The 71,046-nt window shown below is 42.2% G+C and overlaps 3 protein-coding genes across 3 annotated transcripts; 2 read left to right on the top strand and 1 right to left on the bottom strand.

Moving 5' to 3' along the window:
* The first annotated feature begins 9,113 nt into the window (after positions 1 to 9,113).
* On the top strand, positions 9,114 to 23,577 carry LOC121444709 (NF-kappa-B-repressing factor). The gene is made up of 3 exons (XM_041646613.1): positions 9,114 to 9,379; positions 20,270 to 20,400; positions 21,545 to 23,577. Exons 1-3 carry the CDS (start codon positions 9,114 to 9,116, stop codon positions 23,497 to 23,499), a joined length of 2,352 nt encoding a protein of 783 aa, XP_041502547.1. The 3' UTR covers positions 23,500 to 23,577.
* A 5,046-nt stretch (positions 23,578 to 28,623) lies between these two features.
* Ube2a (ubiquitin conjugating enzyme E2 A) lies at positions 28,624 to 37,687 on the bottom strand. The gene is made up of 6 exons (XM_041646623.1): positions 37,534 to 37,687; positions 37,292 to 37,372; positions 36,839 to 36,864; positions 30,319 to 30,408; positions 29,179 to 29,267; positions 28,624 to 28,874 (listed from the first exon to the last, which is right to left on the bottom strand). Exons 1-6 carry the CDS (start codon positions 37,575 to 37,577, stop codon positions 28,746 to 28,748), a joined length of 459 nt encoding a protein of 152 aa, XP_041502557.1. The 5' UTR covers positions 37,578 to 37,687; the 3' UTR covers positions 28,624 to 28,745.
* Positions 37,688 to 47,412: 9,725 nt separating this feature from the next.
* Positions 47,413 to 60,441, top strand: LOC121444723 (STING ER exit protein). The gene is made up of 7 exons (XM_041646627.1): positions 47,413 to 47,626; positions 47,848 to 47,965; positions 54,504 to 54,545; positions 56,749 to 56,887; positions 57,697 to 57,786; positions 58,450 to 58,542; positions 59,884 to 60,441. The coding sequence occupies exons 1-7, from the start codon at positions 47,503 to 47,505 to the stop codon at positions 59,944 to 59,946; spliced, it is 669 nt and encodes a 222-aa protein (XP_041502561.1). The 5' UTR covers positions 47,413 to 47,502; the 3' UTR covers positions 59,947 to 60,441.
* The last annotated feature ends 10,605 nt before the right edge of the window (positions 60,442 to 71,046 follow it).

Raw genomic sequence — 71,046 nt, 5'->3', positions numbered from 1 at the left:
AATTCACGACACATGCCCACACATAGACAGAAACACACATAATTTAAAATAACTCTTTATGGGGGGGGGGCATTAAGTAGACAAGGTTTCTTGTTTTTGGAACCTTTCACTGAGAACTGTAGAAATAAGGGCGGCGGGGCTGCGTCCCCAGCACCCCAGCCGCCTGCACGGCTAGCTTATGCCCGAAATAACAACACACAAACTGTATTCATTTAAACACTGCTTGGCCCATTCTCTTCTAGGCTAATTCTCACATATTAATTTAGCCCATTTCTAATCATCTGTGTATGGTACCCCAAGGTGCGCTTACCAGGAAGATTCTAGCCTATGTCCATCCTGGGTCGGAGCTTCATCCCGGGAGCGGGGCATGGCGTCTCTCTCAGGTGTCTGCTCCCTAGAGGAAAGCTGTCGAGACTGAGCCCACTTCCTCTTCCTCCCAGCGTCCTGTTCTGCCTACTCCTCCCACCTATCTTTCAACCAATAAAATGGGCCAAGGCAGTTCCTTTATTAGCCAATGAGCTTCCTCCATCATTTCCCCTTTTTTGGTTTAAACAAAAAAAGGCTTTAACTTTAACATAGCAAAATTACATATAACAAAACAGTTATCAAGTAAAAGTTACAATAATCTTTATCATAACTAAGGAAAACTATAACTATAACTAACTATTCTTAACTCCATCAAAGACTCCAGAAAGATACATTGCTACCTAAGCAAACAAGAAAAAAGCAACTTTTAAAACTCTAGAAATGACAGAGACATCTCGCTGCCTGGACAGTCACCCAAAGTTCCTCTGTACTGTTGGGGCATCCATCTTCAGCCTTCAGGCCCATGGTATCCAGCAGACATTTCCATAAAGCAGGAAAATTCAAAGTCAGTTCAGTCACTATCTGTTGTGTCCTGCAGAATGTCTCGCAGACTCTTTCATGAATCAGGAACCCCGAAAGATCATCTCACCTTAGGCAAGTTCAGTAGTCCTCTCTCTGCAGGTTCTCTGTGTCCAGTTTATGCAATAGTCCAGGCAAGAGCAGTTTCTTGCCCAAATGGCTATCAAACTCCATAAGGTGCCTCTTCAATGCCCATCTTCCTCTTGAAGTACATTGGTGCTGCCAGGAGCAGAGTGTCTCATTGTCATGAAAAGTCCTCAGTTATTAAAACATTAAATGTCCTATTCTGTAATCTTTGAAAGACATAAAGAATGTCTATCTAAAATATATCTCTATATATCTAGAAAATCTGACTAACATGACTACAAGCTTTACTATTATCGATGATTATCCATTAACAACCTACATTTCTTAATTATACAGTACATATTTAAATGAACTACACAATCACTATACCTTAATCAAAATCAGAAACACTTATACATATAACAAAATTGACCTTAAATCTCTATCAATAAAGCAAAATCTATACTAATGTAAATTATTCATATCTATATCATATCCCCCTTAAAATGTAAAAGAACGTTTATAAACCATATTTGGGAACATGGGTGCAGTTTTTTCTCTCCAAACTGCTTCCTGCTGAATGGGGACATCGTTAATTAGGTCTTTCATGGTATAACCTGTGTGCTAGTTTCATCTCAGTTGGCAGTTGAGCGAAGCAATTTTTTGAAGGCATGCACAGGAACCATTCAGGAGGACGTGGTCCATCATACCAAATCAGAATAGAAGAAATGAACAGCGTCTCATCCTCTGTGAAAACAAAATAAGAAACTCCTTTCCAAAGTATCATATCCTTAGATCCAAATTCAAAATATCTATGTTGGATTAGTTCAGCAGTATTTATAAATAAATATCTTTTAGCAGCTGTTGCTCCTTCCTCAGCATTCAAACAATTCAAAGAGAGCATAATAGCATACAGTATCAAGATTCTCTGTGTATTTTCCATCTTTGTTCGTTTTATTTTAACCTCTATTTTGTTTATTTTTACTTTTAACTTTTTGCTTTTTGAGATAGGTTCTCTGTATCTTCGACCTGAAGTAACTCTGTAGACCAGGCTGTCCTTGAACTCTCAGAGATCTGTAGCAAAATTACATCACAGTTTTGCGCTACTTGGCATGGGTTTTATTTGAGGATGTCCTTGTCCTGGTGGGGTAGGGATGTAGTTGGTCAAATTCCTGCCTGGCACTCAGAGCCCTGGATTTGACCCTCAGTTCCAAATAGAACCGGAGGTGGGGACCTACGCCTGTGATACAGCACTGAGAAGGTGTGACAGAATGGGCATGAGTTCAAGGCCAGCTTTGGCTATTGTATCGTGTTCACTGCCAACCTGAGTTATGGATAATAAGCACATTCTCTTCTAGAACCACAGTTGCCAACTTTGGGAAGTGACTCATTATTATATCATTTCAATCTACCAAATTATTATTGTTGTTGTTGTTGTTGTTTTGAGACAGGGTTTTTCTATAGCTTTGGAGCCTGTCCTGGCAATTGCTTGGATAACCTCGAACTCACAAAGAGCCGCCTGCCCCTGACTCCCAAGTGCTGGGATTAAAGGTGTGCACCACTATCACCCGACTAGTAGTATGGATTCTTAACCTCTGTGCCATCTCTCTACCTCCAACACTGATCTTTTTGAAGTCCTGTTTTTGGTTGTTGTCATTTTTATTTATTTGTTGGTTTTTCGAGATGGGGTTTCTCTATGTAGCTTTGGTGCCTGTCCTGAACTAGCTCTGCTCAACCAGGCTGGCTTCGAACTCACAGAGATCCACTTGCCTCTGCCTCACTCCTGAGTGCTGGGATTAAAGGTGAGCATAGCCTCCACCACCACCACCACCACCACCACTGCCCAGCTTGTTGTTTTTAAAGATACAGCGGAATGTGCGCGCTGTAAAGATAGCTCAGCAGGTAAAAGTACTTGCACAATGACAACCTGATTACAAACCTAAGAAGAGAACCAAGTCCTCAGAGTTGTCTTCTGGCTTTTACAAATGCACCATGACACCCATGCACCCACAAATACAATCATTTAATAAGTAATAAACTATTTTCATTTTGGATCAAGGTGTTACTGAAAGATTTCGGAGCAAGTAAACCCTAGCAGGTCCCAGGGCAGGTGGGAAACTGAATATGCCAGGCAGAGGGAGACTGAGGGAGAAGTTTTATTAAAGGAGGGTGTAAGGGGAGGAAAAGAGAAAGGAGAGAGAGAGAGAGAGAGAGAGAGAGAGAGAGAGAGAGAGTCAGAAAGCTGCCCCTTCAGAAGAATGGTGGGCAGAAACCAGCTTGCCTCAGTGGGGAAAGTGTGCGTGGGAACTGAGAGTGGGCGGAGCTTGCCTCTTAAAGGGACAGGTTATTGACAGGGAAGGTCAGCAAAATGGTAAGTTACCTCATTCCTCCACTATATAATTGCTAGGCTTATTCATCCCTCTTCCATCAACAACCTTGCTAATAAAAACCTATGTGGAGAAAATGTACATACACCTTGCTCCTCACCAAAAACTTCTTTCCAGATTTAGCATCTGTTGGTAGTTCTTGCCTGAGCAAATCTGCAAAATGATTTTTCAGTTTCAGCCCTTCCTCCCCAGGGTTTGGTCAATGCACAGTGACTTCAGGTAAGCGCGAGTCTTTTCCTCCCTCCCACTTGTCTGCTTAGTGTCACTGCGGATCTATGGCTCTATGTGATAAATGTTTTATATGAATATTTGGGGATTTAATTACTAACTTTTAAACTTAGCATACAAGGTGGTGGGCTTCATTAGGACATTTTCATAGATCCAAATCACTGCACTTTGTTCTGATTTGTCCCCCTCCTGCACTGCCCTTCATACGCCCCCCTCCTATCTTGTTGGTTCCCTCCCTCCCCAGTCCTCTTTCTTCTTCTGCTTTCAAGTCATTCTTATTCCATTTTCCTTTCTTTTTTTCTTCCTTGACCCCTCCCTTCAGATTTTTTCCTCCCTTCTCATGTTTCTCTTTGGCTTTTCATCTCACACACACACACTTCCCGACGTTTTCTACTTCATTACTGTTCCTAATTATTTTGGTGCTCAGGCCTAATTGGAGGTTCCTAATTATTGCTTTAAGTCCATTAGTAAGCACTCCTCAAGTGCATTTATGTTGAGGGGTACTCAGGTCAAGAACTCTGGGGGGGGAGTGGAAGTGTAATTGTTCAGGGGAACAAAAGGCACTAATGGGAGGGGAGGGAGGACAAAAGCAAGGTGGGGAGGAGTATATTCAATCTACAATATATACTCATAGGAAAATTAAAAAATAATATTTTTAAAAAGAATTTTATGAGACTGAGACAGCAGGATTGCTGTAGGTGTGAAGCTAGCCTGGGCTCCAGAGTGAGACTCTGTCTCAAGAAAATAAAACAAACAAAAGCCCCTCTAAGGATTTCTATGCAGATAACAGCTGATGAGGACATGAGGCTTTCTTCAGTGGTGGAGCTGATGGTAAGCTGCCCATGCTACTGTAAACTACCCTAATTGTGTTACCCCCAAAGTCTATGGAAGTTGAAAGGAGACTAGGTTAGGAAGAAGGGCTTGGTGGTACTGTAACTAGAGTTACAGTAATAGGGAGTGCAGGGTGTAATCAAAATAGGCATGTAACTTGCTCTGACACACACACAAATTTTGAATGGTCTAATTTCTGATATACTGATAGGAATAGTGTTTAACTGGGTTCTGAGGTTCCCTCCTGCCATTACTGACTCCTTTACAAGAAAGGTCAGAGAAGGAAGCCCGGCACTGTCAGAGAGTGCTTGTGCGCAGTCTAAAGAGAGTGGCTGAAGGCTGTGTTTGAGAACAGATGGATGCTTAGTTTTATGGTATGGTTCAGGACTGCATTGGACTGCCTTTATATTCTCTTTCCTCCACAGCCTCAGTCTTTATTCAGATGATCTGTTCTGCTTAGGTCTCAGCTGATCCCTGAGAGATTCTGTACCTTGTGAAAAGAGAATAGGTTAAAACAGATTGGCTGTAGGATTTTATTTTAAAAAAGATTTCCAGGGAGAGAAGGTCACAAGAAGATCATGCAAGTGTTTCTTCTGTTTTGTTTTCTGGAGACGACACGGTTTCTGTTCTCTAGTGGGAATCATAAAGAGAGCAGCATCAGGACTGTTCCAGGATAAATGGCCTCTGGCCTCTTTTTCTTGGCTGTCTGGGAATACAGGGGATTGAATCCAAGCCTTCCTACACGCTAAGTACTCTACCACCCAGCTTCATCTACAGCCCACTAGATGGCCTCAGTTTCAGTGCTTTTTATTTTATAATTCAAAAGTCAGATTATTCCTTGTTCCCCCTGTCGACCCCCAGCAAATACTCTCTGGAAACATCCCTACAATCACACTCAATTATGTGTCTCTTTAATGCCTAGGTGAGTTTATTATCTTTTGAAATTAAAAGATAATTGCATCATTTTCCCCTTTCCCTTTCCTCCCTTCGTGTCCCTCTATGCACCCCTTTGTTCTCTCTCACATCATGGCCTCTGGACTCTTTTTCTTTAACTTTTGTTACACACACACATTCCTAAATATACAAACACAATCTGCTCAGTCTGTATAATGTTTACTTGTATGGATATAGCTTGACAAACAAAATTAATTATCACAGGAACTGTGATCCTACAGCAATTTCATAGTTTGAAAATAATATATAAGAAAGATAGATATTTACTTAGGCTTCTCCAGAAATTCAGTGATAAATTTGCGAGATGCACACTGGCTTAAACACCCAAGCCAAGGCCATGGATGTGCTATGTAAAATGAGTTTTATATGAACTCCCTGTATAAGGCAACTTAGGAAATGGATCACATATCTGTCATTCAGGAATCTAGAATACTTCCCAGTATAGTTACAACTCCCTAAGTAAATAAGGATATCTGTGGAATAGAATTGTGTTTCAAAATCAAGCAGATTTTAAGTTCATACCAAGAGGAAAGTGGGGGAAAAAAGGACCTATGGGTGTCAGATGTAATTGTAATGAGTCTACAGGAGTAATGGTGTTGGTAGTTTCAGAATTAATACTAATATGGGAGACTCAAACTTAAGTACAAATCTGATGAAGATTTATTTCAAACTAAGAGGAAGGAGCTTTTCTTTCTCTCAGATTTAAGGAGAGATGTGTTATAATCGCAGTGCTGCTTTTGATGAGGGTTGGCAGCATAGACCACATCTTAGTTCCGTTGTGCTGCTATACCCGAGGCTGCAAAACTGCTAAAAATTTGATCGATTTCTCAAGAGTGCTGGAGGCTAGGAAGTCCAACACCAAAACAGTAGCGGATGCGGTTGTCTGGTTAGAAAAATTCTCTGCTCCAAGACAGTTTCTTGCTGTTTTATCTATCAGAAGGGAGCAATAAATACTGTATCCTTACATGCGGGGGTGGGGTGGGGTGGGGATAGAAGACCAAATGCTGTATGAAATATGTTATTTTGTTGTTGTTGTTTTTTTGGTTTTTCGAGGCAGGGTTTCTCTGTAGCTTTGGTGCCTGTCCCGGAACTAGTTCTTGTAGACCAGGCTGGCCTCGAACTCACAGGGATATGCACGCCTTTGCCTCCCGAGTACTGGGATTAAAGGCATGCGCCACCACCGCCCAGCTTGAAATATGTTTTATAAAGATCTAAATTTCTTTCAGGAGGAAGTATCCCACAGGCCTGATTAACTCTTAAAGATCCTATCTCCTTTTATGTTCTTGTTTTCCCCCCTTTCTGATTTTTTGAGACATGGTTTCTCTGTGTAACAAAGAGCCCTGGCTGTCCTGTAACTCGTTTTGTAGACCAAGATGGCTTGGAACTCAACAGAGATCAGCCTGCTTCCAACTGACTCCCCAGTGCTGGGACTAAAGGCGTGTTTCACCACTGCCTGGCCCAAGCCTCTACCGCTTAATGTCATCACATTGGCCACTAAATTTCAGCAACCGAATTTTGAAGGGGACATAACCATAGAAGCCCAAAATTAATCCACTTATTAAAATATCAGCTTAAGATGTAGACGCTAAGAAACTAGGATGGTGCAAAGAGAAAAGCATTCATTCATCTGAGTAGCCTATGGCATGCCAGTGGAAGCCAGCGTAGGCATTAACAGCAAAAGAGGAACTCCCTGTTTTCATAGATGGGACATTTTATCAAGGGGAAAGGAGTCAGTTGTTTTAACATTTTTCTTTCTCAAATTTTTATTAGATTTAAAAGACACAATACTAACTTATAAAAGATATCGAAACCAAAATAAAAATTATGCCCATTGAATGGAAAGAGTTAAATGTGTACACATGTGCGAAAATGGAATCCGACAATATACTCAGTAAGAGATACACCTAGCAGGAAATTTGAACAGCAATTCTTAACAAAACATAATCAAGAATTTAAGATTTTTTTTTAAATAAATGATTAGATGTGGATTCCTTCAATCATGAGGTTTGGTATTTTTTTTTATTTATTTACTTAACTTTATTATGTTTGTTGGCGTGAAGGTGTCAGATCTCATGGAACTGCATTTTCAGACAGTTGTGAGCTGCCATGTGGGTGCTGGGAATCGAACCCGGGTCCTCTGGAAGAGCAGTCAGTGCTCTTAACCGCTGAGCCATCTCTCCAGCCCCGGTATTTTTTTAATAAAGCATAGATGCTAGTTATTGAGATTTTATTATACAGCTATTTTCTGGTGAAAGTAATTCTCTCCCTCTCATGGGCCCCTTTCCAGTTTCCTGGCATCCACCCTCCCTCACTCCCACAGCGACATACGTACAGTAAATTAGACGCTAAATTTGTCGTTCTTGTCTGTTTGTCAATCTGCAAGTTGGGCAGTGATTGGTGTCTGTAATCTCAGCACCCAAGAGGCCTAGGAAGGGATGTTGGTTCAAGGCTAGCCTTGGTTATATAGCAAGACCCTCCCACTTTTGAATTGAGGATGACGAGTCGTCAAAAGACACCTTATCCGGGCCACGAATGATGCCAGTGTAAGAGTTAAATCTATGCAGGGTTAATTATCATCACTGAGATTGTAATCTATATAATGTTTTGGCCGTTATGCTGCCAGGCAGCTTTTAACTAGTCTTTTGGCTCCTTTGTAAGCTGAAATATAAGAGCATAATGATACACTTTGTAGTCGCGGCACTTGGAAGGTGCAGGCAGGAGGACAGAAGTTCAAGGTTACAGGTGGTTAAATAGTGAGTAGGAAGCTAGCCTGGCTACGTAAGACCCAGTTGAAGAAGCACCCCCGCCCCCCGCACCAATATATATATATATATGGACGAGACACAGAACTGTCTGCAATCATGATCAGAAGAGTGTAAAAGACCGGCTTGAGAAGTAACGCTGCTATTTCTTTGCAACCACACTTTCACAAGCAGCTCCAAAGCTGATGGTGAAAGGCGCGTTGATTTTTCAAACTCTTCTCTGAAGAGGCATCTCGGGGAGCTAAGAGGGAAAACATGCCAAATCCCAAATCCCCCGAAACCTAAATCCCTTCCAAAGGACACAGCCTCAGAATCGCGCCACTTAGAGACCCAGATAGAGCAGACGGCCAGGCATCACTGCTAACTAATCACCCGAGGGCACCAGCCAGGGACTAAATGCCATCACTGTGTTAGGGAACCTCAGACAGCCTTCTTCAGTTCCCACTCCGGAGTCTTCGCCCTCCGCTGGTCACCAGAGTGCGTCAGTGGAGAGTAACCGTCAGAGGAAGGGAAAAAATGTCCACCACGCGAGATTTCGCGGCGGGATTTCGAAGTTGGAGACCGGCTGCAGCGCGTGCGCAGTGGTCTCACAACCTCGGGGTGGCACGCGGGGAGATAGGCTGAGACGTCTGAGCCAGGGAAGCCGGCATACTGGTGCTGCTTCTTTTTTCTCTTGCCGCTACTCTCTCAGTGTGTGGGTCTTAAAAGTCCCAGGAGGCGCGGAGTAGCGAGGCTCAACTCCGTCGGTGTGTGCGCCCGGTATAATAAAAAAGCCCTCACGTTCCCACAGTAGTTGGAGCGGTGCGGCCGCCGTGGCGACAGGGATCGTTGCTCCCAGTCCCCCTGTGATCGTAGCCCCCAGGCACACACTCCGGTCCCCTGAGATTCGGTCTCTAGCGTCCCTCACACAGGTCCGCCCCTCCCCGCCACCGCCTCGATTGCTCGAGGCCAGTTTGCCGGCTTCGTCCCTGGGGGGCGTCCCCACACTGAAGCAGAGAAGATGGCTGGAGGACGTCTGCTGCTGGGGGGCGACTTCCTGTCGCCGCCGCCGCTGCCCCCCCTCCCGCCGCCGCCGCTGCCGCCCCTCCCGCCACCCCCGCCCGAGCCAGTGCTGGAGCAGTGGCGCTATAGCCACGAAAGTGACTGGCAGTGGGCTCTGCGGCGGAGCTTCATCTGTAGGCACCTGCACCGCTATCCAGGCGCTGCCCTCGACCAGCTCCTCGCTCTCTCCGCCGCCTGGACCAACCACGTTTTCCTGGGCTGCAGGTGAGTCTGGTGTGGGGCGATCGAGTTAGGGACAAGGGTGGGAGATGAGTGACGAGGGTCGGCTTGGGGATGGGGGTGAGGGACGGATGGTGGAGTTTGCGTTACGGGATAGCCCAAGGGAAGGAGAGGGTCAGCAGAAGCGGTCCAGATAGGAACAGGGGCAGGATGCGGATGATGATAGAGCTTGGAGGCTTAAGATTTGAAGATTTGCTAGAGAACACGAAGAAGCTTCACTAGTGGGTTGGGGGGTAGGGTGGGTGACCATGGTGGCAGGCAATGAATGACATGACAGCACATGAGGACACAGAGATGCCCCTCCAGGACCAGAAATGGAGATGAAGTAGCTCCTAGAAGAGGATTATTGAGAGTTAGTCGTGGTGATTGGTGCTCAATAGCAGAACCTCAGACCTGCATAGGGTCTTCCAAGGATGCGGCATCCGCAGAGGATATTCGATGGGGCTTCAAGGGGAGGACAAACTCCGCAGCTCAAATACTAGTCTCCCGGCCACTCTCTTCCATCTCTACTAGATTAAATACCCTCCTCTCCTTGCACTCCCTCCCCAAGCCAGGTCTTAGAGTCTTCTCCTGGGGAGGCGGTGTGTCAGGTCTCTGACCTGCAGTGTCAGGCTTGCTTGTAGATTTGCGCATAACATACTCAAACAAAGAAGTGAATCTATCTGCTGTAAAGATGCACCTTAAATGGGCTAAGAAGAATTAGCATTTCACTTCTGGATGAGGTCTTAGGGGTGTATATGTCTCTTTCTCTGGTTCCTCCTTTCCTAGTATCTGGTGGCTTCTAAACAGGCCTCTTGGAAAGCACTTTGTGTTCTGGGGAGACTGCGGTATGGTTTCAACGCAGTTTTGGTTTTGTGTGTGTGTTTACCAGGGTGCTTGGGTCCTCTGTCCTTCAAAACCTCGAAATTGGCCTTATCCTAGACTAATTCCTTCAGAAGACTGGAAAGCGTCTTTTTTTTTTTTAATATTCCTGCCGAACAGTCAATTTGTTTTTATTAGGAAGATGAGAAATTCTGGAAAATGATCAGATTCGATCCAGCCAGATCAGTTCTAGGAATAATTGTAAACAACGCAGATGGAATTGTCTGCTCCTACCTTAATTGCTGAACATGGCACCCAGCGTGAAACTTTGCTGTCACAGAGTTTTATTTTTTCTGTCTTCTCTAAGTTGACATAATTTCTGCCTCTAGAGATAGTGATCATTTCACTGGAGGAGCTGGGAAAGCCTCAACAATTAGTCATCAGATAAATCTGATTTCCCTAGCGATGTTCTTGCAGTAAAAAAGGTACCTTTATCATATAGTCCTAAGTCTTAATACCACAAAAGGCTATAGGGAATCAGAATCCTAAAGCATCTTTAATGGGGGAGGCTAATCGTCCTTTGTGTTCATAACTAAACTTACCTTCCTGCTAGAATACACATTGGGAGGGGGAGGACTTTACTCTCTTTTTCATATGCACATCTTTGTCTTCAGTGCCTCGCAGCAATCTTGTGCAGTATTCTGCTTTAGCATAGTATCTGCTCAGTAAATGTCTGGGCAGTGGTAGATGTAGACAGCTTTGTAGTATATAGCATATTTTCAACCCTTTCTTTCCATCTTACTCACCATCCTAGAGGTTAGGAAGTATCTCCCTCTTACAGCTAAATCAACGAAGGCAAAGAAGTTACTTTGCAAGTATTTCTAGTCTGTTGCTCTCTCCACTGAGACACAACTGCCGTGTTTAGGAAGGATGGACCATAAACAAAAGCAGGTAACTGACGGAAGTCAAATCTCTCAATCTCAGGCTTAATCCCACGAATAGAATGCTTCATGCATAACTAGCGTATGAACACAAACCAAGCGCATAGTAGTTGACCTTAAAAGCTCAAGCACCCAGGATGTGTGTGTGCCTATCTGCAAATCCTTTGTTTAGAAGTCAGCATGTTGCAATATGCCTACATCACTACAACAATTACCATAGAGCTATGAAATAGATGAACTGGAAAGAATTGTTTGCATTGTATCTGACTGTTCTACATAGAATGGGAAGAGCCCAAGATGACTTTGGAAGTTAGCAACTCAGTATGGTCTTCTCCTTTTGGCTTTGTTAGCTCTTTCCTTGGGTGCATAAAATCTACATTCTCAAAGTTGGCAGGGTTATTTTTGTTTTGTGTGACAGACTGCTCTTTTTGTTTTTTTTTGAGACAGGGTTTCTCTGTATAGCTTTGGAGCCTGTTCTGGAACTCGCTCTGTAGACCAGGATGGCCTTGAACTCACAGAGATCCACCTGTCTCTGCCTCCTGAGTGCTGGGATTAGAGGCGTGCACCACTATCACCCGGCTCAGACTGCTTTTTTCTAAGTAAATGCATTAGTGTGGTGGCACAGCCCCTTGTAAACTCAAATTTTTAATTAGTTGTTCAGGGGATTCCATTTGATTAGGAGATGGGATAAAAAAAAGAATATCTGAAAATTCTATCACCTAGAGCAAGAAGAACTCAAGTGCAGGGATTCAGAGCGTGTTTCATTCCTTTTGGTGATAGTGGCCATTTCCATGGGACAGATTTGAATGTGTGTGCGTGCATGCGTGCGGGTGTGTGAAATATGTTTATGTAGTGAGTAGCCTTGACTGTGAGGCCAGAGATCGGGAAGGGTGTCATCTCTATGACTGTCTGTTTTTTTGAGAAAAATTCATGGAATCTAAAGCTCACCAGTTAGCTTAGACTGACTAGTCTCTGAGCCTCTGGGATCTGTCTGTCTCCTTTACGAATAATGTGATTATAGACCGTGCAGTGTGTCACCTTGCCCTGGTTTTACATGGGTGCTGGGTATTAAAACTCAGGTCCTCTTCTGTAGCAAGCATTGAGCCATCTCTCCAGCCCTTTAATGTCCTCGTGACTCTATAATTGTGGTTCTTACATATAAGCATGCAGCAAAACACTTGTTTTGGATCCTGCGTGTGCTAGCACAAGACTTTCATCCTTGTACTCAGGACCTGAGAGTGAAGCAGGATGGTGAGTTTAGCTTGCCTGGACTATAGAAAGATACCCTGTCTAAAATAATAGCAACAAGAATAATCACCTGTTAGGTTTATTAAAAGACAGGTTCCTGGGCCCCTACTCCAAGACTTCCAAATCAGAAGGTGTGAAGAAGGGCCTCAACATTTTTATTTCTGTCAGGTTACTAGATAATCCTTATACTTTGACTTGAGGACCAGAGTGAGAAATTCTACTTTATAGGATAATGTTTTGCGATCTGCATTTTTGTGAGACAAACTCTCATGCAGCCCAGACTGTCCTTGAACTTGCCACGTAGCTGAGGATGATCTGCAAGTTCTGCTTTTCTTGCCTCTGCCTCCTGAGTGCTGAAATCATGGGGTGCCCTGCCATGTCCGGTTTATCTGGTGCTGAGGATTGAACCGAGGGCTTCGTGAATGCTGACCAAGCACTCTTTCAGTTGAGCTGTGTCTCCAGCCCTCCACTCCACTTTTTAATAATCTTTCTTCATCCAAGCAACCAAGAAGCTCAAAGCTCCCTTTACTTTTTCTGTTTTATAAAAGCAAGCCACCTATCAAGAAATGTCGCTTGATGTGATGGCCCATGCCTGTAATCCCAGAATTTAGAAGTCTGGGACAGGAAGAATTTTCTGAAAAATTTCTAAAGCAGTTCAAACCATTAGTCTTGTGGCTAATGCAAACTTACAGTCCTTTGATCAGCTACATATAGGACACTTAAATAATCGTGCATATCAAGGCCCGGGGTGTCTGCAGCTTTACTTACACAGTATAGCTAGTGTGTTTACTACTGTATTTGTTTTGCAGGACTGAGTGGTAGAATTTATAGTCTCATGCCTGTTAGCTAAAAACTGTACCACCGAGATCCACCCACAGCCATTTATGAAGGCACAAGTCAGCCAGGCGGTGGTGGCCTTTAATCCTAGCACTCAGGAGGCAGAGGCAGGTGGATCTCTGCGAGTTTGAGACCAGCCTGGACTACAAGAGCTAGTTCCAGGACAGGCTCCAAAGCTACAGAGAAACCCTGTTTGAAAAAACAAACAAACAAATAAATAAGAAAAAGAAGGCACAATGTCCAGATTCCCGGGCATATGCAGTTTTCCAGTCCTAATCCATAGGATTTAGAAGCAGTTCTGGCATACAAATCCTGGCTTGCTTATTTGTGTTAACCTATTAATAGAGAAATGACATGAAATTAACTTAGCTACCTTGACTTCTTTTCCTTGATGCATTCTGAAGCATTTGGAAAGTAGATTCCAGTTAGATATATATTGTGAAATTTAACTTTACACATTGATACACAAGTCACTAAGGAAAGCGGAGTGGGGTTTTTTGAAAATTTCACCTATAGTCTATACATATATTATTAAAAGATTTATTTGTTTGTTTATTATGTATACAACATTCTGCCTCCATGTATGCCCACACACCAGAAGAGGGCACCAGATCTCATTACAGATGGTTGTGAGCCACCATGTGGTTACTGGGAATTGAAATCTCACGACCTCTGGAAGAGCAGCCAGTGCTCTTACCACTGAGCCATGTCTCCAGCCCAACATTAAGCATCTTGTAAGTAGTTTTGAATGTCACATTTTGTGTTTTGAAGCCCTAATTTTTATTTCTCTTTCTTTTCTTTCCTTCCTTCCTTTCTTTTTTTCTTCTTTTTCCCCCCGAGACAGGGTTTCACTGTGTAGCCCTGGCTGTTTCACTGTGTAGCCCTGGCTGTTCTGGAACTCACTTTGCAGACCAGGGTGACCTTGAGTTCATAGAGATCCACCTGCCTCTGCCTCTTTTTTGTTGTATTTTTTGTTGTTGTTTGTTTAGACAGGGTTTCCCTGTATAGACTTGGCTGTCCCAGACCTCTATAGATGAGGCTGTCCTCAAATTCACAGAGATTCACCTGTCTCTGTCTCCTGAGTGCTGGGTTTAAAGACGTGCACCACCACTTCCTGACTCAGCCTCTGCCTCTGGAGTCTTCTGATTAACTGGAGAGTTGACTCTGGTTAAGAACACATGCTGTTGTTTCAAAGGACCCAGGTTTGATTCCCATCACCCACATGGAGGTTTACCATTTTCTCAGGTACCAGGCATGCATGTGGTACACATACATACATACATACATACAGACAGATGAAACACTCAGACACATAAAATAATAACAATAATAATAAGTCATGTGCCACTACATCTGGCTTTTAAGTTTCTAATCTCAGCATTTTAATTTAGATTTAGTAGAGCTATTTAATGTTTCTAATCTCAGCATTTTAATTTAGATTTAGTAGAACTATTTAATATATTTGCAAAAAATCTTATAAGCATCTGTTATTGACTATTTCCTAAATTTCAGGTGCCATTGTGTTTAATGATTTATGTTTCTCTTGTAGCTGTGCACATAGATGCAACTGTCTTGTGACCAAGACTGTGATATCTATGAAGAAAAGTATATTGCCCATTATAAATCATCTTTCAATAATATGCTAGACATGGTAGGTGAGTTAAAGAAAGTTTTTACAGTCAAACATGTGATCTAATGCACATATAAATATGTAATATGCATGCATTTAAAATTATTCTTGACTTGCCTTAATATTATGTTACACCATTTTCCATAATACAGAACATTATGTAGCCATTAAATCCCAAATGGACTGGGTAATATAGGGTAGTGGTAGAATCTGTGCCTCAAGTCTGTGACTTCAGTTTTCAGCTTGGTAAGCCCAAAATAGAATAGATGTGGTAACAACATAAAGAATCAGCAATGGGAGGGCATAGAAAGCAAACAAACAAAAAGAACATAAGGTAACCCCTTAAATGATACTGAAGTTATCACTGGTTGAGATGTGAAGCTTTTCTTGGTTGGGTTTCTTTAGAGTTAAAGGTATCATTTTCAGTGCATTATGAAAAATCACCAAGGGAGATTGCAATAACTTGAACTTTATCCTTGGATGGGTATTTGGGAATAGAAATAGAATTCTAGTGATCTTTTTAAAGACTAAAATTTTTGCATCGTATTTTGACTAGTCAAGCACTAGATAACATGATAGCCTTTCTGTTCTTATTTAAGCTTGCTGGGCTTCTTTTGTATTCTTTTGTATAAAGGACAGAATCTGGCTATGTTGGCAACCTACGCAAGAGTTTATTTTTATAGCCTCTGGGAGATGGTGAATTCTGTAGCAATTGTGATGAATAGGGAGCAATAAATAGGTACAGTAATTACCGAAGCTGGAAGAAACTTGAGAGACAAGCGAATGTGACTGGAGGGAGCCCTAGGTATATCCTTCATGTGCACAGCATATTCAGAGTCGGGCTCCGATGGAAGGGCTAGAGAATTTGGACTGGACCCAAGGCTGGTGGCTTGGTTGTACCACCAGTTTTTGCAAATGTGAAATTAGTGGTTTTAAAAGCTGTAAACTTTGGACTGGAGAGCTGGATCAGTGGTTAAAAGCACTGTCTGCTCTTTAAGAGGACCTGGGTTCAGTTCCTAGCACCCATACGGCAGCTCACAAACTATTTATAACTCCAGTTCCAGGGGATTGGACACCCTCTCCAGCCTTTATGGGCACCAGGCACACACACAGTACAGAGACGTATATGTAGGCAAAACACTCAGATACATAATTTTTTAAAGTAATGAATAAATGTTTTTAAGTCATGCCACCTGATGTTGGGATGGGAGGCTGGCCTGAGGTACATGTGAGTTGTATATTGAGGCCATCTCAGAACAGAAAGATGGAAACAATGACAAGAAACTTCCAAGGGTGGGGGTATGCCTCAGGCATTTGCCACTAAGCCCGACAACTTGAGTTTGATCCCCAGGGCTCCCAAAGTGGAAGGAAAGACCCAGTTCTCACAGGTGATCCTCTGACCTCCACGGGCATAATGTGGCACAAGTGCAGCTCCCTGCAGGCACAATAAATGAATGTAATAAAGCACACACAGCAGCTGGAACTGGAACACCAAGAGGAACTGCTTCTACTTACCCTTATCTGTGCATGGAGATAGCTATTCTACATAGTACTTCTTCACATGTGGGGAGTCCAACTTGTCATTTCTAGAACCTAGATCCTCATGCATGCTAGATAAGCAGTCTATTGCTGAGCGGCGCCCCAAAATTGCAGGGTTTTTTTTTAATCCATCACACCGGAAAACGACAGGGTTCTCTAATCCATCACTGTGGTCAATATATTTAATATTTCTGGGCAGGTGAGATGGGTCGGTGGGTAAGGGTGTTTGCCATGTAAGCCTGATGCCCTGAGTTTGCTCGCTGGATCTCACATGAAAGTGGAAGGAGAGAATGACTCCAGAGTTGTTCCCTGTTAGCCACATGTGTGTGCTTTGAAACAATTGTAATATGTTTTTAAAGAAGACCCTTAACATTCCCAATACCACAAAGATCCTGCCTATTGTTCTTTTAAAATAATTTGCACCCCCAGCCTCACTGTGACCTGTATCTGTGGTTTGTTTCTTTCTGTTGCTATGTAGTTTTCCTGGTGTTTTTGTACAAGAGTTGTAGCCATTCACCTTTAGTTAGACCTAAGCTGTTGTGAGTATTCATATACAAGTATTTATTTATTTTTTTTTAGAGCGATACTGGATGGCTTTATTGTCTTTCACATATACAAGTGTTTATATGAATGTTAAGTTTTCATTTCTTCGGGATACTTGCCAAAGAGTACAATTGCTGTGTCATGTGATAGTTAATGTTTAGTTTTTTTTTAAAGATTTATTTATTTATTATGTACACACTGTTCTGCCTGCATTCCAGAAGAGGGCACCGGATCTCATTACAGATGGTTGTAAGCCACCGTGTGGTTGCTGGGAATTGAACTCAGGTCCCCTAGGAAGAGCAGCCAGTGCTCTTAACCTCTGAGCCATCTCTCCAGCTCAATGTTTAGTTTAATTAGAAACTGCCAAATTGTTTTCTAGAGTAACGGTATCATTTTATGATCTCACCAGCAGTATCTGAGAGATCCAGTTTCTCTGCATTCTTGCCAGCATTTGGCATCATCACTGTTTTATTTTGGTCATTTTGATAGGTCAGTGGTGTCTTCAGTTGTATTTCCCTGGTGATTGATGGTGTTGAACATCCTTCTGTGTGTCTTTGTTTCTGTGTGTCTGTGTATATATATATGTACATTCATGTGTGCAGGTGAATGCACCACAGAAGCAAGACTAGGATGTTGTGTCTTCCTTAGTTGTTCTTTAGCTTTTTTTTTTGAGACAGGGTGTGTCACTGAATCTAGAGCTCACCATTTAGGCTAGGTTGGCTGGCTAACCAGCTGTGGTATCCACCTGTCTCTGCACCTCAATACAGGAGTTTGTGACTATGCCCAGCTTTTACAGAGGTGCTAGGGATTTGAATCTGGGGCCTCCAATTTATACAGCAAGTGTTCTTTTACCCACTAAGGCATCTCCCCAATTCTTCTTGTTCATTTAAAAGTTTGATTTTGTTCGTCTTGGGTTTGGGGCTCACAAGTTCTTGTCAAGTACGTGGTACACAAGCATTTTCTCCCAGTCTATAGTTTTTGTTTTGTTTTGTTTTGTTTTTTGCAGTCTTTTAAGAGGATAAGATTTTAATTATGATTGGGTTCATTTTACCCTTGTTTTCCTTTGTAAAGATTTATTTATTTTCTGTGTATGCATGTTTAGCTTGCAAGTGTGTCTATGTCGTGTGCATCCTGGAAGTTCTGAAGTTATGGACAGTTGTTAGCTGCCACGTGGGTGCTGTGAATTGAACCTGGGTCCTCTATAAGAACAAATGCTCTTTACTGCTGAGCTAGCTCTCCAGCCCACACTTTTGTTTTTATAGATCATGCTTCTAGTGTCTTTTCTAAGAACTGCTTGCATAGCCTAGAACCTGAAGGTTTTCTCCTACTTTTTTAAATGACAATTCCATAGTTATACACTTTCTGCTTTTGTAAACTGAGGCTTAGGTTTACCTGCATGGGTTTTACATATAGGTGCTCAGTTGTTGCAGAGACTCTTCCTCTGTGGGATTGAATTTGGACTTTTGTCCACTACCAGTTTTGAATTCTTTTTTTTTTTTTTTTTGGTTTTTCGAGACAGGGTTTCTCTGTGGTTTTGGAGCCTGTCCTGGAACTAGCTCTTGTAGACCAGGCTGGTCTCGAACTCACAGAGATCCGCCTGCCTCTGCCTCCTTTATAGGAGTCTATTTCTAGATTCTTCCCTGTCTATACTTCACCAGTAGATTTCTTGTGCCTTGCAGAGTGATAATGGGCTCTCATGTTTTTCTTGGCTAGCTGTAATGCTTCTGCAAATGATTTTCTTGGGGCTGGAGAGATGGTGTTGGTATTGATTTTGGAGAGGAGTGGAGTCGGGTTCCCATCATGCATCAGGCAGCTCACATCTGTGACTCTGGTTCTAAGAGCTCATGGCATCTCCCATGGCATCCTGTACTCATGTGTGCACACTTCCTCCATGAATACACAGAACTGAAACCAAATCTTGAAGAGATGTTCTGTGGCAACCCTTTGCTTAAGATAGAGTTTAACCGGGGGCTGGGGAGATGGCTCCGTGGTTAAGAGCATTGCCTGTTCTTCCAAAGGTCCTGAGTTCAATTTCCAGCAACCACATGGTGGCTCACAACCATCTGAGCCCTCTTCTGGCCTTCAGGCATGCACACAGAAAGAATATTGTATACATAATAAATAACTAAATAAATATTTTTAAAAAGATATAGTTTAACCATTAAATTATAGGACAAATGCTTGCTTCCTCCCTTTAATATTTACTTGTTTAGAGAATAATGCGTTGATTCCTTCCATCCACCAAAAGTGACCAATAATGGGTTTGTAAGTATTATGAACTAATAGATTTTAAACATATTTGATATATTTTAATTCATGCTAGCTATTGTTCCTATTATTGACACTCAAATTGGCTCATATTGCCAAGAGGTTATTCTGATTGGCTTCTGAGTCCATTTGGCACAATTCCTGTGATCTTTGACTGCTTCTTCGTTTGTAGGCCCCAAATCTCCCAGGCTCTTCTTAGATATTTCCTGCCCCAGACTTGGAAGCATGCATTTCTCTGAGGAACATGATTCCTTTTCATGAGAAGTGATAGAAGCTACAATTTGGATGTTAGCTACTAGCTGGCCTTTAACACTCGGTATTTTTATAAGCATAGAAATGTAATTGTTGGCATTTATGTAAACAATTATTTACATTTATGTTATATATATATTTTTTTTTGGTTTTTCGAGACAGGGTTTCTCTGTGGCTTTGGAGCCTGTCCTGGAACTAGCTCTGTAGACCAGGCTGGTCTCGAACTCACAGAGATCCACCTGCCTCTGCCTCCCGAGTGCTGGGATTAAAGGCGTGCGCCACCACCGCCCGGCTATGTTATAATTTATATAAATTGTAATACATATATGAAAGAAAAAAATCATGAGTGTATACTTGTGTTTTCCATTCACGTTAAAAATAAGGTTTTGGCTAGAAATTATATCTGTGTTCTTGCCTACTTATATGTCTGTGCACAACATGCATGCCTGTTGCCCACAGAGGCCAGACGACAGTGTTGTATACTCTGGAATGGGAACTACAGACAGTTGTAAATGGTCATGTGGGTGCTAGGAATCAAACCTGGATCCTGTGGAAGAGCATCCAGTGCTCTTAACTGATAAACCATCTCTTTAGCCCCTATGTTTGTATATTTTATGCAGAAAACCTTGCTCTTGATGCCTAATGAGTAACTTAACTTCTCATTCTACAAGTAAATATTTTAGGTCTGATCCTTGGTTTTCATTACAAAAATACCCTGCTGATAAGTCCTGTGGGATAAAAGACCATCCCATTTAGAAGCATTTGTAAAAAGTAGCTCCATGCCTTGTTTTAATCGTAGATTATATTTATTTATAGATACAGCCCACGCTTGATGGAAAAAATTCTTCAGATGGCTGAAGGTATTGATATTGGGGAGATGCCGTCATACGATCTGATGCTGCCCAGACCTTCCAAAGGTCAAAAGCGCTACCTTTCAGCCTACGATGGTGAGTATAACTTGTTTCTGGGAGGTGGGATTTGAAGATGTGTGGCTTCTTAAAATGATATGAGTGTAGCATGTGGCTTCAAATAACACTGGTAGCACTGGATGCTATGCAAAGATAAATGAGTTTTTAAAATTTTGCTTTTGAGACCGAGTCTCTCTGTGTAGCCCTGGTTGTCCTGGAACCCACTTGGTAGAGTAGGATGGCCTCAAGTTCACAGATATCCACCTGCCTCTGCCTCCCAAGTGCTAGGATTAAAAGTGTGTGCCTCCATGTCTGACACAGATAAATGACTTCTATCTTACATACAATTTTCGAGTATGCTAAAAAGAACTGAAAGTGCAGAAGTCCCACTGTAATGCTATCCTTGTAGTCTATGCCATGGAACCTTCCTCTAAAAAGAAGAGTCTCATTCTGAGATCATCTGAGCAATTAGATGTTCTTGGACAGGTCCAGACAGACCAGCTTTCTACTGAGGAGTGCTGTCGGGAAAAAGCACTAGTTTCTGGTACAGTCTTAGAGTAGGTCTCTGTGACTTCAATGTGGTGTCCTCCACTTATCATTAGTTCCAATTGTTATCGCTTCTAGAAATAAAGGTAAATAAAGCCTTTTGTACAGGACAAGTCAGAGCTAAGGTTTTGGTTGAAAACTAATTTTGATACTACAGTTACAACCAGGTAAAGCACTATCATAGCCACTCAACTCTGAAACAAAAGAGAAACATTTAGTAAATGCATCTGGTTATCCATCATTTCTGTTTCCTTAGAGTCATCTGTAGTCCTGGTACCCTTTGCACACAGGTGATAAGAGATTGTTCTAGCACGTCCTTCCAGTATAGGGGAAGAGTTCCCTTCACTTGTGCTTTGGCTCACTTGTAATCTCCTCTGCTAGTCCTGCACAGCAGCAGCCTGCATACTTGATTTGATGAGCTGTTTCCTATTCAGAGTCTTCCCTAATGCATGGAGGGTAAGGGAGCGTCACCCCTTGTGGTAGTCTTTATGGTGACATGAATCCCTTCACCCAAGTGATTGGGACAGACCTTGTACCAACAGTGCCGCTTCAGATAATACGGTTGGTGCTATTTTCCTGCTGGGTTCTTTTGAAATATTCCCATTTTAATGAATTGTAAATTTCACTCATTCTATAGGTCAAAATCCTCCTAAAAAGCAAGCTGGTTCCAAATTCCATGTGAGACCTCGTTTTGAGCCTGTACATTTTGTAGCTAGTAGTTCAAAAGCTGAAAGACAGGAAGATCCTTATGGCCCTCAAACAAAAGAGGTAAATGGACGAACACATTTTGTCAGCATGCCAAGAAACTTCTACCAAGATTATACTCAAGACTCTTTCAATATGCAAGATGGGAATTCTCAGTATTGTAATTCATCAGGATTTATTTTCACAAAAGAGCAGCCTGTAACAACCAACATGTATTTTGACAGGAGGAACCCTGCCCCAAGCAGCACATCCCAGCTGGCAAACTGTCAGCCACCTCCAGAGCCTTCTTCACAGATGTATCCTGAGTCAGTGGTTGCTGAAAAACAGTATTTTATTGAAAAGTTAACAGCAACTATCTGGAAGAACCTTTCTAATCCAGAGATGACTTCTGGATCTGATAAAATTAATTATACCTACATGCTAACTCGTTGCATTCAGGCGTGTAAGACAAATCCTGAGTATATATATGCTCCTTTAAAAGAAATTCCTCCCGCTGACATCCCCAAAAATAAAAAACTTCTCACAGACGGTTATGCTTGTGAAGTTAGATGCCAAAATATCTATCTAACTACAGGTTATGCAGGGAGCAAGAATGGGTCCAGGGATCGAGCTACTGAGCTAGCTGTAAAACTCTTACAGAAGCGGATTGAGGTTAGAGTTGTCCGGCGGAAATTCAAGCATGTCATTGGAGAGGACCTTGTAGTATGTCAGATTGGCATGCTTTCATATGAATTTCCCCCGGCTCTAAAGCCACCAGAAGACCTGGTAGTACTGGGAAAGAATGCTTCAGGGCAGCTTATTTTTAATAGTTCTGCCAAACATTGGACCAATTTTGTCATTACAGAAAATGCAAACGATGCGATTGGCATCCTTAACAATTCTGCCTCATTCAATAAAATGTCAATTGAGTACAAATATGAGATGATGCCAAATCGCACATGGCGGTGTCAAGTATTCCTGCAGGATCACTGCTTAGCGGAAGGTTTTGGAACCAAGAAAACAAGCAAACATGCAGCTGCTGACGAAGCTTTGAAGGTTCTTCAAAAAACACAACCCACTTACCCATCTGTCAAAAGTTCCCAGTGCCACTCAGGCTCTTCACCCAAAGGATCAGGAAAGAAGAAAGATATAAAAGATGTTGTAGTTTATGAGAATTCTTCCAATCCTGTGTGCACCCTGAACGATACAGCTCAGTTTAACCGAATGACAGTTGAATACGTCTATGAGAGGATGACAGGCCTCCGCTGGAAATGCAAGGTGATTCTGGAAAGTGAAGTCATTGCAGAAGCAATTGGGGTGAAGAAAAGTGTCAAATATGAAGCTGCTGGAGAAGCTGTGAAAACCCTCAAAAAGACCCAGCCAACTGTCATTAACAACCTTAAGAAAGGGACTGTTGAAGATGTGATTTCAAGAAATGAAATTCAGGGCCGCTCAGCAGAAGAAGCTTACAAACAGCAAATCAAAGAAGATAACATAGGAAATCAACTGCTGCGAAAAATGGGTTGGACGGGTGGTGGCTTGGGTAAATCTGGTGATGGCATAAGGGAGCCTATCTCAGTCAAAGAGCAGCACAAGCGAGAAGGACTTGGACTAGATGTAGAGAGGGTCAATAAAATTGCTAAGAGAGATATAGAACAGATCATCAGAAACTATGCCCGCTCTGAGAGCCACTCAGATTTGACCTTCTCCACAGAGCTGACTAATGATGAACGGAAGCAAATACATCAGATTGCTCAGAAGTATGGCCTGAAGAGTAAGTCTCATGGGGTGGGCCATGATAGGTACCTGGTGGTTGGTAGAAAACGGCGGAAGGAAGACCTCCTAGATCAACTCAAACAGGAAGGCCAAGTGGGACATTATGAGCTTGTCATGCCCCAAGCAAATTAAGTTTTTACTAAGTTATCTTGTAAATACCATGTGAGGCAGATCAAATAAAACTACATAATCTGGTTGAAGAATATTCATTCTTAAGATGATTCACCTTGTTCGTTTCATGTAGTGCTTTATTAGGTTCTGTCCACTCGTATTAGCTTACCCCAGCAGATGATATTGTGCAGTTACTGTTTGTGTCTTTCACATTGCCCCGTCCCTCAGATTTTAGTAGTTTGTACAAGCAAAAACACCCATCTAAGTGCAATTTCACCCTGAGGAAAATAATTCACATTATAAAGGGCATAGCACAGCAATCTGTAACAATATGTAAAGTAAATGCTGACTCTAAGCTACAGCTAATTCCAGATTTACTTAAAATGTCAGGTCAATTTGTACTAGCAATTTTCATCTTTGTGTGAAGCCAATTATAGAACGTTTAACAATAAATTCTGCTGTACATGTAAATGTCTTTATCAACTAAATGATGTAAAACTTTCTTAAAAGTAATTTTAGTGTTTGCTTATTTATAACTTCTACCCTGTGATTTCCAGGATATTGGAAGTGATTTACTGTATCTTGTGCTATATCACTTTTAACAAATTCTAGTCTTCCTGCTGAGAGAGCACTACTTGAGAGAGATGTCACAAAGTTTCCAAAAAGCCTTGATTCAATCAGAAGAAAGGAAGCTTGAATTGTTTGTTCTTGGTGCCTTGCAGAGAGACTCAGAGCAACTCTCCATTGTAGCTTTCACACGGTCTGTGCGTCACATCCAAGGCAACCACAGCTGTGGTAGGGCCTGGTAAAAGACTGAAGATTGGTACATTGGTGCTTTGATGAAAAGGTCAGTTGGCTGGTCCCTCTCTCAAACAGCTTATTACGCCCCAAAGCCAACTTTGTAACATACTTAAAACTGCTATTTTCGCTTATTTCTGGAAAGTAAAAATGTATAAAAATAAAAGAGTTAGTGTATGCTTCCTGAATAAAAAGGAGCCAAAGTTGATCAAAATGCTGGTGTGCTTCTTTCTGGAGAGCAACCTAGTAGCAACACTTTGGGTCTTTGGACAAGGGAAGTGATGGTTGCACAGAATAGTTCAGTCACAGCACACATGGATAAATGTAATGATTTAGCAAATAGGAGAAGAATCTGTCACTCGTCATGGTTTTTGTTTGCTTTGTGTTTTTTTTTCTTGTATGCCAGCATTCTGACTTATCAAATCTTTGGCTGTTTATTTTTATGTGGTTTTATTGTATCTCAATGAATCAAGTAAAACCTAGCAATAAAAGAAATGAATATTACAATATTGATAGGTAACTCCAGAGAAGTGATGGTAAGGACTCCTAGGTTGTTTGTAGTGTCCTTTTAAAAAAGATTTATTTTTTTATAATGTGTGTGGGAGGGAATTATATGCATGTGAATGCATATGCCCATGGAGGACAGAGGTGTCAGATGGGGCTGACAATATAGGCACTTGTCAACCTTCTGCCATGGGTGCTGGGAACTGAACTCTGGTCCTCTGGAAGCACAGTATGTGCTCTTAACCTCTAAGCCAGCTCTTCAACCCCCATATGCAGGGTTCATGTTTGGTTTGTAACTGGTCCACACCACAATGCATAGTAAATTCCATTTTGCTTTCCTACTCCTTTTTCTACTTTATACTAAGAAGATAGAGTAAAATGTGTATTTAAAAATACAGATTACCTTTGATACATGGACCTCTTTCCTTCCATGCACCTGCATTGACTAGCACAGGACAGCATCTGCTTTGCACCCTTTTCCGTAGTGTATATACTTTATTCGTTTGGTAGAAGAGATGTACATTTTATTTTGGTGTCTAATACTTTAGTAGAAACAGAACTAGGGTAGAACTTTCATAGATTTTGTGATTATAACTATTTTTTTACCTGCAAAATTCACTCCCATCTTGGAAAGTTGTGGTTCAGGTAGTTAGAACACTGTGTCTTTGGTTTTCTGGATGACAAGAGATGGTTTTTAGAGATAATGAGATGTGAAAAACTTGGTTTGCTTGTCTCTTTATATGTTTTACTCCAAGATGATTTTTGTTGTCTTGGAGGAAAGTGGTATGAAATCAGAAGTCAGATTTGTTTATAAAAGCCTAATGGAACAGATTAGTTACACTTGAGGCTCTGTGATAATTGGATAAATTATATAGGAACTGGGTTCCTGATTTTGGTGGACCAGATAACTTGGTAGATAGAGCAGCTTTAGTATTGATGTGGAGAAATCAGCTTGACAGGAATAAGCTGCTGACAACCTTGCTGTTCCAGTTTTCCTTTTATTTGGTCCTTGCATTTTCCTTCTCTTTGAAATAGAAGTGATTTTTAGCTCAGGAACTTTGCTATAAAACTTGACAGAATATGAGTGCTTCCAAGTTTTATTTGTATTAAATGTAACCTGAAAACTGTATATGCATATGTGCTTGTCCTCACAGAGCCACTCTTTAACACCTACCCCCCTTGATTGCAAGAGTGGAAATATCATCCCATTAGGTGCATTTGTTTAGTAGTATTCAGTGTGTTTACTTTGCTATGAGTAACCCTTGCAGTAGGTCCTAAATAAAGGACTCTAATTACAGTTTTGGTTCTTCAGCATACCCCTTTCCCCACATAAGCAGGTACAAAATTGAAAGTTTGAGTCTCAAAAAGGCACCTTGAAAATATGTTTTAACTTTCTTGTAATTACATGTGGACAAGGCAGGCTTTGTTAAAAATTGTAAAGAAGAAAAAGGGGTAATTTGTATAAAATGTTCCAATGAGTGTCTAGGTAGCTTTGGCTATGTCTATGTCAGCTTCGTTCTTAAGGTTGTAAAAGGATTATCCCACGAGAAATTCATGATGGTGTTTCTCAGGAGATGTACAAAATAAAATATTACTAAATCAGCCTGTTCCCAGTCTCATGCTAAATTTTTCAAATAGCAATATTATCCATATTTAATGTGCCCAGCCAAAACAGGGTGAAAAAAGTTAATTCAAACACCAAATAAAAAAATGAATGGGGTTCACTTTGAAACAGAAATGGACTTGAAAGGGAAATATTAAGTTTATTTGAGGACCTTAGTCCTAAGCGGAACAATGCAATTTACATGGCAGATTGAACTCCCCCACAGTGAGGTCTAAGTACCCTTCAAGGATGACTGGGGTGCATGCATCTTTTCCTTCCATCTATTAATAAGACACAGCATGTTACTGTCGTATTCTCTTTAAAATGAGACTAGTTGCTCCTCAGAGAAGAGCTCACTTGCATTTCAACGTGATGTCAGAGGATACCTACCCTCACAAACTTACACAGAATTTAAACATTTTATGCATGTGTTGTGTGCCTGCCTGGGTGTATTTTTGTGCACCATCTTGAGTGCAGTACTCATGGAGGCCTGAAGAGGGCATTGGATTTCCCTAAGTACAGGAGTTAGAACAGTTTTGAGCAACCCAGTGTGGGTCCTGGGAACTGAAACAGGGTCCTCTGGAAAAAGAGCAAGCATTCTTAACTGAGCTGTCTCTCCATCTGTCCCCTACCTCCCTATTATTTTCTTTGAGGTGGAGTCTCATTATGTAACTGCCTCGCCTGAAACTTGCTCTGTACACCAAGTTGCCTTCAAAGTCAAGAGATCCATCTGCCTCTGCCTCTCAGATGCTGGAATTAGGCCTATTATAAACATGCCCCACTAAGCTAGAGGATTTGTAAGAGGTGGCTTGTCAAGATAAACAAGTTAGAGCTTAGTCACTGAGCATACTAGTAAGAAAACCTATCATCATTTCATTCTTTGTTCATTGCCTACAATGTACACTGAATTTATGTTAAAATGTTTGAAAAACAGTAACTCTGTGAATGAAAAGTTAAAAAAAGGTTTGCTAATATAGTACTGGCTGTCTATTTCCAGAAAGCATTTTGCTTTTGTTGTACTTATTTTTAAAAGGGAAGATAAATAGATAGGAAATCCCTAAAAAAAGTTAATAAAAATGTGAACTAAATTTTAAGGTTATTTTTTATTTACAACTTTTGAAAATGTACAGTTTTTACATGGGTTACTTGTGCAAAGTTAGAAGTGCTATAAATGCATAAAAGATTAACAATTAAAATATATTAGACAAAACATTTACAAGCCTTGCCCCATACTGTATATTTAAAAGTGTAAATATCCAAAGGAAAATTGCAGATATGGGCAATAAGGTTCTCAAAACACTGAAAGCATGCAGCAATAACTCAGGATTTAAATGAGAAAAGTTTGCAAGAGATAGGCTCACTTCCTTGAGTCATAAAAAGAAAAGTTTATTTAGGGCAATACTGTTCCTTTAAAAAGATTTGAGGATCTTCTGGTTCCTAACTTAAAAACAATAGCTTCGGGGGCTGGAGAGATGGCTCAGTGGTTAAGAGCATTGCCTGTTCTTCCAAAGGTCCTGAGTTCAATTCCCAGCAACCACATGGTGGCTCACAACCATCTATAATAAGGTCTGGTGCCCTCTTCTGGCCTGCAGACATACACACAGACAGAATATTGTATGCATAATAAATAAATAAATATTTAAAAAAAAACAATAGCTTCTAGTCCTGTTCTCACACCTCTAAAAAGCACAAAGCTCCAAAGGCCCGGATTCTGAAACATAATGCATTTGCACAATGATTATCTTACAAAAAGTGGACTATGTCAGTTATTAAAGTTGCTTCCATTTGTTAGCTAGGTCCTTTAGTCCTTGCTACCAATAAGTGCCATCTTGTAATTCATATTGCTTTACAATGAGTATAGAATCCGTTTTCCTTCCCCTTTAAGATGTTTACATGGATGCATTCCTGTTTTCTTTAGGTCATATCCTAAATACATTCTTTGCCAAATTGAACACAAGGAAAAACTGGCCAGGATGAAACACAGCAGCAATCATTTAGTTACAAATAACATTCTGGTCACGGGTATACACAACAGTTTCTCTTAAAAGCTTAGTATAAAAAGTACAGTAACCTGATAACTGCTTAGAGGCTGGAGGATGGAAATGAGATACAACAAAGGGACATATGCAGTAGTAATGTTTGCAAGTAACCCAGGTACAGTACATTGGACTTCAAATGGAATCTCTGATGCTCCACAGGAGGACAGAAAGGGGAAGAAAAACTTGGCAAGGGAAGACAGAAACAGCACAACAGCTATTTTGTTTTTAATAAAGTAAATGTAATGAATTAGGAATAGGAAGCAGATGAATTCATCAATATACATTTTTCTTATGGCCAGCCTCTTCGTTTGTTCTACCCTGAGTCAACAGTCACGCCAGCTTTGTTCTACTATTGCAGAAACACGCTTTTCATATTCCCGCTTGTTCTCCTGGTACAGCTGGGCAGCCTGGCTGTTGGCTGGACTATTGGGATTAGGTTCATCCAATAGAGACTACAGAGAAAAGAGAAATATCAGTTCCCTAATGCAACAAGACAAAGAAATTGTTGAGAACAGCTATTTTATCAATGACTGTCCCAAATAATAGTTAATTTTTCCATCTTTCACATACTAACTTAAAGTAACCGCAACTAGTTCAGGCAAATACACATGCACATACACATATTTCCTGAAGACTTGTATTTTAATGGTCTGCTCCCTTATACAATAAACTTGATCCCAAAATTTAAAAGATCAAAATAATCACTAATGTAAAAGCATCAAAGATTGTAATCACATTAAAGGGGGAAAAAATCACCTGTATGGATGTTAAAATGGAAGACACATCATAAGTTGGACTCCAACGGTTCTGAAGTATATCCAGACATATACTACCATCTGCGTAGACTAAGAACACAGAAGTAGGTATGTTAAACATAAGACTACTAAAGTTTAAGCATATTCAAGACAAAAATGCTCAAGAATGCTTTTGAAGTTTAAAGTTTCCTAGTTAACTGTCTAAAAAGGTGTCATAATCATTACTAGGGAAATAAGGTAATCAGAAAATAGCATGGTATAAAACTGGAGGGCAGTGCTTATTCTGAAGAAACTGTCCTGTTCAGAATGTCACACATATTTCCTAGCAGGTTATCTTTCCATAGAATTGTGGGAAGTTCAGCCCATCAAATCTGAAAATTATATATCCTATTTGTAACAGCTAAACATTCACAAAGTTTTATTTTGGCATAAAGATAAAAGTCTTAACACCATGAAAAAATATTATTAGAAAAAAAGTAAAAGACAATCTTGTAGACAAGTAGCAGCACTTTTCCAACAAACAGTGTCAGATCCTTTAACAGAATCTGGTGTTTGGTGGGTCTGAGTATTGAAAATGTTTCATAGTAATTCTGATTTGCACCTGAAGTTGAAAAATACCTTTCTGAGTGCTAGTGAAGAGAATTACAAAATACACGGTTACCCTAATTTGGCCTATCATTAAACAGGAGCCCCCCCTCAAAGCATTCTTATTTTTTTTAGTGAGTAAATAACAAAGATTATAAAGGCAGCAGGCTGTTAAGTCTCCAAGCAAAGGATGGTACTATCCTCTTGCATTTCCAGGACTATAGATCAATACAGTAAAAGAACATGAATTCCAATTTCCAGAGACAGCAAAATACTTGTACTTCACATAAGCAACAGCATTTGGAATTACCACCATAAAAAGCACTGTAGGACCGTACAAGAACATGTTTAAAATATTTGCCATAAAAAACAAAACAAACAAACAAAAAACAGGCACTGGTAGGGCACATCTTTAATCCCATCACTTAGGAAGCAGAGGCAGGTAGATTTCTGTGAGTTAGAGGCCAGCCTGGTCTACAGAGCGAGTTCCAGGACAGCCAGGGCTACACAGTGAAACCCTGTCTCAAAAAAAAAATGAATACAATAAAATACTTGCCATTAGGATGGAACATCTTAGAGACAAATCTAACAGTAGGTGGCTTATTCGGATATTCTTCAGTAAATTCAATTGTAAGTTTAAATGTTCCTGTAGTTAAAAAAGGGGGAATAGGACATCTTATTTATTACTTTTTTCACATGTACTTTGTTTTTAATGCTTTCTGAATATTTTTAATCATTAAGTGAAATAACATAAGGACAGGGATATAGTATAGAGAAGAGACTAGTTAAGAAACATCTCAAGGAACCACCACCGAAAGGTATTTTAGCTATTTTCCCATTATTCTCCAAAATTAAAAGACAGTCACCATAAACAAAATTGCTGTTTGCTGTATGATAGTCACTATGCACTTTGAACATATCCTTCAAATGATAAATAAGGTACTGAGCCCCAAATTTGACCTTTCTCCTTTAGACTAAAAAGAACTTAGGACTAGAGATACAGTTTAGTATGAGAGCACTTGCCTATTATACAGGGGGCCCTAGTTTTAACATCCAGTACCCCCGCAAAGCCTCAAAGGCCTATGGCAATCAGGCATTACCTTAAATTTCTCTAGTAGTCCCCAGTATACTAGGACAAAAAGGTTCCAAAAGCATTGCTAGAAATGCAAATCCATAATTAACAAATAAAATGGAACACAGAGAAAAATGTTCATTGGTTTCTTTTCATGTAATAATGATTATAATGAAAATTTAATTGAATTTAAGCCAGAACAAACTTTGCAGTGCCTATCAAAACCCTCACGTTTGACTCAAAATACTCCACTAAAATATCAATGCAATCATTCACATTAGTGGAGAGAATAACAAAAGTAGCCTACACTTTAGAGTATAACTTACCTATTAATTCCTTTAGAACTAGCAATTTATTTCCTGTTGACTGTCATTAATAGGTTTATTCCTACTTAAGAAAAGAGAATACCATCTTTCTACTGCTATATCTGACACATAACAATATCAAAAATTTGATTTTCTATTACCAACCTGATCTTGCTATGAATATGTCACAAAATTCTAGACTAATTTAAAATACAATATGGGGGCTTGGCAAGATGGCTAAATAGGTCATGGCATTTGCCACTAAGCCTGACAACTTGTGTTTGATTACCAGAATGCATGAGGTGAGAGAAGTGACTTCTACCAAGTTGTCCTGTGATTTCCACATGGGTACCCACAACCATACAAAAACTAAATTTAAAAAGAAAAATGCTACAAAGTCCTCATACACGGGAGGGAGGGAGGGAGGGAGGGGGGGGGGAGGGAGGCAAGGAAGGAAGAAAGGAAGGGAGGGAGGAAGGAAGGAAGGAAGGAAGGAAGGAATTGCTTTTTTTAAATATGACACTGAGAGTGTAGCTCAATAAGAGCATTTTGTTTAGCTCAGTCCAGGCCCTTGGTTACATCCACAGCACCATAAAAATAGAAGTAAATAAAATGTAATTGCAAAAGTACATTCCCCAGCTGGGCAGTGGTAGTGCACGCCTTTAATCTCAGGGCTCGAGAGGCAGAGAGACAGGTGGATCTGTGAGTTCGAGGCCAGCCTGGTCTACAGAGCAAGTTCCAGCACAGGCTCCAAAGCTACAGAGAAACCCTGTCTCAAAAACCCAAAAAAAAGTACATTCCCCAAACTACTGTCACTCTGGAAACTGTTTTCTTTTTGAAGGCCATATGTAGATACTATATAAAGAAGCTTAAGGGAACAAAACAGTAAGGAATAGGCATACTTCACGCTTATAAATTTTCCTTTAGGTTCTTATTGTTTGAGAAAGGGTCTCTCTGTGTAGTCCTGGCTGCCCTGAACTCCCTAAATAGACCAGGCTGGCCTTGAACTCATAGACTCATCTGCCTCTGCCTGGAGTGCTGGGATTAAAGGTATGTGCCACCACCACCCGGCAAAACTGGACTGACTAAATAGCACACAGAGACCCCAGCTACCCTGAACTAAACCATCATTAAGTGTGATACCCAAAGGCGGAAAGAAACACCACAATGGGTTTAAGAGAACAAGCTCAGGGCTAGGTTCCCAACACACACATGAAAGCTCAGGAGATCCCATGTCGTTTTCTAGCCTTTAAGGGCAATAGGCACACACATGCTACACAGACATATGATAAAACACATACATATATTGTTGGTGCTGTATTTGACTAAACCAAGTTTTTCATGTGCAAAAGAAGGCTAATAGTATCTATTGCAACACTGTTGTGAGGCTTAAGTGTAGCAAATGTGTATAGTCAAAGTTCTTCATAAATGAACAATTACTTTACCTGTAATTCTGCCTCACATATCTAGACCTGGCTGAATGAGAGAAAAATCCAAACTCTGAACTTTACTACCAGTCAGAAACACATAAGTAAATTCAATTATTAAGTAGCACTAATTTCCTGTCACAGAACAAACACATATATTCATAGGTTAATTATATATGCAGCCGGTTCAAATTCCTTGGCTAGAGCCTTCGGCCTAACTGTGGTCTGAAAGAAGAACAAGAGGCAGTGAATCCAATCTTTGTAAAAGCTTTAGATACCTTTATAAGTGAAACAACCAATTTATGTTTACTTGATTCATAAATTGACTTACCCAAATATTATACAATGTATACATTTAAAAGGCAACATTCCTTTCAATTACATTAAATAAGCAGAGCCTCTTCAGTGGAACCCTCAATTGCAATTCATGAGATCTAAACAAATTTAAGGCAATTAAAAAAAAATCATAGGCTATTAAACAATTTCACACCAGAGCTCACCTTCAGAAGGCTAGGCCTTCAACATAATGAAAGATTAGACCTCATCATTGTACACAATCTTCACTGATTTTTCTGATTTTTTTTATCTTTCTGAAGAGGCCAAACCATTTTTAAGTACCAACACAAATAAACATGGAGGCCAGAAAAAAATATATAATGTGTTAAATGTCTAGTATATCACAATAAAACTGACATGGTTGAATTACATAACAGATTCAATGTTTTTGAAAATTCAAAGAGTCAGGCCTGATGGCCTATGTGGCACAAACACCTCTAATCCTAGCACCTGGGAGAGGGAGGCAAGAGAATCAGGAACTTCTTAGGTTCCTCTGGTCATCCTCAATCGTATATTTAATCTGAAGTGATATATTTGAGACCCTGTCTCAAAAAACAACAAACAAGACAAAACAAAAAACAAATTACATATGGGGGAGGGGGAAGATGGAAGGAAAGAAGGAGAGAGGGAGGGAGAGAGAGGGAGGGAATAAAGAAAAAGCAAGTGCTATTGTCAAAGAAAACTTTTCTGCTCGTTTCTTGTCATTTGATTACTAACTTAGGAGCCTGAAGGAAAATTACATGTACTTAAATCTTTTTGATGACTAAAAGAAAATTCTTTATTACTCTTAGTGGACTTTAAGAGATACCTTTTAGTCAGGCAGTGGTGGCGCACACCTTTAATCCCAGCACTCAGGAGGCAGAGACAGGTGGATCTCTGTGAGTTGGAGGCCAGCTTGGTCTACAAAGTGAGTTCCAGGACAGCAAAGGCTATTACATAGAGAAACCCCATCTCAAAAAAAGAGATACTTACTTAAAAAAGATATACACACTCAAATTCTTAAGGTCACATATACGTTAAAAAGCAACTGCAATTATCTCAATAATTTTGGACCTGATAAAGAATATATCCCATAACTTTTGTATTTAGCTTATATATAAAGATATTTCAACAAAGTTTTCCTTACAATATTCTGGTAGTATAAGTTTTCCAGAACATATTTATCTCTTTTTAAATATGTGAAGCTAAAGCAAACTGCCTTTAAAATTTTCTTTTCTCAGAATTTCCTCTTTTTAACTAGGACCTGATTCAGAAACCTCTATCAAGGAATAAACAAAAGTTGTGTAAGGGCTTTTAATTTGAAAACACATTGGACACAGCAAATCAGCTGTCACTTATCTCCTATCGAATCTCTTCCCTAGTTATAAAGTCTCCAAATGTAATTAAGAGTAATAAAAAAATGGTCAGAATTTGTTTTTGCCAGTCAGAATTCTAAACACCAGAAGAAGCATGCATATATACTAAAGTGTTCAACAGAATCAGAGATGGGTACTGTCATTTAGCTTAACTCCTTTCAGCAATGCCAAGTTACAGATAGTTGTACACCATCAAAAACAAAGGCAGTAATGTCAAAGGCAGCAGTCAAGGTAGATAATGGATTCCACAGTATCTTTTCAATTTACACTACTTTAAACATCAGGAGCACCCTTTAAATTTGAAGTAGCCTGTTTCTAGCAAAATGATGTGCTATTAATAAGCTGTGCCTAGGATAAAATAGTCTGAGGAAAATGAGGGGAGGCAATGAAAATAAATCCCACTATACCACTGGTTCTCAACCTGTGGGTCATGGTCCATTTTGGAGGGAATCAAATGACCCTTTCACAGGGGTCACCTGAGAGCATCAGAAAATACAGATATTTACATTATAATTCATAACAGTAGCAAAAAGTTACAAAGTAGCAATAAAAATAATTTTATGGTTGGGGGTCACTACTACATGAGGAACTAACTGTATTAAAGGCTCGAAGCATTAGGAAGGTTGAGAACCACTGGTCTACGCATAAAGCTTACATATAAAAGAAGTAGCACCAGTCAGGTGGTGGTGGCACAGCATTTGATCCCAGCATTCTGTGAGTTCGAGGCCAGCCTGGTCTACAGTTCCAAGATGCCAGAGTTACACAGAGAAACCCTGTCTCAAAACAACAAGCAAACAAACAAAATAATACCAGTCTAGAAGAGAAGTCTGGCTAGCCCTTACATTAAATTCACCAAAGTAGTGTGCCCTAGAATCACTCTCTCCTGCATCATTTCTTTCTTTTTAGTGCAGCATGGAACAGCAGCAGCAGTTATCTAGTCAATGAGGTAGAGAGAAAGCTAAAGTATTCTGGTTGACTAGCCACAGTTTTTGAAGGGTATCTGAGTATTTGAGACAAATTATAGAATGGCTGATCTTAACTTACTTGACATTAAGTTTTCTGACTCAGCAACATATATATGAAGAGTTTTAGAAATGGATTGGGCCAGGCAATGGTAGTACATACCTTTTGCCCCAGCACTCGGGAGGAAGAGGCAGGTGGATCTCTGAGTTCAAGGCCAGCCTGGTCTACAGAGAGTTTCAGGATAGCCAGGACTATATAGAGAAACTCAGTCTTGGAAAAAAAAATGAATGTTTTTGTTGTCACCTTTAAACTTGAGGGTGTGTGTGTGCGCACACACACACATTACTAAAGAAAGATAAGTCATTGAGAAAAAAAATTACAGAAAGATTAAGCACCCCAAACACTAAAGAATTTCATGAATTCAAATAGTTTTAATCATTCTTTAAATGACTTAAACCTTAAAAGACCCAAAACACCAATCACACACACACACACACACACACACACACACACACACACGTCTGCCTATAAAACTCTATCACCGTCAATTCTGATTGAGATATTGTGGTATAGGCAGACATTCAAGAGATGACCAATGGGAGTAGAGTAAGTGAAGAGTTTTCAAGAACTTGTTATAGTATTTCAACTGCACAGCAATCTGTAACTATGCCAAACAGAAAGGCTTATTTTCTTTGTTGCTTTCTTTTTTGAGACAAGGTTTCATTATGTATCCCTGGCTGGCCTGAGTCTATGTAAGCTAGACTAGTCTCGGATTGACGGAGATCTACCTGCCTCTACCTCCTCTGCCTTCCAGATGCAGGAATTAAAGGCATAGGGCACCATGCAGCAAAGTTTTTGAAGGGCAGTTAGTATGTGTGCTTAAAAGTCAGACCTAAATTGCTTAAGTTATACACCTCTTGCTACAAACTCAGCATTCAGGTAGGCTGGACGCTGGCCAAAGGGGTCCTACCGTAAGGCAAACCTCACTTCTGAAGCTGCTGTCAGATTCCTGACCAGAGGACCCTAAGGAAAACCCCACCTGTAAATGAATTTAAAACCAAGGAACAATATTATACTGAAAGGAGGCATTTCTGAGCACCTGCAAGGGAGCAAGGGCCCAGTGAGCCTCCCGTGTCAGAGTGTAAAAGGCAGGCAACTGCGCCTCAGAGGATCCCGCACCCATTCAGCCCCCCGGAAAGCGCACACTAAGCGCGGCTCCGCACCATCCTTGCCCTTTGCGAGGGAGCGGACGCGGGAGCAGATGGTCTCTGGTGGACCGACTTCATGCTCCCTGACCTGGGTGGGGGTTCAGCAGTCAGGCTCGCCGCTCCAACCCCCCGCGCCTGGGCACAGCTCTCACGGAGCGACTTTTACCCAGTTGGAAGGTCTCAACCGGCCTGACGGTTGCGGTGCGGTTCCGGGGAAGCACAAGCCTCGCCTGGAGCCGCCACACACTGGATTCCACTCAGACCTTTTTAGCAGGCAGAGGGGGCGAGGCAGAGCAGAGCAGGGTCGTTAAGCGGGGGGAGGTGGGGGGAGCGCTTGCTGATGACAGGGACCCCCCCTCCCCCCTCCCGCGGGGTAGGCTCCTAAAAGGTGGGGCGAGAAACTCTCTTACCATCCTCAAATGGGGTCCCTTCGGGCCTGCAACACAGAGAAAGAAAAACAAACAAGCGCAAGTCAGCGGCCGCCGAGAGGCTCCCCTTCCTCCCGGGGCGGCGGGGGCGGCGGAGGCGGCGGGGGCGGCTCTGTCAAGGGCTCGCGTCCCTGCCTCCTGGCTGCACCCCGGAAAGCCACCTCGCGCTCCGCTCGGGGTTCGGGAGGCAACGCAGGCCGCCGCCGCCTCAGCCGCCACCACTCCCCACCCCGACCCCCTAGAACCCCAAATGCTCCCCCCCCCCCCCGGCGGCGGCGGGGAAGGGAGCTAATCGAGGCAGAGGCTCCAGGGAGGCGCCTAGGCCCCAACAACCCCGACTCCCTTCCCCTGTCCCCCCCATCCCCCCTCCGCCGCTCGTCGAGGGGGCCGGCGCCGGTCCCTCAGCCCTCAGCAGCGGCCGGGACGCAGACTCACCCAAAAATGACCGCGTTCCAAACCATTATGTTGTTCTCTGATGGAGCCCCGCTCACTCCGGCCGGAGGGTCCTCTTGTAACCTTCAGAAACACACAGCGGCTCCCCTCAGTGCCGCCACTCGCCGCCGGCCCCCCATCACCACACCCCGAGCCGCTCGGCTCCGGGATCCGCCCTGTGCCCCGGCCGGCAGCCCCCTCGCCGCCTTCTCCATGATGGCCAGGGGTTGGGGGGGGGGGGTTACCTCTTGAAGTCCCTCATGAGGCGCCGCCGGGCCGGGGTCGACATGTCTCTAGCGGGGTCAGAGCTGGGGCATAAACCAGGGTCTGCGCTCCCTGAGGAAGCTGAGGGAGCCGAAGCCGCCGAGGGAGCGCCTAGAGGGACAGCGCTGCCTCTCCGAAGCCTAGGGTCGGTCTGGCGCCGGCTAAGCACCACCCCTGAGTAGACGGGGGCTGAACCAACCTGAGGAGAAAGCGAGGGGGGGTGGAACACCTTCCGCTGGACGGGCCGTACCAAGACGCGGGACGGGGGGGGAAGTTGTTATGTCACTCAAACCCGGCCTGAGAGCCCCCCACACACACCCAGTTCACTGGAAAAGGCAACCCTGGGGAGCAAATGGAAGTCTTCAACTCGCGGGGATTTAACCGGGGAACGCTCTGGTTCCACTTGCTGATTTGAAGACGAACCCTGTGAAGTTTTCTTTTTATCTTTACTTACTTTTTTTTATCTTTGTTTTTTTTCCTTTTCTCTTTTGAGGTACGGCCACCAGTAGGCCAGGCTGACCTCGAACTCACGGAGTAGTTGAGGATGACCTTGAACTCCTGACCCTTCTGCTTTCACCTCCCAAATGTTGGGATTACAAGAGTGCACCTGCACCACCGTGCCCGTCTTTATTTCTTATTTTGTTGCTGGCTTCCCCTGATTCCTCCCCCTCCTCTTCTTCCTCCTCCTCCTCTTCCTCCTCCTCCTCCTCTTCCTCCTCCTCCTCCTCTTTTTTCTTACAATACCATCCAATGTAACACTGACTAATTCAGCCTCACCATGAACCCCAGAGGCTGGCCCTTGCAGTCGCCTCAGACTGCCAAGGTCTGTGATGACAGAAATATGCCTTCACCCCTGGCTTCTTTTGTTTGGACAAGGAATAATTTATTATAGGGTGGAGGAAAGCGGAGAGGAGAAGTTGAAAGAGAAGAGCAGAGGGAAGAGCTGGCAGAGGGAAACCCATTCTCAAAAGCACAAATGTTCGGATCACATTCCCACAGCCACAAGAGACTGGTGGTGCAATGATTAAACTAGTGGGCAAAGTAAAAAGAAAGAAAGAAAGAAAGAAAGAAAGAAAGAAAGAAAGAAAGAAGTGGATCTTGACTATGAAAATGGGCTCTGGGTCCCTTTTCTTTGGGATGAGGGTGCACAATTCAATCCCAACCTTTAAACCTGGGCCTAAATAAAATGGTATTGGGGTGGTGGTGGAAATGACAGCTTCAGGCAGATAGAACAGACGGTTTACAATCGCTCTGGGCACTCACAATTTGTCTCTGGAACCACATTTCTCCTTGACAGTTCAACAAGCCAAGCAGCTAGTCTAGAGGATTCCCGGGGATGAGATTGTCCAGCTGCAGGGCCTTGGAAGGACAGAAGATCACAAGGAAAGGAACGGTAGGGCGCGCGTGGAAAAGCTGCACGTTGCGGGGAGGACTCACGGGTAGGTTAAGGACCTGTGAAAGCAATCACAGTTTGAAAGAAGCAGTTTAAAAGATCAATCCAAAAAAAAATCACTTAGTTGGCACAGACAAGATACGCATTTAAGAAGGATGGTGACTATAGGAAAGGCGGGTTTGTGTTAAATCCCGGGGAGCTTTGAATGCCAAGCTAATGGGATCCTCGGAAGGTAGAAGGAAGAGCAGGGAAGTGGCGCCCTTAGAGCTGTGCTAATCAGAATTTGCTCCCAAGAGCAGCTGCGGGGTTCTTGTTGGGGAGAGATATCAGCATGCTCACCATCCAGGGCCAAGTGCATTCTTTACCATGGAACCTTCTATGGCATCAAAGTTTTCAATAGAGACTCTCTCCCGTTAAATCCTGCTCACAGTTTGAATCTCTCTCTCTCTCTCTCTCTCTCTCTCTCTCTCTCTCTCTCTCCAGTCTTCTATAGCCACCAGAGAAAAGGCGGGGGTGAATGAAGAGCACTTGGCACTAGATTGAATGTGGTGGCAAGAAGTCAAAAGTGCCTGAAGCTTTAAGCCCCGAGATAAGTGGAGATCTGAAGTGGCCATTAACAGAGCTGGGTATAAAGGGTGAAGGACACATTTGGGAGAGGCAATGTTGAGTGGGACTTGCCGAGCTCCTGGGACTGATGAGCCATCCCTGTGAAGATGGTCAGAAAACATCAGACGCTCAGCAAAATTTGTTTTTCTCACAGGAGGCAGGAAGCACACGTCAACAGTAATGATCTTGCTAGGTGCTTAAGGACAAGTGCCTTCGCGGCCAGCCATGGTTAGCTCTCCTTACCTCCAGCATAGCAGTTAATAAAGCAAGTTCCCACCACAGCTCCGTGCCATGGCTGTGGCGGGGAAAGGTTCCAAAACCAAATTTCAAAAAGTCCTTTCCCCTCATCTAGGAACTTAAAGTCTTCTACTTCATACTTAGGGGGGAAAAAAGCAAGCAAGGCTTGCGAACAAGAGCATTGGCCCTCTTTCGCTGCTTAGATGATTGTCATGAACTAACTGCAGGCCAACTCCTGGGGTTATAGTGTTGAGGGCCCTATTTTATTATTGACTGCTAAGGTGGGACCGCTGCCAGCGACCACCCCCATTCTTTGCTATGTGACCTGTTCTCCATTTAGGCACAAACACTATTTCTACTTCGTTTGCTCCTTCTCACATTTTGAACATTTTTCTTCGGGGAGAACCGAGTGTACTTTCTTTACCTTGTCTGATTAGGTCAGACCCAACCTTGATGATCTCTATATTTTAAAAATCCTCAGGCATGCTGTAGTGGCACCCACCTTTAATCCCAACACTTTGGAAGCCGAGGCAGGTGGATCTCTGTGAGTTTGAAGGCAGCCTGGTCTACAGAACAAGTTCCAGGACAGGCTCCAAAGCTACACAGAGAAACCCTGTCTTGGGAAAACCAAAAATAAAATTAAAATTAAAAACCTCTAGCTTCAGGTTGTAGTTACTCTTTTCAGGGGACTGGAGTATTCTAACTCAGTAGCTGAGGGCTTGCTTAGCATATGTGAGACTGTCTGTCCCACCCCCAGTACCTAAATAAGTAAAATTTGGTCAATTTCTTCACTGTCAACTCTAGTTTAAATGTTTGGCTTAATAGCCAGACAAAGATATGTGGGTTCAACAAGGACCACGTGCCTTTGTAAAGGGCGGCATTAGACAACCCCACCATCCACAGCAAGAGTGGGATCTCTAGTGGGAGTTTGGGAAGCCCTCCGGGCAGAGAAGTTACTCCACTTAAGGACCATTAGTCTAGTGGGCTCAAGACAAGGTTCCTCAAACAACTTTTTGTTGTAAAAGAGGCAAACTCCAAATGGTTTATGTTTATCTGAGGATGCCAACACAAGCAAGTGCATGCAGCAAATCTATATTCTGGAGCAGCGGGCAGGCTGGCTTGGTTAGAGGAGGAGGTTCCTATGTACCTTTTGTTGTTTGCAGCAGGAGGTGAGACCAGGTCTTACCCTATAGCCCAGGTTGTCCTTGAAATCACTGTTACCCAGCCTCGGCTGGTGCCAGGCTCGTGGCAATCTTTGCCTTTTAACCTCTTGGGCGCTGAGATGACAGGTGTGAACCATCGCAGCAGCCAGCGAGGGAGAGGTTCTCCACAGAGAAATAATGAAGTGAAGCCTCAGCTGGGAAAATCAAGAGTGGCAAGGTTGATTAAATGCAAACTTTTGTGAGAGGTTGAGCCCAAGAGAGAAAGAGGTATAGAGTATATCCTATTGAGAAACCCCATGCAAGCTGGCCATGATGGATAGTGCCTATGAATGCAGCATTGGGGAGGCTGCTGCAGGAGGAGTGCAAGTTCAAGGCCAACCTGGGAGGGGGAAGGGGGAATAGGAGAAAGCAGAAGGAGAGAGGGGGAAAGCTAGGGAGCTCTCCTGGTGGATCTGTGAAATGGTAGTTTTATTGACTGGAGATAAGTGTCTGAAAGTATTAGAAGATACAGTCGACATGTTTACATTTCCTGTGGGCTTGTCTATTTTTCTTCCTTCACTTCCTTTCTTGGACTATATAATCAAGACAACTCAAGGGCCTGAACTAAATTAGCTTGCAAGCCCAAGACACCTGTCTGGGAATAGTGTCCTCTGACTGAGGAATGGAATTGCATCCTGGGGACATTGTGTCCGCCACACTCCCCATCCAAGCTACGTTGTCACAGCAAGTGGTAACATGGAATGTTTCCCAGCACAGATGAGTAGCAGTCTAGGCCATTGTATCCATAGCACAGTTAGCCAAGCACTCTTTCACCCCCGCCTCACCTGGACATCTTGGAGAAATGACCTCCTCACAGCCGAGGGCTCAACTCTCCCTGAGAGCAGGTCATTCCGTCACTCTCGTGAACGGAACCATCGGCAGCTCCCTGACTCTATCAGAGAAGAAAACAGTGTTTCTGATTTGCCCTGCCAGCTGCCCTTCTACAGTTTAGCAGTTGAAATTTCCTTGAGCTCAGGACGAGACGCACCACCCTCCGCATCTGCTTAAGAACACCCAATGGTTCTAAAAATTATCTTCTGCTATATACTTGATAAATGATTGTTTATGATGTTTGTGTCTTCATTTTTTTAACATTTTTTCAGTGTGTATATGTGTGTGTGTCTGCAGTAGCATGGCTGAGATGTGTTGGGAGGGAGGAGAATTTGGGGGACTGAGGGATGACTATGATCAAAATACATTGGATATGTATGTGTATAATATTCTCAAGGAATAAATAAAAATATTACTTAACTGTTTTTAAAAGGTTTGCATTCTTCTATAAATTTTCAGTGGATCTATTTCCCAAGCCCAGATTTCAGTTCCAACAGCATTTTTCCAGGTCATAATGCAAGTGCAAAAACCTCTGTATTTCAAAATTTAATGTAACCGTACAGTTCAGGAACTTCTGTTCAAACTTGTACTGAAGGTTATTAACCTACAATGCAGAGGCATGCTGCGAAGTGAATGTCTTTGATTCTCTACCCTGAAGAAAAAAATGAACACCAAAACATATATGAAGGCCGGAGAGATAGCTCAGTACTTGAGAGCCCTGGGGGTTCTTGCAGAGGCCCCTGAGTTCAATTCCCAACACCCACAAGGCAACTTACAACCTTTAGGGTGGTCTGACTCGGCCATCAAAGGCTGGGCTCCAGAACAAAAATATAAAAAGATAATGATTCTCTAAGATTTTCATTAATATTTTTCTTATGCTTAGGGCTAGGTGTGTAACAAGAGTACTTTCCTAACATGCACAAAGCTCTGGGCTCCTAGAGACCCAACAGAACCAGAACCAAAAGGATGGATGGTCTTGGGTTTTTTTTTTCTGCTTTTCAAGACAGGGTTTTTTCTGAAGCTTTGAAGCCTGTCCTGGAACTAGCTCTATGTAGACCAGGCTGGCCTCGAACTCACAAAGATCCACCTGCCTCTGCCTCCCGAGTGCTGGGATTAAAGGCGTGCGCCACCACGGCCCAGCTGGATGGTCTTGTTTTGTGTGTGGTACTTTCCTGCGTTCCCAGCACTGGGGAGGCTGAAGCAGAGGAGTTTTGAGTGCTAAGCTAACATGAGCTAGACAGGGAGCTTGCTGCCAAGCCTGTCAATCTGAGTTATATTCCTGGGTCCTATCTAGTAGAAAGTGCATGCGCGCACACACACCCACCAAACACACACACACACACACACACACACACACACACACACACACACATATATATATTTAATTTAAAATTGGAGACTGGAGAGGTCATAGGTCCAGGGCGCCTGTCTAATTGCGGTCTACATGTTTCTGTTTCTGCCGTAGAGTAAGGCTGCTGTCTGCTTTGGTCGGCGAAGCTTCTTTTTGCTGTGGGTAGTGACTACTGCAGAGACTCATACATAATCCAGATGCTGAAGGTAAGAGTATTCATGTTGGCGGCCCAGTCCCAAAAGGAACATCTAAACCACCCACTTCAGAACTGTGGAAACATCCCCAAAGAGGGGTTAGGAATATAAGAGTTGAAAGAAGGGTTGGGGGCGATTGGCCTGCTGTTTTCTGGGCACATTTAGCATGCTTTTGAACTCCCGGAAGCTGTGGTTATTTGCACAAGATTGGGCCCCTCATCACCCTGTCATGGAGTGGGAAGGGACTTACGAGACCGCACACTTTCTTGAGGACATGTAGGCGGGTAATGGCTGCTGAAAGAGAGGCCTTTTGTTCGGTGATATAGCCACTGTCAGTTGCCCATACTCTTGTAAATAACCCCTCAAACACACTCCTGGAACTCTGGGAAGAAGGAGAGCTCCAGTGGAAGTGGGAGAGGGACAAGATGGAGGAATGTGAACCAAGACACATTAAATACATATATGAAAATGTTACAGTGAAATCTGTAATTAAACATAATTAATGTATGTTAATAAAGTTAAAAATAATTTTTGTTATGTGCATTAGCGTGTTGCCTGCATTTATACCTGTGCACCATATGTGTGCCTAGTGCCCCTGGAAGCCAGAGAGGGGGTTAGAGCTCCGAAAATGGGAGTTACTGATGGTTATGTGGGTTCTAGGAATCAAACCCTGGTCATCTGGAATTGCAGCCACTGACCCATCTCTTCGCAGACACACACCCCGATAAGCTTGTGAAAAGAAGAGTCTTACATTTTAAATAATACATCTTCATGGAAGGGCTGGTAAATGGCTTTTTAAATTCCAGTTGGTGTATATCTTGTTTTCCTCTGGTCACAAAACCCTGAAGTCTTCAGTCAGATCTCTCTTTAAAATAAAATATTTTAGTACTGATACTTGAATTATTGAAGTTATGCAATATGAATTGTCTTGATGTGTTTCCCCAGGTGTCTACCCTCCAGAAAGAGAATGTTGGGAAGCCTTCTGGGTTAAAGAAGGAAGGATGAAAGATGGTCCCTTACACATAGGACAAACAAGACAAGCAAGATTTCTCTAATCACAAATCATTTACATGATTATGACTACATGATTAAGGCTTGGTATCCAAAACATGTCAAGAACCCTGGAACTCAACGATAGAATCCTTGCCCCAAATTCATGAGGACCTGGGTTTGCTCTCCAGCACTGCAGGAACTCTTCCAAGTCAATAATAAATTGACTAATTGCTGGGCGGTGGTGGCGCACACCTTTAATCCCAGCACTCAGGATGCAGAGGCAGGCGGATCTCTGTGAGTTCGAGGCCAGCCTGGTCTACAAGAGCTAGTTCCAGGACAGGAACCAAAAGCTACGGAGAAACCCTGTCTCGAAAATCCAAAAATAAAATAAAATAAAAAATAAATAAATAAATTGACTAATTAAAAGTGGGCAAAGGATGTGAGTTGACATTCATCCAAAGAAGATATACAAGTGACCAATCAGTGTATGAAAAAAAGTGCTCAACATCATTAGTTATCAGGAAAATGCAAATCAAAATCACAATGAAACACTGCTTCATAGCGACCAGGATGGCAATAAGAAAAAAAAGACTGACAATGGAGGCTAGAGAGATAGCTAAGCTGTTAAGGGCCCTTACTGCTCTTGCCAAGGAGCCCAGTTTGATCCCCAACATCCATCCATCTCAGGCAATTCACAACTGCTGGTAACTCCAGCTGAAGGGCAGGGCATTGGATGCACCCTTCTGGCTTCCATAGGCATCCACATGCACACATGCACATGAAGAAATAATAACAATAAGTGACAGAAAGCAATAATTCTTGGCAAGGCTGGAGAAGAGTAAAAACCATTGTACACTGCTGATAGCAATGTAAAATTGTGCACTCCTTGAAAAACTCTGGTAGGTTCTATAAGATTAAATATAGACTTGCTCCTGATGTAGCCATTTCACTACTAAGTCTATAACTGAAAGAGTTGAAAATAACCATCTTGAATATGACCTGTACACGCACATGACCATTGCAACTTGTATGTGAATATCCACCGCAGCTTTATCTATAAAAGCCAAAAAAGTGGAAACAGGGTAAAACCAGTCATGCTAGGATAAACAAAAAATAGTATACCCATACAATGAGATATTATTCAACTATAAAAAGGAATTACTTTTTACAAAATGGAAAGGGGGCAGGTAATGACTAATAAAAAGTATGAGATTTCCTTTTGATACGTTCTGGAATTAGATAAGGGCATTGGTTGCACAGTTTTGACTAAACTATTACCAAATTGAATTTTTTTTTTCTGAGACAGAGTCTCACTGTGTAGACTTGGTTGGCCTGAAACCCAGCAAGGTCCACCTTCCTTTGCCTTTTAAGTATTGGGATTGAGGGCTGGAGAGATGGCTCAGCGGTTAAGAACACTGACTATTCTTCCAGAGGTCCTGAGTTCAATTCCCAGCAACCACATGGTGGCTCACAACCATCGACAATGAGATCTGGTGCCCTCTTCTGGGGTGCAGGTATGCACACAGGTAGAACACTGTATACATAATTAATAAATAAATCTTTAAAAAAAAGTATTGGGATTGAAGACCTGCAACCATGACTGCCTATTAATACACTTTCAAAAAATGGATTACATATTATTTGAATTTAGTATTTTTAAATTATTCTCTCTGTTTGTCTATCTCTGTCTCTGACTCTCTGTCTCTGTCTCTCTCTGTCTCTCTCTCTCTCTCTCTCTCTCTGTGTGTGTGTGTGTGTGTGTGTGTGTGTGTGTGCACCACAAGTCAGATGACAACTTAATAGAGTTAGATTGTTCTTGCCTTCCATCATGTGGGGCCTGGAGATGGAATTTAGTTCATCAGGCTTTGTGGCAGGCCACTGAGCTCCTTCAGTGCCCACGTTGATTTTTTTTTAAGAATTTAAATTGTATCTTTTTAAATAAAGAAGCTTCAGCTGGTCACCTGGATACATGCTTGCAATCTCAGCATACAGGACACAGAGGGAAGAGGGTTATGAGTTCAAGGCTACCTCAACTAGATAATGAAACACTTCATTAGATAAAAAGAAATGAAGGAAAGAGGGAAGGAAGGAAGGAAAGAAGGAAGAAAGGAAGGAAGGAAGGAAGGGGGAAGGGAAAGAAAGGGAAAGGAAGGAGGAAGTAAGAGGAAAGGAAGGAGGAAGGAAGAGGAAAGGAAAGAAGGAAGGAAGGGGTAGGGAAAGGAAGGAAGAGAAGGAAAGGAAAGAAAGGAAGGACAGAGGAAGGTGGAGAGATAGCTGAGCAGTTAAGAGTGTTGGCTGCTCTTCCTGAGAACTCTGGTTCTATTGGACACACATGACAACTCATAACCTTATGTAATGCCAGTTCCAGAGGCTCCAAAGCCTTCCTATGCAGGCAAAGCACTCGTACACATAAAATAAAAATGTATAAATTTTAAAAACTAAATTAAAGAAACAAAGAAGAAATAGGGCTGGAGGATAGCTCAGAGATAGAATGCTTGTCTGGTATGTGCAACGTCCTAGGTTTAATTCCCAGTACAGCCGAAAAAAAGTTTCTACTTCATTAGATACTCATTCTGAATATTGTCAATAAAATAAAAATATTTACAGGTACATCTAGAATCTAGGGTGTGTTGTCTGTGTGTGTGTGTGTGTGTGTGTGTGTATGATGTATAGTCCTTTATTATGTCAGGTTTTGCATAAATTCATGGATATTTATGGATCAGAGAAATGGCTCTCTAGGTAAAAGTGCTTAAGACCTGAGCTGTATCTTTTGAGATCCACAAAGTGGAAAGAAAGAATAGAAATCAGAAAGTTGTTTTCTGACCTCAACACATACACACTAGTGCGCTAACAAATAAAACAAGATAAATATTGATGATTGTATAGAAATCAAAATAATTTAAATAATAGTGAGCGGGTCGACAACTAAAGCTGTTCCAACTAACTGCCTAGGCAGAGAAGCATCTGTCAACAACCCTACCCCGCCTCCCCCTGCATCGTAGCCAGATGGGACGTTCCGGAAGTTAATCAGGCCGGCACCAGCACGTGACCAGGGAGAAGCCAGGTCCTACACGTGCGTCTGTGACGCCATCTCGGCGCGACCCTTCATTTCCTTAGAGTTCTCTGGCTGCTCCCCTTGAGCTATGCCGAAAGTCGTTTCCCGGTCGGTGGTCTGCTCTGACACCCGGGATCGCGAGGAATATGATGACGGCGAGAAGCCCCTCCATGTCTACTACTGTTTGTGCGGCCAGATGGTCCTGGTGCTGGGTGAGTGGCGGGAAACTGCTGCAGCGAGACGTAGGGCTTTTTTTTTTTTTTGGAGACAAGATCGCATTAAGTTGCTCAGGTCGAACTTGAATTCACTATGTAGTTTAGAACGGCCTCGAACTTGCCCGCGATCCTCCTGCATTACAGGCGCGCACCACCACTCTAGGCTCAGGATATTTTTAAGTGGTTCTAAGCGGCGAAATCTTTCTTCATTCCTTTAGATTGTCAATTAGAGAAATTGCCAATGAGGCCTCGGGACCGGTCTCGCGTGATTGATGCTGCCAAACACGCTCATAAGTTTTGTAACACCGAAGATGAGGAGACTACCTATCTTCGGAGGTAAGGGCTTAATGCTCTATTTCCCTGCTGTGTTGAGGTCAGTTTGTGAAGAATGTAAATTATTCTGTGTAGTATTAATCAGCTCACATAGTTAGGTCTGATACTTTGACATTTGTGCTAGTAGTCTAACTTATGATAATGCAGCAAATTCTTTCTTGTACTCTGTTAAAATGGTACTGAAACTTGATTCTCTTGGCATTTGGTAGCTGTGATGTTCCAATTACAGGTTTGAATGAGTTTGTACAGCCTGCAACTTTAGTTGTTGTTATCGGTATTATTTGCAGGGCTGGTGAAGGAGCCAAGGGCCTTAGTCTTCCAGGATGAGCACTCTCCCACAGAGTTAACATCCCCAGTCTATAAGCTTATGCATGGCCTGTACCAGGTACTGAGCTAGGTACCAGGTCTTGAATGAATAAAGCACAGTCTATATTAAAGATGTCAGTGAGGAAATTACCATACGGTAGAAGAAGAAAACTAAGTACCAGAAGCTGCCTTCTAACCTCCGGATAGGCAGGCCATGGCAGCTCCATCCATGCCCACAACAGACAATACAAAAAAAACCCCAAAAATTTAAAAGAAACAAACAACAAAACGCCAGGCCTGGTGGCACATGCTTTTAATCCCAGAACTTGAGAAACAAAAGTAGACAGATCTCTATGAGCGCCAGTCCAACCTGGTCTATGTTGTGAACTTCAGGTCAGCCTAGTCTACATAGTAAGACCCCCATCTCTCTATGTGTTCCATATACACATATGCACACTTACACATACACAGAGATGCTAGGTGAGAAGGGATAAGTCAAAAGCCTGGTCTACAAGAGCTAGTTCCAGGACAGGCTCCAAAACCACAGAGAAACCCTGTCAGCTGACAATTCTCAAAACTTCAGCCTCCAAATCTGAGCCTATTAATTTTGGTTGCTTAAAGCTACCCAGATTGTGGCATTTTACTATAGCAGTTTTAGCATGCTAATACACCAGTGTATTCCAAATGTCTTAAGTGCCCAGCATACAACAGGAGCTCAGAAAATGAAATATTTGCTGATTGAGTGAGTGGACTTTATTCTGGGGGACAGATATTCTGTGGTATTGGACACCTGGCGATGACCACTTTTATCTTCTTCTTCTTCTTCTTTTTTTTTTTTGTTTTTTCGAGACAGGGTTTCTCTGTGGTTTTGGAGCCTGTCCTGGAACTAGCTCTTGTAGACCAGGCTGGTCTCGAACTCACAGAGATCCGCCTGCCTCTGCCTCCCGAGTGCTGGGATTAAAGGCGTGCCCGGCCCACTTTTATCTTCTATACACACCTTAGAACTCTTTCCTTTTTAAAAGTGTGTGAGTGTGTGTTAGTGCTTTACTTGCATATATGTGTGAAGAAGAAGGCATCAGATCCCCTGGAACTGGAGTTACAGACAGTTGTGAGCCACCATGTGAGTGCTGGATATTGAACCCGGGTCCTCCAGAAGAGCAACCAGTGCTTTTACTGCGGAGCCAACTCTCCAGCCCCCTCTTTCCTTTCTTTTAACTCTGTATTATTAGTTTCTCCTGGTTCTGTCCAATTCTTTGTAACTCTTCAGTCCTTCCTTTTTCTCTCTCATCTACTTTCTCATGTATGTATGTATGTATGTATGTATATAAAGGGGCTCATGTAGCCTAGGTTATATGTAGGTGATATGTATGTATGTATGTATATAAAGGGGCTCATGTAGCCTAGGTTATATATAGGTGAAGGCTATGGATCCCAGGGATAGAACGTGGGTCATCAAGTTTGGTGGCAAATGCCTTACTTTTTGAGCCATCTCTCACTCTCGTATGGGTTTTTCCCCAGCAATGCCAGTGTTCCTTGGCTTATCAGTGCATCACTCCATTATCTGCCTGTATCATGTGACTTTTTCTGTGCCTTTTAATTTTTATAAATTTTATTTTCTGTATGTGGATGTTTTGCCGGCATGCATGCTTGTGTATCATTTATGTGCCTGGTGCATACAGAGGCCAGAACAGGAACTGGAGTTGCAGATGGTTGTGAGCTGCCATGTGGATACTGGGAATAGAACCCTAGTCCTCTGGAGGAATAAACAGTGCTCTTGACCTCTGAGCCATCTCTCCAGTCCCTCTTCTCTTATTATTTTAACTTTTTGTTTATTTTCATTTATTTTTCTGACAGTCTCTCTTGTAGCACAGGCCTGGAATAGGAGGATACTTAGCGGAAAATGACCTTAATTCCTGATCCTCCTGCTTGTATCTCTCAAGGGCTCAGATTACATGGTTCACTTTGTGCTTTGTTTTATCTTCCCCCATTATTTAGAAATCTGGTTTTGAAAATTATCAACTAGCTTTAGGATCACTGTAATAATTACATATACTATTTATAGAAAGTTATGCATATAATAGTATTATGTATTATTCAGTTAGTACAGAAAGCAATTGCATTAGTTAGGGATTGTATTGCTGTAAAGAGATACCATGACCATGGCAGCTCTTAGAAAGGAAAGCATTTCTTTGAGGTAGGGGCTTACAGTTTTCGAGGATTAGTTCATTCTCATCATGGCAGAGAGCGTGATGACATGCAGGCAGACATGGTGCTGGAGAAGGAGCTGTTATGTTGATATGCAGGCAACAGGACTATTTCACTGGGTGTAGTTTGAACATAGGAGACCTCAAAGCCCTTCCTCCAACAAGGCCACACCTACTCCAACAAAGCCACACCTAATAGTGCCACTCCCAATGGGGGCCATTTTCTTTCAAACCACCAGCAATTTAATACAACTAGTCTGCAGTCTCCTGTAACATCACAAACCTGGTCAAGAAAACTACTGGGTGCTGGGCGGTGGTGGCGCATGCCTTTAATCCCAGCACTCGGGAGGCAGAGGCAGGCGGATCTCTGTGAGTTCGAGACCAGCCTGGTCTACAAGAGCTAGTTCCAGGACAGGCTCCAAAACCACAGAGATACCCTGTCTCGAAAAACCAAAAAAAAAAAAAAAAAAAAAAAAAGAAAACTACTGGGTGACCCTAGACTGAAATAGAAACCCTGTAATCTGATCAGCCTTACCCTTAGAATGAATCAGCTATAGTACTAACCTTACTTAGTAGCAAGTAGTACCTTATTTAATGGCAGGGCCTAGGCCAGGGACTTGTAGCCAAGCACTCTTGGAGTTCAGAGTTCCTAGTACTTACCAACAAGCAAGTACACTCCCTTTGACATAGTTCGTGGTCTAGTCATGTGCAGCTTTTCCAAGGGCTTACTCTGTGCTCTTTGGCTGGCCAAGGCAGAATTCTAGTCTTTTCTTAGTGTTCCTCTTTTTTGCCAGTTGCTGAGCACACAGCTTTCCCACCTACTTCTTGAGTGAGAATAATAATTTGTGTTTTTTTTCTCTTTTTTTTTTTGACACAGGTTCTCACTATGCAGCCTAATCTGGCCTTCAATTCAATCCTCCTGCTTCAACCTACCATGTGCTGGGTTTACAGGCAAGTGCCACCATACCCAGCTATATCTTTGTTTTTCATTATAGGACTTCTAGGTAACCTGACTTATTGTCTTATAATTGTTCATAGAATAACTTGGCAGTGTTTTTATGTCTATAATATTGGTAGGAAATTTTAGGGTTTTAAGTCCTGATGACATCAGACATTCTATATAGCAGCAATTCCACGAATACACCATGTATATATGGAGTATTTCATTCAAATGAAATCCCACTTTGTATCTGAACTGTGGCTCGAGGACCATCTCTTCATGAAGTTTCTGTGACTCTCTCAGACAGAGTGTGGTGCTACCACCTCTGCTGCTATTATAGATTGCTCCACTTAAGAATTTGGCTTGGCTGGGCAGTGGTGGCACACACCTTTGATCCTCAGGAGGCAAAGGCAGGTAGATCTCAGAGTCTGAGGCCAGCCTGGTCTACAGAGTGAGGTCCAGGACAGCCAGGGCTACACAGAGATACCGTGTCTCGAGAAAAGAAAAGAAAACTTTTAACTTTGTCAACCAGCTGCAGTGACTTACAACTGTTATCCTAGCATGTGGGAGTCTGAAGCAAGAAGATTGCTTTGAGTTTAAGGCCAGCCTGGGCTACATAGGCAAACTCTAGATCATATTGGGCAGCTTCAATAAGATCTTATCTCAGAAAAAGCTTCTTGATGATCAGTTTAGTTTCCTTATTCAGATGAATCCATTTAGTATTGTACATCTTCTCTGTGTACAGTTCTTTTAATTTTATGTGTATGTTATTTTACCTGCATGTCTATTTCTTTACCACATGTGTACCTCACAGAGGTTAGAAGAAGGCATTGGGTCCCTGGAACTGGAGTTACAGACAGTTGTGAACCACCATATGGGTGCTGGGAATTAAAACTAGTTACTTTGGAAGAGCAGTCAGTGCTCTTTACTGCTGAGCCCTCTCTCCAGTCCCTATATCTAGTGTTTTGCTTAGCTCTGGAGATAGAGAGATAAGGCAGAGTCTGTCTGATCTCAGGGAATGGATGATGGAAATGATGAAAAATTAATAAGTAGAAAAAGCAAGTAATTATGATTATTAAAACCATAAGAACAAAACAAAGGATTGGTAGAGAAAGTCACATGAGAACTTGTTTGAAAATGTAATCAGGAATGTGGAAGAGGGAGACTGTATAAGATTCTCTAGAAACCAGTTATGTTCTTAGGTGGTACCAGGGAAGCTACTTCTGCCTCTATTTAGAGAGTGATTTGGAGGAAGAAACTAATGGGAGCAGATTCTAGAATAAGTGGTTGGAATTTTTTATTTCCAGTAGGAATTCAGGTTGAAGAAGTCCTGTCTATGCTCTAACATACATAGCAGACAGTGAGAGCAAAGAGAAAGAAGTTATGACTATAGAAATGTACTGATACTATAGAACAATCTAAGATTTCCACATATTGCAAAACAAAAAATCAAAGGCAATTAAGAAACTGAGAAAGAAATACTTGCAAGATTTATTAATAGTGCAAGTCTTTTTAACGTAAAAGAAAAAAGTGACTCAAAAGATATGAACTAACAGTTCACAAAAATAAAACAAAAACGCACAAGTGGCTGTCACTTTGGTGCAGTTTTGAAAAGGGAATGCAGATTGACAGGTCTCGTTTTCTTTTCCCTATTTCTGAGATGTGTATTTATGTTACCCAGGTAGGTCTCAAACTATGATCCTCCTGCCCCAGCCTACCGAGTAGCCATGATTATAGATAGGTACATGCTATTGCACCCGTGAAGATCTAATTTTTCACATGTGAAATTGGCTGGGATGCACTTAACTACCATACACTGTCAGTGAGGCAGTAGAGAAACAGAACTCTTAGTGCATTGCTGCTAGTGTAAAGTGGTGCAAGTTCTCTAGAGAATGATTTCCGGAGTATGGTTCCTTGACTAAGAATGGCCTCCCATTGGCTTCTTTGAATGCTTGGGTCCCGGTTGGTGGACTGTTGGGAAGGATTAGGAGGTGTGGCCTTGTTGACGGAAGTATGTCACTGGGAATGAGCTTTCACTAACACCAGGCCCAGATTATTTCTAATCCCCTAGCCAATGAAATGCTATTAATACCTCATTGGTTAGGGGATAATGACAAGAAAATATATGCATTTCAGTACTAATACAACTTTGTGCTGTGTGTGTGTGTGTGTGTGTGTGTGTGTGTGTTTTGCATACACATGGGTGCATGGGTGTATATACACATGCATAATCTAGAGCCAAATGCTAGGGTGTCCTCCTCTGTCACTCTGCATTTTATTTCCTTGAGACAGGGTCTCTCACTGAGCCAGAACTTTGCCATTTCAACTAGGCTGGCTGGCCAGTGAGCTATCAACTCCCAGTGCTGGAGTTACAGGCATACATAGCCAAGGCTGGCTTTTTATGTGGATACTGGGGATTCTAACTTGGGTCTTTGTTCTGGCAGAACAAGCACTCTTACTCACTGAGTCATCTCCCCACCCCTGACACAATTTTGTCTAATATTTTCTGTCCATGGTTGGTGGAGTCCACAGATTTCAGAAGCCATGGGCGCAAATTGCTGACTGTATAATTGGTTGCTGCTATATTATTGTGGTTATCATTGTTGATACTACAAGACCAATCACAATTTTAACTATTAATACTACTTACCGTTTCTCTGTTTAGCTAGCATTATTATTAATTGCTCACAACCCTCTTAGTTGCTCAGTACATGCTCGTGAGAGAAGGAATACATGCTGGGGTTATACATTTAATACATGCTTAATCAGCCAGTTGATCTACAAAATGAAGAACTTCTGAACAGCCGGGCAATGGTGGCGCACGCCTTTAATCCCAGCACTAGGGAGGCAGAGGCAGGCGGATCTCTGTGAGTTTGAGACCAGCCTGGTCTACAGAGCTAGTTCCAGGACAGGCTCCAAAGCCACAGAGAAACCCTGTCTCAAAAAACCAAAAAAAAAAAGAACAGAACTTCTGAACTTTTACCATGAGTTATGATAAGTGATGAATGATGGGAAAAAGGAGCTAGGAGGTTAATTGGTTATGAGATTTGCTTGTAAGTTTTCATTTTTTTAACTTCCATTTTTTGTGCAGGCCTGAGGGCATTGAACGTCAATACAGAAAGAAGTGTGCAAAGTAAGTATCAACAGTGTGGGTTTTTCTGAGCATGGGTCAGTAAAAGCATACTGTGTTAGGAAAATAATCTCTTTTTGATCTCGATAATCTCAAAGGCCTTCAAACCAAATGCTAATATGCTTTCCAAAGATGCTAGTTAAATCCACCTCTGATCAGCTGATTATAAAAGTAAGGAAAATGAGGGCCTTTTTTTTCCTCAGAGGCAGGGTCTTGATAGGTAGTTCAGGATAGCTTTGAGCTTTTGCTCCTTTGCCCTAGCCTCCCAAGTACTAGGATTATAGGCATGCAGCACCACACCAGGCAAAAACTTGAGTTTTTAACATAGTATAATTTGAAAGATCAAGATGTAATATGTCTGCATAAAATGTACCCATCTGAATATTCAAGTCGATGAGTTTTGACAGAAAAATACAATAAATTAATGCCACCCCCGTCATGATAGAAAACATTTCCAACACCCTTCACCCTTTTCCCTGGTAGCCCCTGCTTTATGTCATACTGCTTTCACCGTTCCTAACACTTCTGTACAAATACATGTCTTTATACCTGTCTGTCTTTCCCTCTCTTTCCCTCTTCCCTCCTTCCCTCCCTCCCTGTCTCTTTCTTCTCTGCGCATGTCCGTGGCATGGAATACATGTCAGACTCAAAGGACAACTTGCATAAGAGTTTTGCCTTTTTGCATGTGGGTGTTGGGAGTCAAACTCAGGTTTTCCAGCTTCACAGCAGACTCCTTTACCCGCTCAGCCATCTCACTGGCCTCTATACTAGTTTTCCTCAGTTTGTTATTTTAGGGATTCATCCAAGGTGTTATATGTATCTTTTTGTTGTTGGTTTTTTTTTTTGCTTTTTGTTATTTATTTATTTATTAAAGATTTCTGTCTCTTCCCCGATATATGTATCTTTTTAAAATTGTTGACTATCCCATCCTATTAGTTCATTTACTCATTCACAGTGGTTTTTATTTTTGAGCATTCCATTGTATCAGTTTGTTTACCCATTTACAATTAATTTGAGTTGCTTCCAGTGTAGGCTATTATCAGTAAAGTTGCTGTGAGTATTCTAGATAGATTTTATTGTCAATATATATTTTCTTTTGGAATAGAATTGGCTGAGTCATAAAGGAAAATGTGACACAATATAATTTAGTTCCAGGTTTATGTATAAAATCTATTATGTAGACTATAAAACTAAGAATCTTAAAGGATGTTATTTAAAGCAAAACTTTCAGCTTTAGACTATTAATAGTAAGAATATTAGTGAGTTCAAGTTTTGTTATTGTTGTTTTGAGACAGGGTCTCTCTGTGTAGCCCTGGCTATCCAAGAACTTATTATGTAGACCAGGCTAGCCTTAAACTCACCTGCCTCTGCCTCCAGAGTGCTGGGATTAAAGGCCGGCCCCCATGCCTGGCAGTTAAGTTCAATCTTTACATAAGGACAATTGTGTCTTAGTTCTCAAAAGATTCAGAGTAGAGGGTGGGCGGTGGTGGCGCACGCCTTTAATCCCAGCACTCGGGAGGCAGAAGCAGGCGGATCTCTGTGAGTTCGAGGCCAGCCTGGTCTACAGGAACTAGTTCCAAGACAGGAACCAAAAGCTACGGAGAAACCCTGTCTCGAAAAATAAAAAAAAAAAGATTGAAAGTAGGAGCACTGAAGCAGAAGAAAACAAGTAGAAGATAGGAAGGCTTTGAGCTCCTCACCATACTGGATTGATGAGGCTGGTTTTATCATTTCTTGTAGGTCTACTTTTTAGCTCAAAAAGCATAATGGTCAGCCAAAGAAAGTGTCCACTTTCTCTGATGCTGTAAAATGAAACAGCAAAGGGGACAGAATGCCCAAACCAGTGCCAAGACACCTGAGTATAACGGTAGCAGTTTTTTACTACAAAGCCAAAGTAGCATTAGATAGCATTTCCCAAATTTTGTCTAATGTCAAAAATAATCATATGGAATGCCATTGAAAAGAGCAGAGTCTCAAGCCTTACTCACCCCCTACATTTGCCAAACCAGGATCTTATGGGCCAGGCCTAGGAACCTGATCGGAAATTTCAACATGCATCCTAATTGATTCTTGCCCAGTCCGTTAGGGGAAATGAAAACATTTTATGCCACAAACAAAGGTCTTCTGAAAAAGCAAGTCTCCTTTGTAAGTCATGCTTTGGGGAGTAGAACTAGAGCTTTGCAGAGATTCACTCCGCCATTTGCAGGTGTGGGCTTCCGCTCTTCTACCAGTCCCAGCCGAAGAATGCGCCTGTGACGTTCATCGTGGATGGAGCAGTAGTGAAATTTGGTCAAGGCTTTGGGAAAACCAATATATATACTCAGAAGCAAGAGCCTCCTAAGAAGGTAATTATCATCCAAGGGCACAGGCGACTTAATACAGCTACACATTTAGTCCCAGGTTTCATTAGTGCTGGGGATCATACGCAGGACTCGAACATATTATGCAAGACCCACTGAGCTGGAGCACTGCCCCCTAAGCTTTAAAATAAAGCAACTTTCACCTATACATCTATAATATTATTTATTAAGAAAATGCAATTGTTGTATATAGCCAGATATAGAACTATGACATTTATTATTTGCTTCATATGCAGTAATCTTGTAAGGTTACAAATTGTATAATTTTTATTTTCCTCTTTTCAGTTTTTTTTTTAGAGTGGGAACAATTAAATCCTCAATGAATTAGAATGATTTTTAAATATACTTAAAAATCCCTCAATAGTGGAGTGGAGAGATAGCTCAGCCATTAAAGGCTACCCTCACAACCAAAAATATAAGAGTTCGGTTCCCAGCACCCACAGCTGTCTCTCCAGCCACCTTTTGCCAGGTAGTGGTGGCACACACCTTTAATCCCATCAATCGGGAGGGAAGGCAGAAGCAAGCGAATCTCTGAATTCGTTTTTAGCCTGGTCTATAGAGTGAGTTCCAGGACAGCCAGGGCTAGACAGGAACTGTCTCAAAAAAAAAAAACTCAAAAGGAAATGCTTGAAAACGCTGACATTTAGATAGTTAGCCTGCCCTGTCCCTAAGAGGCAAGTATTCTCACACCGTGCCTGTACACAGGCACGCAAATGCATGTGCTTACATGGCTCATGGATCCTTGTGAGGTGACCTTAGCTTGATTAGCTTGATACCTCTTCCTTCTCTTCTAGGTGATGATGACCAAACGGACTAAAGACATGGGCAAGTTCAGCTCTGTTACTGTGTCTACCATTGATGAGGAAGAAGAAGAGATAGAGGCTGTAAGTGCTTCGGCTTTCATGGGAATTGGAATTGGGGGGCGGGGGAGTAAGGGGACTTAAGTCAGAGCCTCTGCGGAGCAGAACAATTGGCAGCCTTGCTTTCACACCCTGCTCCACTAGTAAGAAACTCATTGCTATTGGGAGTACCTGTTTCCCTGAATGGGAGGGACATCTGCTATAAAATGAGAACAAAGAATGTGGATCCTCTCATCACTTTTTAATTTTAAAACTACTGAACTGGATTCAGATCTGACAGTTTACGCCTATAATCCCAGTACTCTGGAGGTTTAGATGGGAGCATCTTACATTCAGGGTCTGCATGTTCCTATCTCAAAAACAAACCAATAAAAATAAGGTACTGGACTGAATAATTTTCAGTCCCTCCCAGGCAGGCTCTAATGGTTTGAGTCTGTCCTTAGCAGTAACAGCAGTTACTTTTCTGGTATTTCAAGCCAAGTGTTTTTTATGGAGGGATGTTATCAAATGATCACCATGGAAACCTGAAGTCTCCGGGGTTATTGAGAAAATGAAGAATTGGAAGTGTAGGGAGGCCTGCTGTTTGAGTTCCAATTTATGGGCTTGAGTAGTACAAATAACGCCTGAGGTCTTGATTGTAGTTCCTGGTAAGTGCGCTGGTCTGAAGGCCCTTCATTTTCCCTATAGAGGGAAGTTGCCGACTCCTATGCACAGAATGCCAAAGTGATTGAAAAACAGCTGGAGCGCAAAGGCATGAGCAAGAGGCGACTGCAAGAGCTGGTGAGTGGCATGGGGAAAGGCGCAGGCCTCCTGGCTTGGATTTCTTGCTTTGAATGATTTGCAAAGGCTCTTGGAAGTTACTAGTATAGTTGGCTGCCAGCTTCCTCACACCAGGCTCTGTCTGTGTTGGTAAATAGTGACTGGGGTCTAGCACTAAATTAGAAATCTTGTTTGCCAGGCCTAACTTGAGTGATGGTTAAACCTGCTACTTTCTCTCTAGGGTCAGGATTAAGGGCCAGGTTTTTTAGTGCTTTCCAGTACATGATGGCATACAGTTCTGCTACCTCAGTAAACCCAAATTGATGGCATACAGTTCTGCTACCTCAGTAAACCCAAATTGATGGCATACAGTTCTGCTACCTCAGTTTACCCAAATTGATGGCATACAGTTCTGCTACCCAGTATACCCAAATTGATGGCATACAGTTCTGCTACCTCAGTATACCCAAATTGATGGCATATAGTTCTGCTACCTCAGTTTACCCAAATTGATGGCATACAGTTCTACTACCTCAGTTTACCCAAATTGATGGCATAAGTGCTGCTACCTCAGTTTACCCAAATTGATGGCATACAGTTCTACTACCTCAGTTTACCCAAATTGGGACTTTGATTGCTTTTAAAGCACTGCTAGTTTTCTTCTTTATCCGTGGGATTAACTTGGAGCATGATATCTCTATATAGGGTGGGACCTACATTTTTCAATTTTTTAGCATATTTAGTGAGTTTCTTCATGGCATTTCATAAGAAGTGTCTCATTATCTTTGTTCTCATTCTTTCCCTACCCTATACTCTCCCTACCCCACAGCCTCCCCCTGTCCCTACCCCACAGCCTTCCCATGCTCCTACTCCACAGACTCCCCATACTCCTACCCCACAGCCTTCCCATGTCCCTACCCCCTCTGGTTGGTCTCCTTACTTCTTTGCATAGTATCCCTCCTCTGCTTTTTTTGTTTTCATTCTCTCTGGTTTTTTTTTTTCAAGACAGGATTAGTCCAGGCTGACCTGACAGTTGCTATGTAAGCTGGCTTTGAACTCCTCCTGATCCTCCTCCCTCTAGCTCCCTAGTTCATGGATTACAGGTCTCCATTCTGCTTGTCCTTCTGGTTTCTTAGCACACATATCCCTCCTTCCCCTTGATGATCTACACACACATACACATGTAATTTTATATCTAGCTTTCATGAGCCAGAGTTTTGAATTGATGGATAAGGATTGTAAAACCACAGTTGGCTTATACACTAAGCAGTTAAGGGCAAGTGGGACAACTAGAATAAAGAAGAAATGTTAAGAATTTCATGTGATTGTGATGTATCAGGGCATACTTTTTTTTCTTTCCAGGCTGAATTGGAAGCCAAGAAAGCAAAAATGAAAGGGACTCTGATCGACAACCAGTTCAAATAATTCAGATCTTTCTGAGTTGAGACTGGAGGCCGGCACTTAAATCAAGACGAAAAAGCTTCTTGATTTCATGGTCTCGTTTCTATGTCCCAGGAAGAATCTTTCTGACCATCCCATTGAGTTTCCTGCATTGCTGTTCTTGTCTTTCACTAAAATCCTTGACCCCATTTCACTTGCTTTCTAGGAGGTAGATTGTTTTCAAATCTTTGTATAAGTAAGTTTTCTGTCTTGTCTTTGAGACAAGTTCCTGGTACACACTGGAGGATGGCCCTGAACCTATAATCCTCCTATCTTAGCCCTCCAGTGCTGTAACTGCAGGAATGCACCACCGTGCCTGGCTTCCCTGTCAGTCCTCTTCTGTCATATCTTTAGGGCTAGATAAGTCTCTAGTTTCTAAGGTTGATGGTTTGGTGGTTTGTTTTTTTTTTTTCCGAGACAGGGTTTCTCCATAGCTTTTGGTTCCTGTTTTGGAACTAGCTCTTGTAGACCAGGCTGGTCTTGAACTCACAGAGATCCGCCTGCCTCTGCCTCCCGAGTGCTGGGATTAAAGGCGTGTGCCACCACCGCCTGGCAGGTTGATGGTTTTTTATTTCTTCTTCAAAGCTAATAACTGTTTTAAATTTTTTGAAAAAAATAATGGTATGAGAGGAAAGTTGGAGGAATTAAAATTAATTCCTTCTAATTCTTAAAAGGTGGATCCTTTTAAGAGATTCTGTCTCTGATCTTCGAACTGCCCTTAGAATTAATTAACTAGGGTTTGAATGATTCTCTTGTCGGTAGAAATAGTTAGAAACCCGAATCTGCAGAAATATTTCTTTACTTAAAATAGTAGAGTTATATGTGAGCCATGCCATATGAAACTACAGAATTAAAGAAGGAAAAGCCATGTGGCTGGGGGTGTAGCTCAGTAATGGAGTACATGCTAGGCATGTGTGAGGACATCCCCAGCACCAAAAACAAAACAAGAGAAAGAGCCAGATTGCAGACGCAGGGGTAGGTAGCTCAGGTCTGAATGAAAATATGGCCTTGCTAAGTAACCCAAAGGAGCTAGTCAGTCAGCTGGGAGAATTACTGTGTGAGGACACAGGAGGGGGCGTAGTGAGAGTAGATTGTCTGTTGGGTGTCTTGTTTTCCATTTGCTATTTGCAGAAGCCTGTTTGAAGTGTGTCATTCCTTCAGTGATGTCAGTATCCACGTGGTTCTTCCCATATTCCTATCTGTTTGCCTGTATTGCAAGGCGTGAGGAAACATGGAGTGTGTTGCCCTCCTGGTGTTATCTCTGACCAATTGCACTTTTAAGACTTGTTTGTGAGGTTCTGCCAGGAAGTCATTGTCTTTGCCTTTTCTGATTTCATTACTTGCAGGGAAAAGTAGGCTAGAGTGGAGGTACAGTTGAGCTAGCAAAAACTGGGCCAAAGAGGATTGGGACTGCTGGGAATGCACAGAATGGTACATGTTACCACCTTCCCAGTGACTCCGCAGCCAGTGAATGGGATATGCCTTTGGCTAATTCTTCACCTCCTTTCTTCTCCTAGTTGTGAGACAGAATTAACATTGTATGAATGACCAACTGTGTCCACCAGACAATGACCTCTGCCTTTACTCCACTTTATCCCCAAATTCCTATGTGCACAGCTTGGATATACTTACACCACCTCAGACATTCAGGCTTCTAGTCTCTGGCCACGTGCTAGTCTCACAGACTTACTTCCTTGTAGACCTTTTTAGGTGTGTGTTTAGACTTGAGGGGCGCTTATTTTGTTAGTAATAATGAAACCTAATGGTAATAGCAGCATTAATACTCATTACTCTCCACTGAGTACTTGGTGTGTGTCAGATGCTGTGGAAAGCACTTTAGAGGTATTGGCTCTCTCGGACAATACCTCCTATGATAGTTAACTCTTGTCATCAACTTTTTCAAATGAATACACCTGAATCTCAGACTTCAAGTTCCCCAAGAGCCACTGGCCAGGAATTGGTAAAGCCAAAAATCTGACTTTAAAACTCAAGCTCTACTATGCTGAACTGCTTCTCCTGTGGAATCTTTATTTATATGTATGTATAGTTAGATCAGAACATAATCATTTTGAAAAATCAAGTGACGTGCAATGATTCAGCTAGAGAACCCCCTAAAGCAATTCTGTGGTTATACTTCTACGTATTTTATGAAATATTTGCTGTTAGATAAATGCCAATCATTTCAACTTCTGGCTCAAGTTACAAATTTTGCTTCCTCTATAAGGATATGAAACATTATGTCATTAATATCAAGTGAGTGTGTACATTTCATTTTTCTCTTTTTATTAAAAATTATTGAAACAATATGATGTACTTTCTCTATTAATTTTAATAAAAAGAGCCATATTGAAATTTTGGAAAGTCATACTCTCTTTTCTTTTTGCAAATGATCAACTGTGGCAAAAATATGAAAATGTTATGAAATGTTCTCACTCTAATAGATGGTGGCATTTGTAATTGTGACTGTCATTTAAGAGAATTTGAAAAGCTTTTTAAAGACTAAGCTGTCTTGTTGGGTGTGCTGGCATGTGCATCTAGTTCTAACATTTAGGATCACTTTTGTTCAGGAGTTCAAAACCAACCTGGGCACCAAAGCAAGCAGGACTTTCTCAAAAAATAAAATATAAAATAAAATAATATAAATATTAGAATTGAATAAACTTAACTAGCTTGCTTTGATCATCTTAAGATTCATATTGCCACGGACCATATGTCCTGTGCTTTTCTCGGTTATCTACTGATTTTTATTTAATTTTCCTAGTGATAGATGATGTTGAACATACTGCTTTTATTACAGTTTTTAAAAAGTTTATTAACCATTTTTGTTTTTGAGATGGGGTCTCATGTAGTGGCTGACTCTTATTTTTAATTTTAGATTTTTAATATAGATTTAATTTTTAATTTTAGAATTTTGAAACACAATCCCGTATAACCCAGGCTGACATCAAATTCCCTGTGTACCTGAGGCTGACCTTGAATTCCAGAGCCTTCTGTCTCTACCTCCTGAGTGTTAGGATTAAATGCTTAGTGTCTTTTAGTAGATTTTTAAAGATCTTTTAAATTTTAATTTTTGTATGAGCCTTTTGCCTGCATTATATGTATGTGTATCTCACGTGTGCCTGGTGCCTGCAGAGGTCGGAAGAGGGCATGAGATGCCCTGGAACTGGAGGTCATGGGTGGGTGCTGGGAATGGAAACCAGGTCCTCTACAAGAACAAAAAGTGTTTTTTGTTTGGTTTGGTTTGTTTTTTCAAGACAGGGCCCAACAAAAAGCTGAGGTTTTTTTCCCCCCCAGAGCTGAGGACCAAACCCAGGACCCTGTATTTGCTAGGCAAGCACTCTACCGCTGAGCTAAATGCCCAACCCTGAAAAAAGTGCTATTAATACTAAGCAGTCTCTCTGGCCCCTATCTTTAGAAACAGGCAAACCTGATGGCTGTGGGATTTTTATTCTTTAGCTGCTAGCAGAGATTGAATCTAGTATCTAATGGCTGAAGTTGAAGTGCTCTACCAACTTGAACTCTCGACTTGGGCTGCCAAGTCCAGTTTCTCTAGCCTTAATTTTTTTGTTGTTTGTTTGAGACAGGGTCTCACTTTTAGCTCTGGTTGTCCTAAAATTCACTCACTGTATAGACTAGACTGGCCTCAAACTTAGAGGTCCACCTGCCTCTGCTCCCCCAAGTGCTAGAATTAAGGGCACCTGGGGGAGCAGAGGCACCACATCTGGCCCTCTAGCCATATTTAATTGTGGAGTTCAACAGTGTTAAGCTGCATGATTGTGAATCAAATCTGTAGAACTTTTCAGCTTCTAAATCTGAAACCCGGACACAAAGGGACTCCTAAGCCCTGGTAACCATGATGTTCTTTCTGCTCTGGTGAATCTGTCTGATTTAGATACTTACTGTGTGTGAGATCACATAGCACTTCTTTTTGCGAGGGGCCTACTTCACATGCCGCGAGTCCTCAGTGTTCGTCCAGGTGTGTGCTGAATCGCCTTCCCTTTTAGGGTGTAACAGTTCCCTGCACGTGTATACAGTTTATTCACTCGTGTCAGTAGACCGCTGTTTGGATAACGTTACAGTCACCGTGGCCGTGTAAAAATAACTTTGGGACATCCTAGTTTCGGTTATTTTGGATAAGTGTTCAGAAGTATGGTAGTTTTAGGGTTTTGGGTGGTATGTTTTGTTTTTGTAGTGGGCATTAGGTCTTGCGTCTTCCACATTCTATACAAGTTATTCTATCACTGAACTGTTTCCCTAGCCCTTAAAAAATTTAAATAATTTTTTGAGATGGGGTTTTGCTAGCCCAAGCAGACCTTGAATGCAAGATATTCCTGGGTTTTTTTTTGCCTCCCAACAATTACAGACTTGCACCACCAGCTCTGACTATTGGTAATTTTTGCAGGAGATTCCATTCTGTTTCCCTTAGCTTGTTGGATGTTCTGTTTCAAAATCTCTCAGTCACAAGCCAACAATAAATAAGGACTCAAATTTCTCTGTACCCATATTGAAATTTTATTGTATCGTTTCTGCATTTCTTCGGTGACTGGTGATGTTGAGTATCTTTTCATAGGCATATTGCCTTTTAGATAGCATCTTTACAGAAATGTTTATACAAGAAATGTTTGTCAGTTTGAATTGGTTTCTTTTTTGCAATACACATGTATATGTTAATTTTCCATCTGTATCTTTGGTAAAGTGTGTGTTCAGCTCTTCTACCCATTTTTTTTATTTTTTTTATTTTTTATTTTTTTTTGGTTTTTCGAGGCAGGGTTTCTCTGTAGCTTTGGAGCCTGTCCTGGAACTAGCTCTGTAGACCAGGCTGGTCTCGAACTCCCAGAGTTCCGCCTGCCTCTGCCTCCCGAGTGCTGGGATTAAAGGCGTGCGCCACCACCGCCCGGCTCTACCCATTTTTTTAATGTTGAATTTTTTATGTTTTATTTGTTTGTTTGGTTTTTGTTTTCAAGATAGGGTTTCTCTGTGTAGCTCTGGCTGTCCTGGAACTAGCTCTGTAGACCAGGCTGTCCTCAAACTCAGAGATCCTCCTGTCTCTACCTCATGAGTGCTGGGATTAAAGGAGTGCGCCACCACTGACTGTCTTCTACACATTTTAAACCTGCTTTTTTGAGGTTTTTTTGTTGTTGTTTTGTTTTGTAAATGATTTCTGTTTCCTTTTATTTATGTGTATGTGTGTGTATTGTCACTTGTATGGATCTGCCTGTGGAATTACATATGATTGTGAGCCTCTGTGGGTGCTGGCAACTGAACTTGGGTCCTCAGCCAGAACAAATGCTGTTAACCATTGAGCCATCTCTCCAGCCTTTCTGTTGTGCCTTTCTTGACTCAATCATGAATATCTTCTATACTTCTGAAAATTGTATTTTTGACATTTACATCTGTAGTCGTCTATATTGAAGTAGTTTTGTATAATGCATAAGTTGTATGTCAGTTTATTTTTTTAAAAACATGTCTAGTTTTGACTTCTTTTTCTTCTTATATTATTGTTTTTTTGAGACAAAACTGTTTTGTGTAATAGTCCTGGCTATCCTGGAACTCGCTCTGTAGTCCAGGCTGGCCTCAAACTCACAGAGATCCTCCTGCCTCTGCCTCCCAAGTGCTGGGATTAAAGACGTGTGCCACCATCGCCTGTCTATGACACCTAGTTATTAACAAGACTATTTTTCCTTCATCTCTTTTATAGTTCTGTCAGACATCAGTTCATGGTTGGGTGTGGTGGCACCTACCCTGAATTTCAGCACTCAGGAAGCAAAGGCACTTTGCATCTCTGTGAGTTCAAGGCCAGCCTGTTCCAGACCAACCAGGACTGCAAAATCGAGACCCTGTCTCAACAACAACAAACCCACCAGCTCACTATGTTTCATCCGTTGTTATTTTACCCACACAGTACTTGTTTTCCTTTTTAATTGTGAGGTTCACACCCAAGGCTTCACCTATGTTACACTCAACCACTGAGCCCCAGCCTCTACTACCTTGCCAGTTTTCATTTCTTTAGTGTTGCTGTATTTCGTAGACTGGTTGTAAACTTACGGGCTCAAGTGATCCTCCTGCTTCTTTTTCCAGGTAACCATGACTATAAGCATATGCTACTCTGCCTAGCTATATAGAGTGTCTTGATTGGCTTATTGCAGCTTTAGGGACAGTTTTGAACATTTGGTCACGATTCTTCCACCTTCGTTCTGTTTTGTAGTTATTTTTGGCTATTATGGAGTTTTGTCTTTCCCATATTTTAAAATCAGCTCAGTATTTTTTCTAGGGTGTATGGGATTTTGTAATCTCTGAAGATCATTTTATGGAAAATTGGCATCTGTACAGGTGTTTGGTTCTTTTTGTTAGTGCTTTAGTTTTCATGTACAGATCTTGTAGATAATTGGTTGAAATGTATACTTGGGTTCTTCACTTTTTCCTGATGCTGTTATAAATGTCACTTTTTTCTCTTTTGTAAAATTAATGTTCTATCTTTCATGTATATGAGTATTTTTCTAGCGTGTAGGTATATGCACCACATGCATACCTGGTGCCCAAAAAGGCCAGAAGGGGTATTGTGTCCTCAGGAGCCATCGTGTGGGTGCTAGAAATGGAATACAGGTCTTTTCCAATAGCAGCATATACTCTTAGCCAGTGAGCCATCATCTCTCCAGCCCAATTGTTTGGTTTTTGTTTTGTTTTTTGAGACAGGATCTCTTGGAGCCCTGGCTGACCCCAGGCTCACTGTGTAGCCAGGGACTACCTTGAAACCTCTGCCCCTGCCTGTCTCCACCTCCCAAGGAAAGATTAAGCCTGCATACCACCACACCTGGCTTTTTGTTTGTTTTTTAAAATTCAAGCAAGATGTAATGTTTCATTACGACATTTCTACATAATTTATTTTTGTTGATCTTCCCTGTCCCTTCTTTTCCATTCCCCTGCTCCTCCTGTACCATTCAACTCTCGGCCATCTCATTCTTGGTTTTATGTTGCATGTGTTCCCCTTCCTCTTTTTCCTTCCTCAAAACAATTTCCCCTTCTCATGGTCCATTTTCTGGTTTCATCACACACGCACATGCACACACACACACACATACATATATATGTGTCTCATACACATATGAGAGAGGAAATGTGGTATTTGTCTTTCTGAGACTGGATTATATGACAGCATCCATCCCGCAAACTCTCAATATTGAGTTAGCCTTACAGTCAGTCTGCTTTCTGTCATCTCATACCCCGATAGTCGAGTGACCTCATCTTGTAAATGATCAGGTATTAGGTGCCATGAATGTATGGTTCTTTTTTTCAAGTTCTAATTCTTTTTTTTTTTTCTTTAGATTTTTGAGACAGAGTTTCTCTGTGTAGCTTTTAGAACCTGTCCTGGAACTCGCTATGTAGACCAGGCTGGCCTTGAACTCACAGAGACCTGCCTGCCTCTTCCTCAGGAGTGCTGGGATTAAAGGCATGCACCACCACTGCCAGACTGAATGTATGGTTCTTGTGTCAGATGGGATCTCACCACAGATGGTCATTTGCTCAATGTGATGTTCTGGATTTAGCAGCTCTAGCTCTCCTGTTCCCACCATATCACATCAGGACCACTTTGTTCCCAACCTTTATTTTCCCCTGTAAGACCCCCTACCCGCTAGCAGAGGACTTCTCTCTCCAAAGCACCAAGAGCAGAGGAATATAGTTAGATGCTTCTGACCTTTTGGCTTTGCTGTCTCAGGGGTAAAGATGCGTGTCTTTGAGTTCAAGGCTAATCCACTCCCTTTTAGTAACTCAGCCATCTGTGGAGCAGGGGATGTTAGTGGTGAACAAAGTGGTTCACAGTTTTCAAAGCGACAGACACTACTGAATGAAATGAAAGGCCAGTAAGATGGTTCAGCAAGCCCGCCAGCCTGAGTTCATTTCCCACAACCTGTGCTGAGAGGAGAGAACACAAAATTGTCCTCTGACTTTCACATGTGTTTGCCTACACTCCTCACACATACACACTAGTCAGCCATGCAGGCCAGGCAGTGGTGGCACACACCTTTAATCCCAGCAGCCACACTAGTCAGTCATAGAGGCCAGGCGGCGGTGCACACCTTTAATCCCAGTACTAGAGAGAACTATAAAACAGGAGGAGATTGGTCTCAGTCTGAGGATTCGTGGAGACACGGTTGCCGATATCCGTCTGAGGTAGCAGTAAGAGGCACTGGCTGACTACTTTGCTTTTCTGATCTTCAGCTTGACCCCAATATCTGTCTCTGGGTTTTTGCTATTCGTGCAGCATTCCAGCTGATGGCATTGGAAAACACAGAGGGAAGAAGCTTTGAGAAACCAGAAGGATGGCAAGTGGGACTGCGTACAGGAGAGGAAGCAGTGAGGCTTAAGGCACGAGCAGAAGCCAGTCCACGGAAGCCAGTCCACAGAAGCCAGCCCACGGAAGCCAGTCCACAGAAGCCAGCCCACGGAAGCCAGTTCACAGAAGCCAGCCCACGGAAGCCAGTTCACAGAAGCCAATCCGCAGTAGGCCTTGCAGACCAGGATAAGGATTTGGAATCATAGATATGGTAGGAAGCCGTTAGAAGCTTTAAAGTCAAGGTGGAACACCGTTCACTTTATGGCTTTCCTTTTGTAAGATGTGCCTGTTTTCAGAGTTGTGCGCTGGCACTGGCTAGCCAACTGGAGCGCCTGTCCCTGGGGAAGACTTTCCCACATTCTCAACGCTCCTTAGTTGCCTGTAGTTCTTTGCATAGAGTTGAGGCCTCGTGGGCTTTCCCTTGTTCACCTTAGTTTGTCTATTGTTTTGGCCCTTGTTATGCCCTTTTTATATTAATCACAAAAATAAAAGAAATAATTTTTAAAAAAACTTTCAAAAATTGCGCTGCTGGGGATTGGTCCTCGGGTCTTACACATTCTGCTCAAGCACTGCACCACTAACCTGGGTCCCTGGGTCCCCTGATTCAGGTTTTCTTTTCTCTTATTTATTTTTAATCACATGTGGGCACACGTGTTTATGTGTGGGTGTGCCCACATGTGTGCAATGTGGCTCATGGAGGTCAAAGATGTTGAATACCCTGAAGTTACAGGCCACAGTGGGCTGCTGGTTTTGGGTGCTTTCTTTCCTCTGGGAGAGTGATCTGTGCTCTTAACTGCTGCGCCATCTCTGTAGAAGAGAAGAATCAAGAAGAGCTCCTTTGCTGGGCGGTGGTGGCGCACGCCTTTAATCCCAGCACTCGGGAGGCAGAGGCAGGTGGATCTCTGTGAGTTCGAGGCCAGCCTGGCCTACAAGAGCTAGTTCCAGGACAGGTTCTAAAGCTACACAGGGAAACCCTGTCTCGAAAGAGAGAGAGAGAGAAAGAAAGAAAGAAAGAAAGAAAGAATAGCTCCTTGAATTATGTGTGTAGAATAATTTAGTGATTAAGTACCATTTTCTCTTTAAAAACCTCTCTGTCTCTCTGTCTCTGTCTGTCTGTCTCTCTCTGTGTGTCTGTCTCTCTCTCTCTGTCTCTCTCTCTCTTTCAGGGGGTGTCATTGTGTGCATGTGGAGTCAGCTCTTTCTTTCTACTGTGTGAGTTCCTGGGTATCAAACTCAGGTCACCAGGCTTGCATAGCAAGTGACTTTTTGCCACTGAGCTATCTTGCCAGGCCAGAAGTGCCATTTTCTTCGGTGCAGAGCAACAGCACGGTAAGAAAGCCAGTGACTATGTACTGGACATATTTCTGAAACGGTTATTGGCTGTCTGAGTGGTGATGTCAGATGAACACTTGACTTATTTTGTCACTGTAAGCCAAAGCTGGAGAGAAACAGTTTTAAAGGAGATTACGTACAGGCAAGACCCAGCCCCAAGAGCATGCTCCCAATGACCTTTCTCCTTTAACTGTTCTTACCTTCCTATTGGAGGGTCTATTACTGTCTTGTTTTAAAACCAGTGACCTCACAGACACAGCTATGGGGATGTTCTACTAATCTTCCAAAGCATCTCTCAGTCTAATCAAAGTGAAAGCCAAGACTGATCAGCCCAGTTGTGGAAGACTTGCTATGGATATGTTTGAGAGTTGTTTGTGACTAGGGAGAGATGGCTCAACAGTTCAGAGTACTTGCTCTTGCAGAGGACCCGGGTTCAGTCCCCACCAGCAATGCAGTGGTTCACAACTGTCTCTAACTCTAGTTCCAGGAGGTCTGGTGACTTCTTTTTGGCCTCCACAGGACCCAGGGTACACATGTGACACATATACATTATGCAGAAATTCAGGCAAGCACCCATACACATGAAATAAATACTTAAGAGTTGTCAGTGGCCGGGCGGTGGTGGCGCACGCCTTTAATCCCAGCACTTGGGAGGCAGAGGCAGGCGGATCTCTGCGAGTTCGAGACTAGCCTGGTCTACAAGAGCTAGTTCCAGGACAGGCTCCAAAGCTACAGAGAAACCCTGTCTCGAAAAACCAAAAAAAAAAAAAAGAGTTGTCAGTGTATAGATGCCAATGAAAGCCATGAGACAGGATGAGGTTGCCAAAGATAAAAGCATAGCTAGCAAAGGTCCTAGAGAATTGAGTCCTTTAGGACTGTTTCATCGCCAGAAGCTGTGACTAAGTTTGGAGGATGGATGCCAGCATGGGATCAGGGACTACCCAGTATAGCAGAAATGCCAGTCCACTAGGAAGTTGGTCCACAGAGGGAGCAGCTACCCAGCGGAAACCACAGAGGAATAGTCACTTCTGGAGATAACATTAATAACAGAGAGAAAGGAAGGGAAACGCTCAGGCTTCTACCCTTCTCTCCTCCAATCTCCTGCCAGTAACTCCCATCAGCCAAACATCTCCAGAAATCAGAGAAGAAAGGAGCCTGGGAAATGTCATTGTCTGCTACCCTCAACACAGCAGGAAGAGGCACATAGGCAAATGGCCAGCACATGCTTAAAGGAAGAGGAAATAACCGGCTGCCAAGCGCCACAGAGAAATGTGACAAGGACTTGGAAATGCCTGTTGCATTTAGCAGCAAGAAAAAAGTTGGTGACCTGGACAAGAACAGTTGGAATTAAGCCGTGTCAGCAACGCTGGACAGAACTGAGTTCAAGAGCGAAGGGCAAAGAGGAGTTGCAAGCTTTGATT

The sequence above is a fragment of the Microtus oregoni genome, unplaced genomic scaffold (genome assembly GCF_018167655.1).
Source record: "Microtus oregoni isolate MIOR12 unplaced genomic scaffold, Mior012 000138F_ref0000102, whole genome shotgun sequence".
In the NCBI taxonomy this organism is placed as follows: Eukaryota; Metazoa; Chordata; class Mammalia; order Rodentia; family Cricetidae; genus Microtus; species Microtus oregoni.
Note: the sequence above shows the minus strand (reverse complement) of the source record. Positions and strands in the feature narration are given on the sequence as shown.

What these genes read in the sequence shown, in the direction of transcription:
- LOC121444709 (XM_041646613.1), top strand. Translation starts at nt 9,114, where the DNA reads ATGGCTGGAGGACGTCTGCTGCTGGGGGGCGACTTCCTGTCGCCGCCG. An exon ending in CACGTTTTCCTGGGCTGCAG is followed by an intron (nt 9,380 to 20,269) that starts GTGAGTCTGGTG and finishes ATTTATTTATAG; the next exon opens with ATACAGCCCACGCTTGATGG. An exon ending in CTACCTTTCAGCCTACGATG is followed by an intron (nt 20,401 to 21,544) that starts GTGAGTATAACT and finishes CTCATTCTATAG; the next exon opens with GTCAAAATCCTCCTAAAAAG.
- Ube2a (XM_041646623.1), bottom strand. Translation starts at nt 37,577, where the DNA reads ATGTCGACCCCGGCCCGGCGGCGCCTCATGAGGGACTTCAAGAG. An exon ending in TGGAACGCGGTCATTTTTGG is followed by an intron (nt 36,865 to 37,291) that starts GTGAGTCTGCGT and finishes TCTGTGTTGCAG; the next exon opens with GCCCGAAGGGACCCCATTTG. An exon ending in CCATTTTAACATCCATACAG is followed by an intron (nt 28,875 to 29,178) that starts GTGATTTTTTCC and finishes TTTTCTCTGTAG; the next exon opens with TCTCTATTGGATGAACCTAA.
- LOC121444723 (XM_041646627.1), top strand. Translation starts at nt 47,503, where the DNA reads ATGCCGAAAGTCGTTTCCCGGTCGGTGGTCTGCTCTGACACCCGGGAT. An exon ending in AGCAAGAGCCTCCTAAGAAG is followed by an intron (nt 56,888 to 57,696) that starts GTAATTATCATC and finishes CTTCTCTTCTAG; the next exon opens with GTGATGATGACCAAACGGAC. An exon ending in AAGAAGAAGAGATAGAGGCT is followed by an intron (nt 57,787 to 58,449) that starts GTAAGTGCTTCG and finishes TTTTCCCTATAG; the next exon opens with AGGGAAGTTGCCGACTCCTA.